This window comes from Cucumis sativus, chromosome 4 (genome assembly GCF_000004075.3).
Source record: "Cucumis sativus cultivar 9930 chromosome 4, Cucumber_9930_V3, whole genome shotgun sequence".
NCBI lineage: Eukaryota > Viridiplantae > Streptophyta > Magnoliopsida > Cucurbitales > Cucurbitaceae > Cucumis > Cucumis sativus.
This window is the reverse complement of record NC_026658.2, coordinates 11,219,189-11,282,192: the sequence shown is the minus strand read 5'-3', so window position 1 is coordinate 11,282,192 and position 63,004 is coordinate 11,219,189. Positions and strand designations below refer to the sequence as shown.

Sequence of the window (63,004 nt, the reverse complement as noted above, 5' to 3'; positions counted from 1 at the left end):
TTATCACGTAATAGCTAAGTCCTCATTAAGTACAAGTTTTCTTATTGCTTGCTCAAGTGCAAACGAAACAGTAGGTTTACCTGGGTGATCCAGGGTCGAACATGGGAAATTGACTCAAGACATTAGTTCTAGGCTCTACTTAAGGGTTGAGCGTTATGATAATTACGTTAAAGAATATAAAAAATACTAAAGTTACTTAATTGCACCTAGAGACTCAAGCACTAGAGAATAAATTATGGTAAGATGAAAGATTGAGTGAACTAACTTGCATTAAAGAAAGTGGCGAATGAAGGTTTTACTATCAGACGAATAAGCTATATGACCACCTCAATGTGAAATAACTTACCAAGTTATCTTATGATTAAAGCGTGCTTGGTTTAATAACTCCTTAAATGCCACGTTTGTTTTATCTTCTTTTAAATCTACCCCACTAATAAATGACATTTCATTCTCCAAACCTTCCTTCATCTCTTCTACGTGTTCAATACCCGCTTGTAAATCATGCAGCATACCCAAAATTTCGTTTTCTTCAAAAAATGGGTTACTGCTAGTTCCTTCATCAAAAAGATTATTACTACTACTCGTTCCTTCATCAAGTCTTTGCATACCTCTATACAAGTTCAGGGGCTCTTCATGATACACCTCGTATATGTATAAAGAGGCTATTACAGTGGTTAATAGATGTCGCTCCACACCCTCTAATGAGTCTCAAGTCGAATTCATACATCTCTTACATAGACACCTTATTTGTTCGTAATTATTGACGTGATATTTTGTAACTCTAAACATTGGGAAGCTCCTTGTCTGTACTCAACCGAAAACCTATCTCTGATTTTCATCCAACTCTTATCCATTTCGTTAAAAACCCTAAAACATAAATACATTGGATTAGTTTTATATCTCTCCTCTTAATTACTCTAATTTACTCCAACTTACTTCATGAATAAACTATATTGTCCAATCTCTATCTTGCACAAAAATTAAGTTTAAATCTAACTAACACTTTCAAGATATCTAACAATTCATACATACTTAATGAAAAGCTACTTAAGAATTCCAAAACTATTAATTAACATATTAGAAACTAATTTTGACATAAATAAATAGGCTATCATAATTGCAGGATAGCCATACAATTCAAATTTGTATTCAACTTTAAATTAAAATTCATATTAGAATTGATATTAAACAGAAATTCATATTCAAACTCAAATTTAAATTAACTATCAAATTCAATATCTAATTCGAATTCAAATCTTTAAAAAACAAACATTACACATACATTATATAATATCAACATACAATCTCAAATTTACACATACAATCTCAAACTTACATATAAAAACTCGTACATTTTCACATAAAAACATACATAGTATATGACACATACATACAATAAATTTCAAACTACACATATTATCAATAGACACATTACACTTACATTTGTGTAATACATACATAAAACAATACATACATGCATTTTCATAGTTTCAAAACAAAAAAAAAGGACAAAATCTTATACCAAAAATCGACGACGAAGGACGAGAGAGGAGCACGAAGTGATGGGCGACAGATGATCGATGACAAACGAGGAGCGAGGAGCGACGATCGATAACTTCTTCTTCTTCCCTCTCTTTCTTTTTTTTTTCTTTTCACTTTCGCAAAGTGCTTATGCGTTCTATAATTACAGAACAAATAGGGAGAGGAAAGACCAACGCCGCTCGAAAATGCCGGTCTTTCTCAAATACCCCAATGTTTCATTAATGGCATTGGGGAAATCCAACCGTAAACTTAAATGTTGGCCTTTTCCGACGCCACTTCACAAACACGTTAGTGAAAGAATAAAAATATAATTTAATTGTCTAAGACATTTGTCAACGTCATCAACTCTAACGTTGATAAATGTTAATGTCTGTATTATTCTTTGACCCTTTGCCGATGTTATCTGACTGGCATCGGGGTATATCTCAGACATTCCCCGACGTATGGTATGACTTGTCGGGGAATGATATTAATAAAGGTTTAATATTTAACTTTCCCCAATGTGTTTTGTGGTGGCATTGAGGAAAGTTTAATAAAAAATTTAATTACGATATAGCCCAATACCAAAAATGTGCGCGTCAACCTTGTCTGTCTATACTGACGTTGTAAATGCAACGTCGGTTTTTCATTTGTTTGCCAACGTGTGATTTCTTGACGTCCGTGACAACGTCGAAAAACCCCTATTTTCTTGTAGTGTTGCAGCTAAGGACCTCCTAAACAAAATTTTCCTTTTTATGATGATCTGTCATATGTTCTTTTGCAAAGATCGGACTACGGAGCACGATCAGAGACCTTTGCTGATGTAAGGTCTAATATGCCAAACGACTTCGATGGTGTTCCTTGATGAGTCTTATGATCCGAAGATCTCGACGATGTATAGTCATGGACTTGATATGTCACTAGATGAGCTGATGAGACATAAGCAGCCGATCTAGTGAAGGTAGAAATGCTTCAAGTGGAAGCAAGATGAAATGAGGCACTGTTTGAAACAGTAGAGGTTAGTAGAAATGTAATGGAATTTATAAATGACCAGTTGAAGGTGATCGTAGATTGGCCAAAAGAAAACATGCAACAGAGGTCGAACTGTGTGGAAAAGTCGTGAAATAGTTGCAAGATATCCCTGAACATAGTAGCTAATGGAGGGTGAAAATTATCTGAATCATATTTCACACTGTGGAAGACGTAGAAGGATTTCTATTGGTACCCACAAAGCTCAAGTTCGAGTATTGCACCATTATGTAGGAAGATAACGTTTAATTGGATGTCAATTACTTTTCTTTCTTTCCTGTGTAGGTTGGTTGTAATGCTTCGATGAACCTTTTTTTTATTTGCCATGACAAGAAATGAGCCTTTTAATAGTCTTGGAGGATAGCCCATTTTAAATAGAGTTATTGAAAAATGAAATGAGAAAATAACTTAAATTAAAAAATGTTGACTTTGGATAAATGACAAAATTTAATTTAAATTGTTAATACAAAAAAATCATAAAAAAATGAAAAAAAGATGAATGCAAAAATGTGTTAAATGACTCTACTATAGTGATAAAGCACAACACCAAGTAGAATTATTCCAAAAGCCAAAATATCACATAATTATTGAACTAAGCTCCCCAACCATAATTATTTGAGTTCTCACCTAAATTTACCCTACCAAAACCATCAAAACAATTAAAAGGCATCAAATATCTAATTTTCCCAAACTCGTTCGTCTTCTTCATCTACATTGAAGCCAATTTCAAAACCTTCATTCGTCTTCTTCTTCTCTATTGACGTAAAACGTCAAATGCCATAACCCTCGAAAAAGTAGCGACCATTCACAAAAAATCCTCTTAGCTAAAAGAAAGATCTTCAGCCTCAATTTCTACAGAAACAAAGCTTGTTTTGCTTCTTCTTCTTCCGTTCATCTTCTGTTCCTGCAACTTAGTTAATTGATGGTTAATAACACATGGCCAGATACCTTGACGACATGCCTAATCCTTGTCCAATGTGACATGCATGAGGTGATAGGTTGGCGAACAGAAATTTTTACCTTGATAGACCGATGCAACAGTCATTCACCACCATGAATTGGTTGTGATAGTATCCATTGAATATCTTCCCTAAAAAAACATGCCTAAAAGAAATTTAAAAGCCAAAAAACAATTTTTATTAAAAATTCAAATTATTAAAAAACGAAAATACAATAACAACAAATAACTAGAATTATGATTTGATTAAGAAAAATCTCAAATTAAATATCAACAACTTCCATTGAATAACAAATTAAATTCTTAATAAATAAATAAATAACAAATTTCAAATCCCAACCACTTCAATTAAATAACAAATAATATTATTAATAAATAAACAATAATTTTGTAATATAAATTATTAGTAAATAGACAATAATTTTGTGATATAAATTATTAATAAATAGATATCATAAATTACGATTTGATTAAGAAAAATCTTAAACTCAAAAAATACAACAAATTTTAAGTCCCGACAACTTCAATTGAATAACAAATAATCTTTCAATTCATAAGATAATTTTTTCCATCTTTTAAAATTAGAAATTCTATAACATAAATTTACATTTTTTTAGAAAAAAATATGCATTTACTTTATATTTGAAAAACACACGCAAATACCTAGTCATTTAATAAATAAAATTCGTTATCATCTAAAAATTAAATCATCCTGTAAATTGATTTACAATTCCAATATAATTATATAAATACTCTGTATTTGTTGGAATTGAAAAATAAAATTCAATCGCCAAGATAGAAGGGTAAATTAGTGTATTAACAAAAATGAAATTTTAAGCATACTTAGATTTTAAAGAAATTAAGAAAACTTTACCATTCAGAAAATAAAAAATGTGAAACAAAATACCTTATATTTGCTATTTAATTCAATCCGTTGAATCACTAAATATATTTTGGGTACTAGGTAGTTCACTATTCAAATAAGTTATACTTCCAGCAGCATAAGCCGATATAGAGTCAACAACTCAACGTAATGATTTCTGTAAACTGTAACAAATGGGGTTCAAATTGTTACAAGTTATCCCAATAAATTGTCAAATAAGACACAAATAGATTGGAGGACAAAAGGTTTACCTTGAATAAATTCAACAAATTGTTGAAACGAATATGCAAATGGATTGAAACATACGCCTCAAGAACGAAACGAAAATGTCATAATGATGAATCCTTCTGCTTTTCATGAAAATTAAAAATGCTACTTACCCTCTCTGGCAGTTGACGACATACACTGGTCAAGTGATAAAAATAGCTTAGCTAACACGATAAGCATTATAAGTAAAACTCCTTATCAAGCATGAACTATAAAACTAAACTACAAATACAGTAAAGACAAACGAACAGTATAGAGACGGATATATTGAAAAATGTATAAGAATACATTGTATTAAAGACTGAAGGCCTTCGCGCCACTATACAATATGAACTCATACAATGTAAAGAAAATATAAAATGGAAGTAAGAGAAAAGACATAACAAGTTAGAGGGAGATGGGTGTGGCATCCTCTTTACTTAAACTATAAGTTTTCAATATACAGACTGACCAGAGAAGATGAAGATGAACTTTAGGATTGCCACTGGCTCTCTAGGGATTGTCGATCAATTCAGATTTCTGGCCTCCATGACCGATACAGGCCTCCTTTTCTCGGTGGTGATGGAACTTCTTACATAGGCATCTTTCGACATAAAATCTATCATACTGACATGTCAGCACTGAAAGTTATTCTTTCCGTCATGTCAAATCACTTCAACTAGCACTTTTGTCTTCACAAACCTCTTCTCGCTTGGTGATTTGGTCTCTCACCTTACCACTGTGCGAGTTCCTCTGCGATTTTCTAACTTATTATTTTGTTAATAATCTTGCGTTTAGACATTAAAAATGAAGTAAAATAGGCATAAAGCTTATGTAAAATATATTTCTAAGTAATTGTGTATTTACAACATAAGCTACACCTTTTGGCACACTTACTCTGCGTTTTGGTCTTATTATTCCACCTAAAAGACCATAATAACTTGTATTTCTACAAGTAATCAGTTTCTTAGACTCTTTGGCTCTTATTTTGGCTCTCTTTTTGTTTTCAACTCTCACCTAAAACTCAAGACAAAAAGAATGAAAGATAGAATGCTGGTCCAATTTTGCACACATTGTTCTAAAGTAGAGGCTCTATTTATAGAGGGAATGATGTTGACAGCACATTCCACGCCCATCCATGCTTCTTATTAAAGTTGCATTAGCGCTGCTCATATGCCCGTTTGTTCTTTTTTTTTTTTCTTTTACATTTGCGCAACCAAATTTGTCTACCGATGCATCAAATCATCTAGCTTGTTTGCTTGTCACCTTGTTGGTTGAAATGTGTCTTCCCGCATGATGTTCTCTCACAAGCTTTACTTCTTTTTGCCTAATATCCTACAATAAGACATATGAGAAAACATGATAAAACATGGATAAAATTTGTAATATGCGATACACAAGTTAATTAAATCATCTACTTTTCTCATATTTTCTTCCACTCTTATGCGATAAGGCTTAATTATTTTACATAAAAGGCTATAATAAATTTTATTTTTACAAGTTATTATACCTCTACTCTTAATTTTAGATGGTATAAATTTTATATAGTTTAAGTATAAAGCTATACTAATGTAATTATTTACGCAGAGGATTCTATAGAGGGGAATGGAATGAGGTGTTTATGGAATGCAGACTAACTTGTATTGAGAATGATGAAAGAATATTTCTATATTCTAGGAGATCTAAGCCATGCAATATGTTATTGATGCAATATAGATCACTTATCCATATTCTATTTAAGACGATCAACCTCTCGACACCAAAACACCACATTTGTTCTCCTTTTGGGACACACATGATAAAGATAGATTAATCGATATCTATCTAGGTTTCCTTAATTATAAGCCTCATATAGATCTCTATTTACGCAAACCAACCTCTCAATACCTAAACACCACATTTGTTCTCCTTTCGGGACACAAATGATTGGAGCCAAAACACATTGTCTTTGTTTCCAAACTCCCTTTTATGCATGTTTAACGATGTCCTTGCTACTTACTCTCTCGAGTAATTGGCGAGGAACACTGGCCAAGTGATTTAGTTAAGCTCAAGCTAACCACGATGAGCCTTATAATTAAAAAATCCTTATCAAGCACTTAAAATACACTTAAACTACTTAAAACATTTCAACAAGATGAACAATCATAAAATGAAAGATACATTATGGATAAAACATGCATTGTATTGATAATTAGGCCTCACAACCATAAAGATGAAAATATTCATACAATACATTACAAAATACAAAAATAAAAAGTAAAGAAATGTGTCGAGTCGCAAAATGCATTGTCATACATTCCATGGCTCTTTTACAAGTAAGAGGAATATAGATGGTGAGCTTCTCTCTCTCAAATATCTTTCTAACTAATCACGTAGACATTGACATGAGAAGAAGTGGAGGAAGAATTACTACTACAAATGGTGAAGGACTTTAAAATTTGTCCTTTAACCGACCTCCTTAGTGGTTGTTTCTTGTCACATCAAATCCAACTACTACTCTTGTATTCTAACGAATCATCTCGCGTAGTGATGTGCTAGTATCTCGCCTTATGACTCGTCAAACAGCTTCTTGTTGTTGAATTCTGACACGCGATTCATTTTGCTATTCCCTTCACTTCTTTTTTGCCATTCTGCGTGAAAAATACTTGAAAGCATAGTTAATTAGTCATGATGACTTATGTAAGGTGCATTCTAATCTTAACATTATAAATTTTCACTAAAAGCTATCGTTTTGGTCCTTTATTTTGCGTTTTAACTTCATTGTTTTACCTAAAAGGGCTATAATAGCTTGCATTTCTATAAGTTATCAATAGACCATACCATCAACTACCTTAACAACAAAAATTCCACATTCCCCTTCTTCTTCATCATCATCTACGGAGAACTTCCTTAAAAAATATATGTAAAAGAATGATGCCCTTCTGCAAAGCCAAACCACGACCATCATAAATTTGGAGATACAAATAAGGCAGCTAACAAGCAATATCATTAGGTAAGGGCATTCAAAAAAGAACAGTGTCAAGCTGTGACATTGCGTAGCGGAAGCAATTTGACCATCTGCAAGCCATACCCAAAATGCAGACCTTCTACTTCTAGGCCTAACACCATGAATGAACACCTAACAAGTACTAATTCTTCTCCCTTTATCATTTCTTTAACCGATGATTCTTCTTCCTTGCAAAAAATGACGTTTAGAAAAACAAAAAAGTGAAGACTTTCATGTGCGATGTAGAACACAAGGAAACGTCAAAGCATGCTTCATTTTCTAATAAGTTTCCTCCTCTTTCATTTCCTAGTCGCCTAAAGAAGAAAGACGACGAGCAACAATTTTGCAAGTTTTGGAATATACTGAAGCAGTTTTACATCAACATCTCATTTATTGATGTGTTAGAGCAAATGCTTTCATATGTCAAATTTCTTAAAGACATACTTGCCAAGAAGCAAAGGTTGAATGAATATGAGACTATAGCTCTAATGTAGGCAACAAGCGAAGTCTTCAAGAATGAGGTTCTAGATAAGATTACAAACCCTGGAAGCTTCACGGTGCTCTGCTTTATAAGCGGTATGGATCTTGGTCGTGCAGTATGCGACCTTGGAGAAAGTATCAACTTGATGCCACTATTTGTTTTCAAGAAATAGGGAATAGGAAAGGCAAAACCAACTATAGTAGCACTCTACTTGGCTGACAGATCAATTGCGCGTCTAAAGGACAAAATTGAAGATGTGCTAGTCAAGGTGGACAAGTTCATAATCCCCACAGACTTCATGATTTTGGATTATGAGGTTGATTGGGCAGTACCCATTATCTTAGGGTGGCCACTTCTGTCTATAGATTGAACCCTAATTAATGTCCACCCAGGAGAGTTGATGATACAATTTAGCGACCAAGAAGTTACATTTAATATTATTGACACAATGAAGTTTCCCAGCGATGTTGAGAACTGCAACCCAATTGAATCCCTTAGTTGGGATTATTGTGGGGAAAAAGTAATTATTGAGATATTCAGCTCTAAAGTATTTGATATTGAGTTCCCTGAAGGCGTTCTAGAAGAAGGGTATCATGTCTAAGGTTTTAAACCTTTAGATCTGAAAACTAAAGGCGACCAAAAAATAAAGCCAACAATTGAAGAGCCATCAGATTAGAGCTCAAGTTGTTGCCACACCACTTGAAGCATGCATATATGGAGGAGAATGACATTATGCCTGTCATTATCTTCACACACTTAAATTCGAATATGAGAAGACGTTATTGAAAATGATAAAACTCCACAAAAAGGTGATGGAATGGACTCTAGCCAACATTTAGAGAATAAGCCATCCTATTGCATGTATAAAATTAGGTTGAAAGAGGGGCACACTGATGTCATTCAATATCAAAAGTGATTAAACCATGTGATGAAACAGGTTTAAGAAAGAAATCACCAAGTGGTTAGATGTAAGTGTAATCTATCCAATCCTCGATAACGAATGGGCCAGTCCAGTCCAATGTGTGTCCAAGAAAGGCAGGAAGATTGTTGTCACTAATGAAGAAAATCAATTGATTCTAACAATAACAATAACGGGGCTACCCAAGCTAAATGCGATGACGAAGAAAGACCACTCCCCTTGCTTTTATTGACCAAATGTTGGATCGACTTACATGCAATAAGTACTACTATTTTCTGGATATAACTATATAACAATTCCACTAGAAGACTAGCACAATACAACTTTTACTTGTCCCTACAGCACATTTTTTTGTCACATGCCCTTTAGGTTATGCAACGTGCTAGGGACATTTCAAAGTTGCATGACCATAATATTTTAGCGTTTCTAGATAGACTAGTTTAAATTTTCATAGATGACTTCCCAGTCTTCAGGAACTCCTACATCAAATGTCTTAATATCTTCGCCATCACTATACACAGTGGATTCTGTAGATTGTCATGATTTGGCAAAGAGGAGCTTTTTGCTTGCTACCAAGGATAGTTTGTTCTCCCTTAGCAAGTGAGTCATCAACAATAACTCACATTTCATCTTTTTATTACGGGTTGGTGGTTTGTAGGATTTGTGTGTTGGACTTAGTCTTAGTAGTTTTGCATCTGTGTAGTGCAATTGCAATACGTCACTAAGTAGGTTCATTACGCATAATCTACTCATCTTATCTTTCTCTATTGTGTGCTTACTTCTAGGCGATAAATCATTGGTCATGATCATAGCATGCAAAATGCTCACTATATACCTCTTCATCGCGTAATACATAAGTCCTTATTGTGTACAAGTTTTCCTACTACTTGTCCAAATGCAAGCGAAACAGTAGGTTTACTTGGGTGATCCAAGGTCGAACACAGGGAATTGTTTCAAGACATTAATTTTAGGGTCTACTTATTGATTAGTTGTTATGATGGTTGTGGTAAAAGAATATATAAGAAAAACTTTAAGCTATTTACTATCACCTAGAGACTCATGCAAATGAGAATAAATGATGACGAGATGGAAAATTGTGAACTAACTGCGTTAAGAAGGCGGTGAACAAAGATCTCATGTTATTAGACGAATAAGCTATATGACCACCTCACTGCGACATAACTCATCAAGCTATCTTATTTTTAATGCATGCTAATTTCGGAGTCGTTAAACGCCACACTTGGTTTTTTTTAGAGTCCAAATGACTAAGAATGGCTAAATGATTTATATTTAGTAATACTTATTTATTCAACTTAGAGTGCTTCACATTTAAGGACAACAACCTCTCGACGTCTTAGTCAACACTTGTTTGCCTTTCGGAATAAAAATGAAGGAAGTCTTCTCGCAAGTCTTCTCGCAAAGTTGAGAAAACTCTTTCTTACGTGTGTTAGCCACGCCCTTGCTACTCACCCTCTCGAGTAGTTGGCGACATACACTGGCCAAGAGTAGAATGTAGCTTAGCTAACACACTAAGTGGTATAAATACGCATTACTTAATGAGAGCACATCATTGACCTAAACTAAAAATAACATGAAGATAGATGAATAGTAGAGGCATGGATGGATTGAAAAATGCACAAATATACATTGTATTCAAGGATGAAGGCTTTCGGCCATTATACAATATAACATAGTACAATGTAAAGAAATAATAAAATGGAAAGAGAAGGGAAATGAAATACAAGTTAAGAGGACTAGGGGATGAACTCTTCTCGTCTCAAACACTAAGCTTATGCGTTGCAATCTAATCAGAAAATATGAAGAAGTGTTGTACAATCGGTGGTTAGGCTTATCCTAACCACCAACTCTCTAGGTTTTAGCTCATGCAAACTTCCTTTGTGGTCTATTCAAACCTTCATCCATACAGGCGGTCATTTGTCTTAGTGAAGATGAAGTACTTTCATAGGAAACTTCAGATGGAAAATTTCGCGTTAAATTTCTTTCCAACATTTTAATTCCGCTTCGTAGGCAATTGACGTGTTACTTCACGAAGAATATTGCGTAGATTGTCTAAGCAGCCACATCTCCATTCCATCGCGTAGAGGGAATTAGGGCAGGACTTGACAAGTTGGTATCAGAGCATAAGTTCTTAGTAAAGGTCTTGAGTAGAGTCATGTATTAGTACAAGGTCTAATGTATTGATGCGGTATATGAATTATAGCACCACGAGGAAAGCCAAGGCGAGTCAGGCAAGTAGCAACACATGTTCAGCTACTGGGAGCGCCAATAAAACACAAGCATTTGATGATATTCTAGTAACCCACTTGATTCAATGCAGAAGAGAGTCGAGAAAGGAATGTTTGATCGTTTTCCTCATAAGTTAGACAAAGATTCAGCATCGAGAGGTTAAAGGTGTTGGGAGAAATGACCTTTGCAGGGACTAGTAATCCAATTGACGCGGAGAAGTGGTTAAGTTTAGTTGAAAAATGTTTTCGGATGATGGACTACCTCAAAGAGAGAAAAGTGAAATTGGCAACTTTCTTGTTGCAAGATAACATAAAAGACTGGTGGATTCTTCACACGACATGAACAGGTGGAGAAGGCCTCATTGCATGGGAAGAATTCAGAAAGGCGTTCAAGAATAAGTTCTACCCTCATTCCTTCTGCGATGCAAAGAGAAACAAGCTATGAGTTTGGTTTAAGGCGACATGACTGTTGTAGAATACGAAAAACAATTTACTGAGTTGGCTAAGTATGCATTAGCCTTTGTGGTTGACAAGGCGAACAAGTGCAAAGAGTTCGGGGAAGGCTTGTGCATTAAGATTAGAGCACCGGTCACAACCAACATGGATTGCTCTAAATTTTTTTTAACTGATTGAAGCTTCCATGAGGGTAGAAAGATGCATGGTGAATGATAAGAATTTTTTTTTTGAGGAAGGACCCCTACTATCAAAGCTTTAGTAGCTTGAGGGGTAATTAACGACGTGGCAAGATTAGGTGCCAAGCGGGCGTTCAACAACGATGAAGTTTCAAGACTCCTTCTTTTTATCCCTCTGGTTCCAAAACTAGCTATGGAGAGAGATTTCAAAGGCAAAATCGAGGTCAAGAAAAGGGAGGTACCCCAGTATGGACGGAGAGTGTGCCCCAACAAATGGCAGAAAAGAGGCAAAATCCAAATTTTCAGGAAAAGATTATCTTTTCAAAGAACTGTTTCAGTTGCAACAAGGGTATTTCTCCAAATATTGTCCAAACATGGAAATCCAAGGTAACCCACGGACTACATCACAATCGATCAATCGACCTTATAGCTAAGACGAAAGTGAAGCTAGGCCTAGTGGAGTCATAGAACCTAAAAGGCCCACGTCGCAAGGAAAGGGAGGTCCTAAATAGCACTCACGTGATTACAAGTTCGTTGATGATTTGTAATTCTTCTATTGCTATGTTATTTGACCCTCGAGCTACCCATTCTTTTATTTCTCTATCACATGTAAGACTTCAAATGATCATATAAAACCTTTAGAAAGTGGTTTAGGATTTAGGGTTTAAAGTCCCTCGTCTCCTTCATTATCTTTTCAAAATTATACTCTCTTGCCACTAATTTGTTTGGTGGATTCCCACACACATCCACGTTTTGAGAGCAATGCAAACTTTTTGTAGTTTGTGCCTTTTCTTATTCTATTTTGAATGCTTATTTGGTTGTATTGATTCTTTGCATGCAAATTTTGGAATTGAAGAAAAGTTTTAATTTGGAGCTTTAAAGTCATGTAAATTCTTTTTTGTGTGCACTAATTAAACAACTAAAAACAAGAAATAGGAAATGAAAAAGAGAATTGCAAAGATCTCTCTTAACCATCGGCATTGTTGCAATTAAGTTTTCAGATGTCGATTTATTTTCAAATTTTCAATTTAATTAATCACCTACTTTAATTAGGAAGTTAGAGGTGTAATTAAGTTTAAAAAGTTTCGAGTGCAACTAAGTTTCAAAGTATTAATTTAGTATTTCGAAATGGAAAACCACCTTTGGCCTACAAAGAGATGACTTGGCCTACAAAGAGTTCCTTCATACAGTCATTGAACTACATGATTGTAACAGTTAGATCTAAAGTAATTATATCAAGTTCTGTGGTTGAGAAGATTGTTGTGGCATCAAATATAGCAGAAATAACCTTACATTTGCAAGCAAAAGCTTGACAATATTCCATTGAAAAATAAGCTATATGGAAGAATGGATTTCATTTAAAAGATGAAATGAATTGTATATACAATATCCGCCATATACAAATTCTCTTTCCTTCCCATTTCTGAAAGTGCATAAATCGTGAGACCTTACGTTACACCTCTCGTCAATCGTCGTCCTATACTCTCCAACCATTCGTGAAAAAGCTGCACAAGCCCCTGGGGAAAAAGGGGGAGTAATTGGAATGGAAGTCTTAGGGAAGACTTGAAACCTATTGGTTAAAACTGTCAAAATTTGGGCCTTACAATCATCTCCCACTTTATATACACTTTGTACATAGTGTGCACACAAGAACTTCAGCCATTAAGCTTTGCTAAAAACTGATTTAGATTGTACTCTTCAGTGTATTGAGATTGGTCCCAGAGTTCCTCAAGTCCTCCAAGGATGGCTTTCAGACCCTTCTTTCCACCCATTGCTTTTACCTCTCCATCAAAGTCACCATCTGACTGCTTAGATGATGCTGACGCCGCTCCCTACATTTTATGAACCGAGTTAAATCAACAGTTATTGATTCCAGAGAGAGACGGTGAGAACTTAGAACTACTCTACTTACTTTCAATACTTCATATAGTCATAAGGGAAGAATAAAAGGTTTCATAGATTGAAATTCAATTGTGCTACCAATATCTATAATCAAATTAATAGTAATAATACCTTCTTGGAGGTTTCGGCAGTTGTGAAAAGATCAAGCAATTGATCGGTATTCATCGTTTTCATACTGGCATTCTCAGAATTGATGACAGCATTAGCAATAGAAACTTTAAACTTTTGAAGGCTCATAACTTTTTCTTCTAGCGTTCCACGCATAATGAGCCGATGGACATTTACAACCTTCCGCTGGCCTAACCTGTGGGCTCTGTCCATAGCCTACAAAAATAATTACATCAATCAAGATCCATTTAGTTGATAAACTAATTTTGTCTAACAAAGAGAACAAAAAATTATAATACTTCAATTAGAATCCTCAAACAATTTAAAATATTATTTAAAATCAGTTTGAAATTTTAGTACTTCAATTAGAATCCTCAAACAGTACAGAGTATTGTTTAAAATCAGTTTAGCTATTGCACTGCACGTTCCCTGATTTTAAGTAGTTTCTAAAAACTGTAAAGATGATTATTCTAAAAGAATGTGAAATAAGAGCATAACTCAATTTGCAATTTCCTCATATATATAAAATATTACAAAAATTTGAAACAATAAACCAAAACGCTACCATAATATTCCTTAGGAGTAGATGGAGAAACAGCACTATAACAAAAAAAAAGTCCCTACACCAAGACCTCCCCGAAAAAATTGCCCTAACCTACTAATTTGACACATCTTTTCCAAAAATTTCATTTTAACCTCTTCGAAGTTATCTCAAGTAAAAACCATTTCTAGCCACCCAGAACTCTAATGAAAATAGAAGTCCATCCTTTTTGGGTAAAAAAGATTTCTTGGAGCAGTTAGGGAGGTTAGAATGTGAATTCTTTCAGTTGATCGAGATAGTTCATTGACTGTATGCAACAATAAAACGAGGGAGAAAGAAAAGGAAAGGTATAGGCTCACACTAAAACTACAAGAGAGCAGCCAAGTTTCAGAGTCAGAACCCAGTAAAACACAAACTGATTTTCAAGTGGCTTTGCTAAACTTTCACACATTTCCCAAAACTCAAGAGGAACCAAGTTTGATGCAAACAATCTCAGTTAATTTGGAAGAAGCATTGCACTGTACAGGTGGATGAGACCTGAGCAAGATTTACTCATTTGCATATTTGTTCCGACAGGGTCGTCGCAAAGATATTTTGGAGATCATCATCTTTGCAAAAGCTTTTTAAGTGGGGAGGGGCCTTTGTTAAATCACCACTGACCCATCAAGATATGATAAATTTAATATTATTGTTAGACTTAGTGGGCTTGGTCCATCAGAAAATTTGCTCTAATTTCTTTCCTTGTATAACTCATTGTGTAATTATATTTATTTCCCCATTTGTATCATCTGTAATTATTAGGAAATAATAAGAAAAGTAAATCGTGGTTTTTCTCCCGACACTCGAGTTTCTACGTATTTCGATGTCTCATTAGTTTCTTGCTTTCAGTATCATATCAAAGTGAGGTAAAGACGAAACCTAGACACCAGTATAAGTGAAACCCAGACAGAGACAGAAGCTGCGGCCATTGACACTGCAATGGACTAGCTACTCCATCAGATCCAGAAGATGTCGGCAGTCACTTTGGAGCCACCCTCAGAGCAGTCCGCACAGCCCAGCACCAGGAACGACCTTCACGCGCCTCAGCTTGTGACCCACGCGCCACCGCTGTCATGACCGTCTACCCACGCGCCGCTGCCGAATACCTCCACGAACCAGCTTGTTTTCTCCCCTCTGTCATCCCATGTCCAACTGCCATACCCTCCCAGCCATCCACACCTCCACGCATCGCGGCAACCCTCGGTTTATGGACTGCCATCCACTCACGCGCCGCTGCCTTTTCACCCTTTACAGCAACCACCTATTCATGGTTCCGAGATCGATCAAGGGTATAATCAATCTGGATTTGAAGTTGGTGAATCCTCAATGCAGTCTTAATCAACCTATTTACCAATGTATTCAAAGAACCGATAACTTCACTCCCTAATTTGTCCTCGAACTATATAACTGGTTCTTTGGCACCATCTACACAAGGGAATTTTCCAGGGGAGAAACTAGATGGTCCAAATTATTTTTCGTGGTCCCAACCAATCGACCCGCCACCAATTTGGTTTTTTGACAAGAGAGACTGTCCGTCCTCCAACAGGTGATGCCTTGGAACGCTTCTGGAAGGGGAGGACTCCTTCATTATGTCGACCCATGAAAGTGAGTAATGTCTGTGAGCCCTACAAGAAACATTGGCACACCAAGAATCAGTGTTGTAAACTCCACAGTCGTCCCCCAAGAGGTATGAAACATTCCTCCAATTATAAATAAAACTGAGAGCGTGCCTGTGTAAGTATGATTGCCAACACCTCCCAGCCGACTGACGCTACTGCAAGCTAGAACAATCCCCTACTCTAAGATCTACTGCTCAATCAGGTATGCCTCAATCACTTGGTCTTATCAATGTTGATGGGAAAAATCCCTAGATTTTAGACTCGAGGGCTACAGATCACCTGACAGGTTTCTCGGAGTACTTTATCTCTTATCCCCCCTATACCAGTAATGAGAAAATCCAAATAGCTTATGGTTCTTCAGCCCCGATTGCTAGCAAGGGACAAATATTTCCCTTTGAAGGGCTCTCTTTCCATAATGTTTTCCATGTATCTAAGCTTTCCTATAATTTGTTATCTATCAACAAAATCACTCGTGTGTTGAACTGTAAAGCTACCTTCATATCTGAATTTGTTTGTTTTCAGGACTTGAGCTCGGAGAGGAGATTGGTATTGCCCGACATAGCAAGGAACTCTACATCATTGACAATGATACCTCCAGTAGTAGTAGTATCTCTAGAACTAGTTTACTATCTTCATATTTTACCATTTTTTAACAAGATCATATGTTGTGGCATTTCCTATTGGGCCACCTGAACTTTAACTATATGAAATATTTGTTTTCCCATCTATTTTCTAAAATTGATGTCACCTCCCTATCTTGTGATGTGTTTATTTGAACAAAACATCAGGTTTCATTTCCCTCAACCATTTACCCTTAGCAATAGTGATGTTGGGGTCAATCAAAGGTCACAACCTCCTCTGGGAAATGTCGGTTTGTGACTTTTATTGATGATCATACTCGTTTTACATGGGTCTTCCTTACCACAAATAAATATGACGTTTCCTCTATTTTGAGAAACTTCTATCACACCATTGAAATACAATGCAATACCAAAATTGCAATTCACGAAAATTCCAAAACCATAACCTTAGTGAGTTCCTAGCCTCCAAGGGGATTGTTCATCAAAGCTCGTGCAGAAAAACCGTCATCTTTTGCAAGTAGCTCGTTCTCCTATGCTATCTACTTCCCTTCCTTCATACCTGTGGGGAGATGCTATTCTTACAACAGCTTATCTAATCAATATAATGCCTTTCTCGTGTTCTCCACCTTTAGACTCCCTTAAGTAGTCCTATCCCTCTACCCGCCTAATTTCTGAGGTTCCTGTTCGTTGTGTGTACAACATATGTCCACAATTTTGGCCCAAATCAGACCAAATTTACCCATCAGGCTCAAGCATGTGTGTTTGTTGAGTTTCCTCTTCATCAGCGCGGTTATAAATGTTTTCATCCTCCTTCCAAGAAATACTTTATCACCATTGATGTTTCTTTCTGTGAAGACCGACCTTTCTTTCTTGTTAGTCATCTTCAGGGGAAGAGTGTGATGTGAAGAGTCTAGTTGTACCTTAGAGTTTATCAAACCTACTCCTACTCTCGTGTCTGACTTTGATCCTCATCCCATAGAACCCACAAACCATGGAAAACGTACTACAAGAGGAATCTCATAAAGGAAATTGAGTCCCCCACTAGTTAGTCGGCTCCGGTCCAAGACTCTAAATCTCCCTGAGATCAAGGTATGGCAAACCCTATTAAGACTTGTGTTGATAATAAGATAAGTAAAAATGGCAGGTCCAATGTTGTTCTTGAAAATGTGGAAGAAAAGGATAATGGTGATAAGACTGAGGTCAGAGCAGAAACCATAGTAATGAAGTTGAATGGGTCATTCGGGAAAACTTGATGAGTATGATCATTCTCTGGATATTCCGATTGCACTTAGAAAAGGTACCAGGTCTTCCACAAAATTTCCCATTTGTAACTATGTTAATCCATCTCTACAGTTTAGAGCTTTCACAGCTAAGCTTTGACTCTACCATAATACCAAAAAATATCCACACTACTTTAGAATGCCCAGAGTGGAAGAATGCTTTCATGGAAGAGATGAAGGCTCTTGAAAAGATTAAGACATTAGAGATTTGCGCTCTACCAAGGAACATAAAACTGTGGGATGCACATGGGTGTTCACTCTCAAATACAAAGCAGATGGAACACTTGATAGACACAAGTCAAGGTTAGTTGCAAAAGAGTTGAATCAAACCTATGGTTTGACTATTCTGAAACCTTTTCCCGAGTTGCTAAATTTAATAGAGTTAAGAGTCCTACTACTAGTTACTGTGAACAAAAACTGGCCTCTATACCAGCTAGATGTTAAGAATGCATTTCTGAATGGAGACCAAGTAGAGGAAGTTTACATGAGCCTCACCAAGATTTGAAAACCAGTTTGATTATCAGGTATGTAAGCTTTAGAAATCTTCATGTGGTCTGAAACAGTCACCAAGAGCATGTTTGACATGTTCACTACTTTTGTCAAGTCCCAAAGGTACACTCAAGAGCACTTTGACCATACTTTGTTTACAAAGGTCTCCAAGGCTAGGAAGATCGCAGTTCTGATTGTGTATGTTGATGACATCGTTTAATCTTTGAGTATCAAGAAAACTCATAAAATATTAAATCCTAAGTAGCTAGCTACCACAAATTGGCCTTTATTGAAGAACATGGAATAAATCACCTATTTTTTATATCCCTTTAATACTATTCATATTTTTCTATTTGCTAGTTTTATCAACACAAAGCACAAATGCACCACAACACACTTCCTCATGAATTTATCTTCATCGGGATCTTTTGGCGCAACTTTATCCTAGTTTTGCTGAGGGAGCAACCCCATTTTTCACTTTGAATTGGTCAAAATATGCAGAATTTCTTACTTTTCGCGGAGGGTTAGATCCAGTAACCGGGGGTCTATGGTTAACCGATATTGCACACCATCATTTAGCTATTGCAATTATTTTCCTGATAGCGGGTCACATGTATAGGACCAACTGGGGCATTGGTCATGGTATAAAAGATATTTTAGAGGCTCATAAAGATCCATTTACAGGCCAGGGCCAACTTTTTTTTTAGTTCAAACATATAAAGCACGATGACACAATTAAAAACTATGATTCCCTCTATTTGAGGCCTTACCAGCATCCGAAACAGTAGAGCATTTTTGTTTTAGCAAACCAAAAAAATAATGATCTGACAGTTCGCAATCAGTAACCATATAATCACCAAGTAAATGTGACAGAAATAACTTTCTTGAAGCTACTACCAAAAGAAATATTTAATGTCAGTAACTGTAGTATCTAACATTTATGCTTTCCTTTCAGACTACCTGATGATCACGCATTGGATTCCAATCATGCTCCATGAAAACAAGGGTGTCTGCAGATGTCAGATTCAAACCAAGACCGCCAACTGTAATTGCAATTTTGTTAGCATATACAATCAGATCCCAAATTGTGAAAAGGTAAAACGGAAGAATAAGAACCAACCATGTGTTGTAAGGAGCAATACATCAATTGTAGGATCAGAATTGAAGGCCTTAACAATGTCGAAACGTTTCTCCGGCTCAACAGATCCATCCAGTCGCAAGTACGTAACACTGCAGGTAAGAAGGAAATTTATACTGTTGGGATGAAATGGAACTAGTCTGAGCTACAGTAACACTATTTGAAGAGGTAACGACCAAGAGATTGCCAAGTCAAAATTGCAAGAAAAGATTATTCCTTAAGAGAAGACAACCGTGGGTGATGCCTCAGTGTGCTAGAATGACCGAAGTAGGCATGAAGATGAATAAAAAAGTTGACCGAAAAAGAAAGAAAATCCAGCTATTGTTATAATTTAGTGCATCCCATTACTATAGAGAACACAACCACAAAGTTGCATGCTAATTTCTTTGATGAAAGCAAAAAAGTTGTATACTAACTTCTTCATGTGAGCATGGAATAAATCTCTTTCAATAATGTCCAATAAGGCCTGCAGAAAAACCTCAGATATTAAATTATTGCCCAGTAAAAAACAGAGGCTCAAATTCATGAACAAATAATCAATATCAATCAATTTACTTTATGCTGTGCAAATATCAAGACTCTGTGCTGGCCACAGCTGACAGCTCCATCAGAACCCAAAGTATCAACACCAATGCCACACTCCTCAAGAATTTCCGAAAGAGCAACTAATTTAGGAGAGTGGTGTAGTTTATGAAGTTCAGAAATAATGTCAGAGCTGTCAGGTAAGAGTTCTGTCAGGATGCATTTCATCGAATCTGACATTTTTTCTCCCGTAACAAGCAAAGGATGACTACAAAGTTTAAGCAAATACTGGAGTGCCTGAGAAAGGAAAACAATATATGCATCAGGGATACAGTGTTGAAAACAAGAATAGAAATAAAAAGCATACCTGAAAAATATGTGAGGATGCCCGTTGAACCACTGCTTTCCTGTGGTACTTCTGATTCATTTGATTTGACCATACTTGATATTTCCTGTCTAACATGAGAACCAGAGAACCTTTCATATAATTTGAGTTGTACAGGGCTCAAGTCACAGAATCTGTCTTGAATAATTTTTTCTGGCAGGTCAGACAGCACTTCATCTTTAGTTCGCCGAAGAAGAAAAGGCATGACCTATAAAAACAAATATAGAGATCAAAGGCAATTATCTAACATCTATATAACACAAGAAAAAGAAATGGACAAACCTGCTTGTGCAATGCTTCCATGGCGAGTGCCCCAGCTTCTGCATCCCTAGCAGAACATTTGGAATCTCTAGCTGCTAGTAGTGGTTTTCCATAAGTTGATTGGAACTGCATATGAAAACAAAATTACCAAACTTTGCACAGATGGTAGCAGCAAAAGGCAACTAAAATAAGAATGCATTTGACATTTCAGTAAGTGAAAAGACCTTTTTTTCTCAAATAGGAGTGAGGTTACTTCACAAATGAGACATAAAAAAAGTTGCCTTCCTCGATAGACATAGAAGAAGTTTATACAGGTATACCTACTGGCATGGAATCGGAAAATAATCCCTAACAAGTTCGCAGACAAAAAAATCCTTTATGGCCTAAAACAATTCCCTAAAATCTGGTTTGAAAAAATTTCAAAAACAGAACAAAAGGACTCTTGTAATACTAATCTAGTTACTCTTTTTTAAAAAAACGAAAAACAAGCCTCTTCATTGATATAACGAGTGAGACTAAAGCTCAAGTACAAAGTACAAAGTAATGAGTTGAAACACAACAAGATTATAAGGAATAAAAACGACAAACCCAAAACATCTAAACCAAGAGAACAAGATAAACCAAATGGAGGAAAAAGTGAACCAACAACTTCCAATCGCCCCTACATTACAATTCGAGATGAAACAAGGAAAACCAGAACAAACAAAAATTAGATGTAGCAGTCCAAGAGGCTGTAAATCGTCCAAGATGGTATGACAGAGAATAGAAGGAATGTAAAGGCAGCAGATAACTTGCAAATACTTTATCAACTTCGAACGGAGAAACACAGCTTCAATCTCTAGGAAAATGAGCACCTGGATTAGGAATAGGATTAAAAGCTGGGTGGATGAAATTCTGAGAAGGCATTGAAAAAGGTTGATTATTCGATGGAAGGAAGATGCTGAGCACACAATGAGTTGAAAGTAGAATAAGCACCAAAACTCGCTTTTTTACTAACACTGAATGTAACGAAAGAATAATCCAAAAACAAGATTGCATTCTGCTACCAGTGACTTCAAATGTTCAGGGATAGCACAAGAATGACTGAGATAGATTATCCCAGGACAACTAAACATCAATCGAATATTCCTCACACTGAAACAAAGCATTCAGATATGCCTCAACTGTCTCTTCCTCTCATTCTCAGCCGACTTTTCGAATTGATCAACTTCCTCGTTGCTTACACTGAAAGGCAAATCAATGACTGACTTTCCTTTCTTCTTAGATGAAAAACTTGGGTATGACTTCGAACTCCTCTAAAAATTTCACTTTCAAATTCAACAAAGAGAAAACAGAGTACTTGAATTGGTGAGTATGGGAAGCTTGTGAATCAGACCTGGTAACTTGGTTAGAAACCTGGAATTGAGTGCATATTTCTTCCAATATATCAGAGTTAATTTCTGACATCAACTTCGCCTTGAAGCTTTTCTTCTTAGTGTTGGCCTTCTTTTTGTTCCTTGAGACGAAATGTTTTGGAAAAGGTTTGAAGGATGTAAAACTTTTCAGGCCTTTGGTTAAAGTGAGCCCTCATGTCTTTTGGGCTTCCAGCTTGGTAGGACATCCAAAATTAATTTTTACTTTCCTTTAACCAAAATGGGAAAATCAGCCTCTTCTGTTGATGTGAGGCCACAGTTTTACCACTCCTTCCTCCTTAGCAGGTCACTTCCCTCTGCTTCGTCAAAGTCTTCGTCACCATTGTCGGTTATGTGCCCACAGAAATCCCCTCCGAAAAAGCTCCAACTTCCAACTATTCCTCCACTAGTCTTTCTCTGTCTTCCCTCTCATCCTTGGCTAAATCTGGGTCAAAGGTCAACTCTAAAAGACATTCAAAATCAAGGGTTCTCCCACATCCTTTCAAGACTTTCCCAAAGCAATTTGTTAGAAGGAAAAGGGTAAAGGAGGCCTCAAAAATAATTTACAAAGAAAAATTGATTTCAGATTAGAACCCTGATTTTCTGGAGGCAAATTGTGCCCTTGTTCAAGCTCCTTCTCAATCCTCAAATCCTCAAAGCTCCGTTCATCCTCATTTTAATTACTCCGTTTTCTCTATGCCTAATTCAAAGGTAAATTTTTTGAGAGGTTCTCCTACCCAAACTCCACAATCTCTTCATCTAAAAAGAAGAATGTAGCAGACTTCGACTCTCCTTTTAGTGTGCGCAGGGAGGAAGCCAATCATATGCCAAAGTCAGCAGGATGAATGACCTTCAAGGATCCTTTAGAATCTAATCTCAGTGCCCTGTTTCGAACAGAGGATTTAATGACTGAGAAACAGGCCTCGTTAATCCCCTCACAAGTTCAGCATTGTGAAATTCCAGATCACTTGAATGCATTGTTGAGAAATGTGGAATTATTTTGGTTTGCGTTCAGAATCGAAACTTGATCACATTTTTTTAAAGCCAATTATTACAATTATTATTTTTTCATGTGGTTTTAGTGGTTCACGAGAAGTTCAATGGATGCTTATATTATTTTGGCCCTCTAACGTTTCTTCTGAAATATTCTGGCTCTAGTCACTCATTCATGATTTAAGGACTACTTGGGAGGCATATTTTTTCAACAAACCTCAACTTGAAGTTGCATGGTTGTTTTCTCTCCCTTGGTGTTTTTCTCTCATCCATTTTGAAGTTTTTAGTCCGCAATCTTCAGCTTTCTCTGGGCCTTGTTTGATTTTTAAGTTTGCTTTATTCTTATTTTTCTATTGTTAGGCGCAGGGTTTCGTTTCTGTTGTCCAATTCGTCTGTACTTTTGTTTGTAATCGCTCTTTTCGTTCTTAGTATAATTCTCTTGTACTTTGAGCATTAGTTTCTTTTATTAATACATTAATAAAGATGCTCCTCTCCGTTTCAAAAGAAAAAACTCCAATGAGCGGAGGAAGAATATCAAGCCATCATTCCCTTTGCTGTGTTCTCTTTAAGGTCTGTGAATGGATTCTTAGTGAATCCTGGTTTTGACTAATCTGAATTTAAAAACGCCCATTTAGGCTTCAAGACATTCAGACCCTTCATCTTTTAAAACTTGATTCAATCTTGCTAAATCTATCAGGTTGGATAAACCTTTAGGGGCTGTGTGGGCCCCGGTTTATTACTGTGGGCTTGGGTTATAATAACCCAAACCCACGTCTGGGGCCCGTATAATGGAAACCCTAGTTTTAGGGTTTCCATTCGTTTTTCTCCCCGATTTACTTCCTCTCAACTCGTCTTCATCCCTCGCAACTCGTCTTCAATCTCTGTACACTACTCGTCCTTAAAGCCGTTTAATCCTTCCAATCGAAATCATCCGCTCTCTTCAATCCTTGTAACGACATTGATTTCGATTTAATTTCAGAAAAAACTTTTCCATTTTTCGTCAACTCACCTTCGATGTATTCCGGTTTAGGTTTGGCCGTCGTTTTCTTCTCGGTAAAAAAACTATCTTCCTCTAAATTCCTTTCTCTCCCACTCTTCGTCCTTCCAATTTTCGTTGAAGGCTTCGCTCACCGTGTTGCCTCCGAAACAAATGGGTCTTCTGTCGGTTTCGTTGAATGGCTGTGTTTTACATTTTGCCTCTGAAACCTTTGCGCTTGCATGTTCACCACTGTTATTGGTGAACATGCAATCCGACTCAGTTTTCCCCTTCCAGAAGACCTTGTCCGCTTGGACTCCCACTTGCCGATCGGGTAATTTTTTCCCTCGATTTGGACACATTCTACACTACGGATACTATCACCCACTGCATTTGGGATGTTCGAGCAAGGTATGGTTGGAGGTAAGTGGTTGGATTTCGAGTTTCTGTCTTCACCGATGATGAGGATTAGGTTATGCATTGTCTGAATAATTTTGTTTCTGATTAGTTCTGTTCTGTGCATAATTATTTGTAATCGTTTTTGTTTTTTACTTCTATTGTTTTTCATATTCGGTCATCCCAATTTGAAACTACACTGCTGTTTACTTTCCACGTTTCTGTTTACTATTGTTCCTGTAGCTTTTTGAAGTCACTTCTGTGTATGTGTATCTGTGAAAAATTTTGTCTATGTGCTTCAACATATGTCCCTGTTTGCCATGTTTCTGATCTCCTCCCATATTGCCCATCCATATTGTTTAAATTATGCTTCTGTGAACCCTAATTTCCTGTTATATTGTTTAAATTCTCCCCATCTCACGTGGATCTCAATGATATGGAAAGTCCTTCCATGTCCAGCCATAGGTTTAACATGTCACAAGACGACATCGCACGACCAGGTCGAGGAACCGATAGTAGGACGACTTCAAGCGGCTCGAAGCGCAGGCGGGAGGGCAACTTCAGAAACAGCTGATGTCATTAAGGATGTCATGGCTCTTCAAACTGACTAGCTGAGACTCATTGCAGAGTGGCGCGGTTGGCACTGGAGGATGAAAGAGAGTCCGTAGAGAGGTGGTTCGCGCATTGCGTGCCATACCTCAGCTCAGTAGGTTGGACAGGGCACAATGTAATCGAATACTAATGAACAATTTAACGGACATGAAGGGTTTCCTCAAACTGTCAGATGAGAAGCTTGACTACTGCACGGTGCTCATACGAGGTGCTAGCTGATTGTTTGTTTTACTTGCACGGAGTATTGTTATGTTTTCTGTTTATTTCTGTACCTGTTAACTGCTTTTGATTGGTGTTTTCGAATGATATTGCTAGTCATTTGTGTTTTCATATATATTGAACTAGTAAAATGAATGTGACATAATTTAATTTTCATCTTCAAAATTTCCAAATAATTCACTTTGACCATTGGATTTTAAATATGAATTTGCTAAAAAAATTAATTAAATAATAAATATATCACATCACTACAATACAACACTTCCCCCAAACACATCTCTTATCATAACCCTATCATAACCCTACCCACATAACACTACCCCCAAACACATCTTATCATAAAACTATCATAACACTACCTAAATAACCCTTCCCCAAACATCTTATCATAAAACTATCATAACACTACCTAAATAACCTTCCCCCAAACACATCTTATCATAACACTACTCACATAACCTTCCCCAAACAACTTTTATCATAAAACTAGTTTTATCATAACACTAGTTTTATCATATAACTCTAACCCTTCCATAACTCAACCCTTCCCCAAACGGCCCCTTAATGAATAATGCTTCCAAAACAATCTTTGGTTCTTCAAGAGCTTCAATATCTCAAAAGTTGAGGAAATCTAATTACTCTTTTAATCAAACATTCTTAAATCCTAAATATAGTGATTATTATATGAGGATGACACATTATTCCTCCATGTGATGTCATGAAGAATAAGTAAGAAACCTAAAATTACTATTAAGTGAAAGATTTAGGCAATCTGAAATATTTCCTAGGATTGAGAACCACTCACTTAAACAAAGGTTTGTATCTCTTAAAGAAAATTTGGGCTTTTGGACAGATATTTGGGTAGGTAACGCCCCCTTTAAAGAGCAATATTCTAGGCTCTTTAGAATTACTCTTTTGCCCACTGGATCAGTTGCAGCACATTGGGACCAAGATACCTCCTCTTGGTCCTTTAGAAGAAGTCTGAAGGATGATGACTTTGTAGATTTTAAATCACTGCTTTGCCTTCTCTCTTTTGAAAAAGTGGTAAACTCCGACAATTATAGATCATGGTCCATTGATCCTCAAGGCTGATTTTCCGTTAAGTCTCTTTCGACTCACTTAAAATCTGCCTCTCCAATGGATAAACGTCTTTTTTCAGCAATTTGGAAAACAGGCAGGTCACGTAGAATCAATATTTTGATTTGGACTATGGTCTTTGGGTCCCTCAATAGCTCTGAAATCGTGCAAAAAAAAGCTCCCAAAAAATGCCTCCCCCTCGATCTGTCCTCTATGTTTGAAGGCTAGTGAGAAATTTTCTCATATTTTCTTGAACTTTCTTATCTCCTCCTTCTGCTTGGAAAGGATTTTCTCCTTGTTTAATTTATCTTGGGTATTTGACTTTTCACTAAGTGCTAGTGTGGTTCAAATTCTGTCGGGTCCAAGATTGCCCAAAAAATCAAGCATCATTTGGGACAATTTGTCAAAAGCTTTACTTTCAGAATTATGGTTAGAACGAAATCAGCGTATCTTCCACGATAAAGCTAGACCGAGGGCAGAAACTATGCTTGCAGCATAATTTAAAGCTGCATCTTGGTGTTCCCTTAAAAAGGAGTTCGTTCATTTTTCCATTCAAGACATTTACCTTAACTGGGCTGCTCTTCTTTCTCATCCAGCCTAATCCTATGCTGCCTCAGTTTCAACGTTTGCAGATTATTCAGCCCGAAGCCCTCTTCTGCTTTTGAAGCTTTGAAGAATTGCCCCTGTTTAGTTTTGTTTGTTTTTTTTTTTGCTCCCCCACTCCTCCTCGTGTTTCTTGATGTTTTCTCCTGGTCCTTTTCTGTTTTTCTGGACCTTTGTTCTAAGCTGGTCGCTTTTATTATTGTCTCTTTTTTGTTTTATTGGCTATTGCTCGGGATATGATGTTTGGCGTTAAGGGGGTGTTAACCTAGTTGAGATGTCCAGGTGCGCCTCCTGATCCCTCTAGGTCTTACTACTTCTTTTTGGCTCTCTTTATATATCTCTCTTGTACTTAGAGTTCTTATTAATAAAGAAGTTCTTGTCTCAGTTTCAAAAAAATATCTCTTAAAGAAAATTGGCAAATTACACTTTTGGTCCCTTGAGTTTGAAGTTAATGTCTATTTAGTCCCTAGAGTTTCAAAAGCAACACTTTAGCTCCAAAGGTTTGGAAAATCATTCTAAATAGTCTCTGGGTTAAATCGATCGTTAATCAACTCAAAGTTGTTAAATTGTGAAACGTAACATCTATCGAAATTGATTTTTAGTCTATCGTGTATCGTAAGTTTTAACTGACAAAAAATGTTATATGGCATTGATGAGGTGACTGATTTTACATCATATTTTTAAAGATTATTTTGGTTAATAAGGAACAATGTCAAAGACTTGTTAAAAAATTGATTTGAACGCCTCTCAATGATCCTAATTAACACTCGAGCAAAGAAAAATAGTGGTTAATAAGGAACAATATCAAAGACTTGCTAGAAAACTAATTTACCTAACTCACACTAAACCTGATATCTATTTCGAGTGAGCGTTGTAAATCAACTTATGAAGAACTCTACCAAGGAAAATATACAAACAGTTTACAAGATACTATACTTAAAAGGAAATTTGGAAGGGGTTGCACTTTAAGAAGCCCATGAAGAGAAACCTTGAAGTCTTCACAGGTGCAGATGGGGCAAGCTAAAATATTGACAGAAGATCAAACACTGAATATTGTACCTTTGTTTGGAAAACATATCACTTAACGATTGCATCTAGGAGTAGGCGAGTAGCACTGAAGAAGAATTGAGAGCCCTTGCTTAAGGAATATATGAAGGAATATGACTCGAAAGCACCCTATCAGAACTGAGAATCACTTCAAAAGAACCAATAGATATCCACTTTGACAACCAAGCTACTATAAGCATTGCCAAAACCCACTCCATCATGACCAGCATGTAGAAACTGGTCCTCACTTTATCAAAGAGAAAAACAAAGGCATCTCTCTTTACTAGATACCTAACAAGATGTAGATCAGACATTCTCACAAAGGCCTTATTCAAGGCTTTTGAAGTCGTAACGAGTGAGCTAAACTTGATTATCATATCAGCCCAACCAGCTTGAGAGGGAGTGTTGAAAATAGAAAAGCTCTCAATTTTTCATCTGAACAAAATTACTCTTTTTAGCATTGTTTCCTTATTGTAAGATTCTTTCCCTTTTCTTGCTTACCGATGGTGTTGTCCCTTATTTGGAAAATTCTCTCCCTTTAAATTTAAGGTTCATTTTTTATAATAATTCACAAAATTTTATTTAAGGTCTGTTTGGAGGTTTTTTTGTGAGCAAAGAAAACATTAATGTTTCCATATTATTCACTTTTGATAACGACAGCTTACTGGTTTTCAAGTTTGACGATGTAATGCATGATAATTTAATCCATCCCCACATTTTCAAACTTAAAGATGAAACCCAAATAGCATGTTGCTGTACTCCGTGCTTGGGTAGAGTTAGAAGCCATCGAGCAACATGTTTTAAAAGGCCATCGAGCACCATTAAACAACAAAAAGTGTAAGTGGAGTTGGCCACAATGCACATATGAAGATGTTGACTAATGTCACCAAATGATCAAGAGATGGTGGATGTCAGTTTAAGCTACAGACAGCATGTTCAGGGTCAAGTTGAGGAACAACAATGATAGTCAATTATGATTAGTTAGATCAAGATCCATTAGTTTATAATAAATGAAAAGTCTGGTAGAGAAAATTGATGGTTATCACGAACCCAAATTGTCAACAGTTGAATGGATTCATGATGTTGCCTAGGGAAGTAGGTCATCGAAGTGAAAGGCTAAGACAATTGCTAAGGTCAAAGATGGAGTCTCTTATATGGCTGTAGGCTTGAAGGAAGGAGTCAAGCTACTTGCAGAATGTATCTTCTTCAAGATTGAAGATGTCAGTTATTACTGTTTAGTTGAAGTGAGAGTACGTGACTATCTTTTATGTCTAGGAGCAACTATACGTAGCTTACTCATACCTCAAGACAAGCACAGATGATAGTTTGTTGTTTTAAAAAAAATTTGCTGTTAGAGCCAAGAATTTTGGGCACGTACGAGTTTCAAGGCCCATTCGTCTTGTTTGGAATAGGGTGTGGCCATATATACATAATATATATGCCATGTGTTTAGTTTGTGGGCGCCTAAGTGACTGCAGTTGCAAAATCAAGGATAGCAAAGAAAGTTTTTCTTTATTTTCATGTAGCTAAAGCATATGGGGGAGATAATTTTGAAGGCAATTGAGTGATTGTGAGAGAATAGTGGAGCGTTGTCTTGGAGTGGGTGTTTTTCTTTGCCATTCATCTTAAGCTACCAAGTTGTGATATGTGAAGTCAAAATTTTTTGACTATTTGAGGCAGATTGTTAGCATGAGTTTAAGTGCTCTTTTGTAATCTCCATCATAATAGAGCATGTAGAACATGTCCTTTATTTCAGTGCATGGTGAGTTTGTATTTCTATTGACATGAGAAGTGAAAACATATAAAACCAGCATAAAAATGGTAATAACAGAAGTAAACAAAACTTGATCGAGGAAAAAATACATCTATATGGAGCCATTACCTGTCTCTCTGTTCCAAGAAAACCAGGCATTAGAAAATCAAAAGTGACCACAAATCCATGACATTATTCTGCCACAGAAAGTTGAGAATTTTATCAGACAAAAAGCAACAAAACACTATTTTGATTATATAACTTAATAACCTTGATAGAATAAACTAACCTGAATGGGGGTTCCACTTAGTACCAGACGATTTTGGGATCTCAATTGCTTTACAGCAAGGGTTATTTTGGATTTTGCATTCCTAATAATATGTCCTTCGTCCAATATGCAATAATTCAGTGAAATTGTGAAAGATACTCAACATCCTTACGCACCACACATGATACGACGTTATGATGACATTATATTTGTTGAAACACTCTCGAAGAGATGTCCGCTCCTGTACTGAACCAACATATTGGAGAGTAGAAAGAATAGAGACATCAACATACTTCTCTATTTCAAAGGCCCAGTGTCCAACTAGTGTTGATGGACAAATTATTAAAGATGGCGGAATATTCTCTCTATCATTCAAAGTAAGGCGTTCAACTATGTCGCATGCCACAATTGCTGATGCTTGAAGTGTTTTACCAAGACCCATATCATCACACAAGATTCCATGAAGTTTGAAACGTTTTAAGAATGCCAACCAATTTATCCCTTCTTGCTGATACCTAAAAGCAAAGGAGCTACAGAGTGAGGAGAAATAAAACCAGAAAGTACATCTACAGTCCTAACTTTATAGATTGCAAACATTAACGACCTTGATAAGAATTAAAAAGTAAAAATTAGAAAAGATATTAGAAACACATCACAGAACAAACTATAGTAAACTACCGTTAGAATCTACATCATTGCAATGAAGGAAAAGTTGACAAAGTTCATCAATCAATCAAATCGTGAAAATGTTAAAATGAAATATTTAGATCCAGAAAAGTTGATGGTTGACTAAAATGTCGATTGCTGAAGGTAGTATAATAACAGGAGGATTAGACGCCAAACACATTATGATGTACGAGTAATTTTGCACGGAAAAACATTGCATCATGCAATTGTTACTTTGCTTTTACAATAAATAAAAAAATTAAGTTTACCTTCTCAATGTCATCTTAAGTTCAGTACAGAGTTTGTAGTCCTCAATGTGGGAGTTGTCAAGTAGTTGTTCCAGAAATTGTGCATCTTCCTTATTTTTAGAGAAAACTTCACTGAGTCCAGAAGGTGGTGGAAGACCACGTGCTAATGGAAGAAGAGGCACAAGAGCAGCAAAACTGCGGGTCACAGATCGTCTAACAGACTGATCACAATCGCTCATACACCTTAAAAGTGGAACCACCAATAAAGGAGCATAAGGCACCAGCTCTACACCCATTCCCTGAACAAGCAAGCTAATAAGCATGCCAGCACCTTGTCTAGAATTTACGGAATTCATATCTTCTAACATAGGAATGGCGTTTACAATCACAGCTCCCATGACATCTGTGGTCAATGACTTGGCCATGGAAGTGATGCATCTAGAAGCTGCTAATCTAACAGCAACATGAGAGTGCCGAATACATCTAAAAATGCAGGGAAGCAAGGTAAGTAGTCTTGGTTTCAACATTTCATTGAGCATTGGAGCAAGAGATCGTACCACCTGAAAATCCAAAATAATACTCACTGAGATAATTCAGAAACAACTGTCTAAGAAATTCTTAACCTTAGCATCCTTCAGGAAAAAAAAACTGAAGTTATCCCCTGCCTTAACACACTCAGATAATAATATAAATAATTTCTGTAAGCTGTAAGAAAATAGTTTAAAAAATAGAGAATACCTAGACAAGTACAACCATATTCATTCTAAAGGAAGACTAAACTTTCCTCAATCATTAGGGGATTAGTTAAGTTTTACCTGGATATTATTTATCAAGGTCTGAGGATCCTTCACAGACTCAATGGTGTGCATTATTTTCTGTTCATCTTCAGCAGTAACATTTTCAACAGTAGCAGGCAACAATATTTCGGTAAGATAATCCCAAAGCTTAGGAAGCTTCTCAAATAATGCAGCCCCAAGCTTCTCACAGAGACACCTTAAGACAAGTTCAGACCCACGTCTGCTAATGAAGCCCTCAATTCTTGATCGATCATCAGTACCAGACGGAACATGAACTTTTGTTCTTGATTTTCTCGTATTAGTCCCAGAAGAAAGAATATCTTGTTCATCGATTACCTCCATGGAGCAAATAACTGCCGCTTGAGGTGTTTCAGAAGCGTCCATGCAGGTCAAAGTACAAATATTTTTTATTAACTTATCATTTGGCCCAGGTTTACGTAGAACACACTGACAAATTAGCTCTGCTAGTGCATCTGCTGCTTTTTGTTGTAGTATTTCCTCCTTCAAATAATTCCAAATGGTCTTTGTGATTATTATATTACAACTATGTCTGAATGCTATGTTTATACATCAGCAAATATTTACCTGCTCTCTTTTTATAGAAGCCATCAAAGGCAAAATGATTGGATTGAGTCTGGCTGGAAGTTCAGACATCCAAACAACTGCAGCAGCAACCATTGCAGAGACCGAGATATGCAAATTACTCTGGTAATTGTCCAAGACAGATGGAATGTTGAGAAAAATTAAAATACAATAATCTATCAAGCCATTATCTTGAAGTGGCATGATGAACACCAGTAGCTAAAGATGATAGAACAGTTAGGAAAAGCTCTCCAATAATGATGGAAACAATTTAATTCAAACGCAAAAATTCAATGTGGTGCACTTGCTCGTACGATATCATAGTTCAATTACCATGTTTTATGATGGAAACTTCACCTACAACATTGTACTGTGTAATGTGTAAAATGGACGGAAAAAGCCAACATGAGAATTCAAGCATCAAAGAAAAGAAATACAGCTGCAAAATTCAAAATCTCTAAATACCTGAACGCATTTCAAATACCCTGAATTGTCAAAAGACGTTGTTTCAATGACTCTATATCATCAATAGCCTGCCTTCCCTCCAACCCATTTTCATCAATATCTCCAATGGGTGTTGAAATTTTGGGTGTTGAAATTTTCGATGCAAAATTAATTGCATCATCAGCAGTCAAGTTTTCAAAGTCAATCTGAGTACCTGAAAAGGAATCCTTAAACAACCCAGATGACTCAATAGCCCGTACTAATTGTGTAGCCTCGCCACGCATCTTAGAATATGTTCTTGAAAGTTCAGTGTAAGGAAGCGATGAATCCTTTGTAGGAAATGCAGGATCAGAGCACGTTAACAGATCCAACAACCATTCTCGTAAATAATTGGGCAGGCAAGAAATAGCTCCATGACCTATAGAGTTCTCTTTGTTCCTAATCTCCTTGAACCAAGAAATAAGAACAATGGAGGCTACCTAATGGGATGTGAGCAATCAGAAAAAAAATTGGTGCATGCGGAAGACAGAAACAGGCAAAAAAGACTGAGATAAAACTCCAAAGTACCTGCCGCCGAACTCCAGATGAGGATTTAAATGCATTCCATAATGAACTGATTACATCTTGCAAAGATCCTTCATTCAGCTTGGAAGCGAAAATCCCAAGGCTGTTGCAGTGACAACTCGGGTAAGAGTCACTGAGATATCCGCATCAGCACCGACAATGATCTTAGAAAAACTGGACGAAGAATCTCCATTTCTTTCATGTGAAATAGTTACCTTTGCCAACTCCATGCCTACTCTGCTGGAAGACTCATTTTCAAGTTTTACAGCTCTCATTTTAGCAGCCGCCCTAAAATGACTTTTTCTGGGAAGGGCTACTGGCCAAAATAATTTTGAACTGTCCAACGTGGAACCATATGGAGTTGTTGCAAGCTCCATCCACGATGATGCGTATGATCTTGCGACAAGTTCCAACTCCTTAACTTGAGACTAACACCAGAAGAATGAAAATATTTTCAGCACTAAGGATCGAAAACACTTTATATATTCATACAGGAGAAACATGCAAGAGACAAAAAGATGAGAAATTGCCTTCATACAATTAAGAAAAGGAAAATAACTGGAAAGCTACAAAAGATTGATCGTCTACAATACAAGGAGGCCAAGGTAACACCAAAATCTATGGACTAAAACATTTTGGCCTGAGAAAAGTTTTAAAAAGAAGATACAGGAATAACTAAGGGTCATAGCCAATTACAAATGCTCCTCCAACTGACAATACCCAAAGAGCAGAATCACCAAAATGCAATCTAAAACACTTCAATGGAGAACAGAATCCCAATAATTTCACCAAATTCAAATAAATTCCTCTAACAGTTTTTTTTTTTTTTTTTTTTTTTTTGAGCAACATTGATTTTTTTGAAAGGGAAACAAGTCTCTCCCAGTAATATTGATAATATTGGTGAAAGAAACCCACTAAAGTACTGTTTCCAGGGAACTAGATGTGTGTGAGCATATGTCCCATTTCCATTTCGGGGGGATAGATGGTGTTTGTTTGATTGGAGGAAGTAGTCACCAAGAGTTATGAAAGGTTAACGTCTCATTAGATTACTTCAGGGCTTTATAACAAAACTCAACTAGCTTTACCTTTTTGTAGACTTAATAAACACACATACAAAGAGAGTATTGCATAGACAGTTTGACACACATAAAGAAAAGAAAAAATCACAAATAAACCATCCAAAATATAGACCCTTTTCCATTAATTTGGGCAGTGAAGACCAGTTGGATACAAACAAAGATAAAACACAAGACATAAGAACACTAAGGTAGAATGCAGTCTAGCCAGCATAAAAACACGAGGGTGTTTATTACATTCACAACACAACAACAACAACAATAATAATTAGCTGAAGCAAAAAAAAAACCTGGAGAAGAAGCCTCCAAACCCGCTCTGAACATTCCAAAATATCATCATTTGATTCTAAAAGCAAATTCTGAAACACAATCCTAAGAGTGTCACCCAAAATGGTCGTCGGCCAAATAGCAGCAGAAGGCACAGAAATATTTTGTTTCAATCCTGCTTCTAGCAGCCGTTCCTATAAAATTGAGTATTGGTTGATGAAAGAATGAAAAAATCAATATCAATTTAGCATGGAACATGTAAATGTAATCAACGTTGGACTAAACTAACTACAATTTCTCCATGGAAAATAATTAGGTAGTAAACATTGAAGATATTCTACCAAAGTACGTATAGCTGAATAACGAACTGATGTGATACTGTGCCTCATAAACGGCCATAACCTTGGCGCCAATGATGTTAATGCATATGGGTTTTCTTGTAGACATATGCCCTCTGGGTATCATGCACGCGAATAGCTTCATTTAGATCGTACTCTTGGGTCTCTCTTAAGGTTAACACCTCAAACATGTTTGGAAACATCTCTTTCTGGGAATAGATTTCCGCTAATAGATTCATTACACTGCATAATTGGAAAGCCATGAGACAATTTGTGATGAGGATGAAATGGATAAATTAGAGCGTCCAAGTTTATAAATGGATTTTCAAAAAAAGATTGCATTGAGTCATATTGAAACCAATCATCTTAAATTACTGATCGACCCAAAATGCTTAAGCTGATGGGTGAAGATAAATTTAATATTATATCATCTAACTCCTCTCACTTGTTGGCTTGAAATAGGTAGAAAACCCAACAAATGAAAATCAATATTAACTGGAGGGAAATAACATTGGAAGGTCTGAACACAAGATCTCTTCGATCATCTACTCTAATATCATCTTAAATCACTGATTGACCCAAAAACTTAAATTGATAGGTAAAAGTAAATTTAATACTATAGTATCCAACAATTTCATTTTCACATTTTCAACTTGTACCATTGACCACTATTATCATAATCCTAGCCAACAACCAAATCAACGACAGTGACAAGTATAGCACATAATGAGAAAGCAAAGACCAAGAAGTTAAAACTTAAAAGTTGGATAGGTGTTGATTCTACTGTAAAGTGTCAGGGAAAAAAAAATTCAGGTGGAAAACTAATGTGTCGTGAAAATTGGAAATGATTCGTTACAAGAATTAGAAAAAAGATTGCCCAAGAACCTGACCAATTTCCACAATGAAAAAGAATCTTCATAACTTGACTTCAAAAGTTAATCGTACATTGTTCCTCCAAATTACCCACAATATAGCCAGTATGTCATGCACCCACAAAAATCCTTAGCTAAGTTGCTTCTCCTAAACAATCCATCAAGGAGTTTGTTGATCCATTGGCATTGGCTTTGAACTCAGACCAAAGCCAACATTGACTAATCGATTGTCGACAGTTTTGGAAGGGTAAGGTACACCGACCAACCGACTATGCCCAACAGTCAGTCAGTTTTGTGAATGTAGTGAAGTGAAAAAAATAATAACAAAAAAACTAAAACTAAAACTACATTCCTAAAGGAAGAAGAAACGCAGAAATAAAAGGGAAAGGAGAAATGGAGAAGAAAGGATGTTAAGAAAAAGATAATGGAGAAGCAAAGCAAAAGGGAGACAAAAAAAAGGAAGGAAGAAAGAGAATAGAAGGCGGTGGTTGCAACAGTGGCGTCAGCTAGTGGCAGCGGCCTTGAGCTCTCTACAGAAAAAATGGTTGTAGAAAGAAAGAAAGAAAAGAGATGGAGATGGAGTTTAATGGTCCACGACAGAAGTTGGGAGGTGAAAGAATTCAAAAGATTAAAAGTAATAATAATTTATTTTTTAAAAAGAATAGGTAATCATTACAAAGAGATAGTGAGATGGTGCCAATGATAATCAGATGGGTATGATGTACAGGAATCCAGCCCTAGATGATTAGAAATGAATGTTGAATAGATAATACTTGGATTGTTCTACTTCTCAGTGTTCTGTGTGAGTGCGGTCCGGTACAAATTCCCATTGAATTTGAACCCTGATGTGGCATAGGAAAAACAATGTGCTCCTATGTAATTGTAAAAACAATGTAGTACGAGTACGACTCCTTGTCAATATTTTGTGTTGTAAACAAGATTTGACATTATTGGTGTTTTCTGTAAGAGTTTGTTTCCTTTCCCCAAAAAAATAATAAACAAAATGAATAAATCCCTCAAGTCTCTCCCTCCTCCAATATCTCACCATAGTGACCAAAACTCTCAAATTTGAACAAGATGAACGAGTAATACAACACGAAAAGAAAACCAATCATTTCTCCTTTTTTTTTCCAAATAAAATCCTATTAATCAAAAAGTACAAAAGATGGCAGCAGGAAAGTTAAACAGGAGACCTCTAATTGCACGATTAGTCATCATTTTTCTCTCTTTTGTCACTGAAGCAAATGATTTCTAATAGATCAAATATGAGGTCAAGAGTAGCATTAATGAAGCTGATTTTCTTGGAAAAAATCTAGACTCGGAAATTTTATTAATGAGTAACAATTGGGGAAACAAGCCTACTTATAGACAAATCACAAAGCTTACGGTTTAGAAATAAACTACAGCCATTACATGAAAACTTAAGATAAATCCTCACTAAAGACAAATACCTAAAGGCTTTAAACAAACAGAAAAACATCAAACATGATTTACTCAGATGAATTCTGCCAAGACAAACATGGGGTTATATCTAAACATTACCTGCTGGTGGAAGGACTTAGATCATCCAAATCAAGCAGGATATCCCAGAGCAACATCACAATTGAATGCAAGGTCGGACCCTTGAGAGAAACAATAGAATCAGCAGCCGGTATTAAAGCATCTGCTGCAACAGCCTGGACATCATCATCAGGGTCCTCAAGGCCCTGCTTTACACGCAGGGAGAATGCGTGAAAGCAAATCATGAAGAAGTTCCTGGAACAAAGAGAAAAGCAGCAAGATGATAGACATGTGAAGCTTAAACAACAATACTAGAGCCCAAACTCCAAAGTATTGGAATGAAATATCCTTTACTAATAAAAAGAAAAAGACAGCATAAAGCCACCAATGTTACAAGAGATTCATTTTTGGTCACCCAATCAGCCAATCCTGCAAAAGGGTTTTCTTGTCATTCTCTCTATTGCAAAAACTACCATACAACTAGATTTCCTATTCTCTTTTGCGTTGAGCTACATATTCCCAAGATTACATGGCAGAACCGAAGTTATGGACTGAAAATAGACTAATGCTCGAACTACAAAGTGTTATAATTATATTATTGTAAGTATGTTACATTTTCCTTTTTTAGGTTTTCCTACACTTCCCTTATTTGATCACCATTGTATCTTGTATCTTGTATGTACATTTCTTTAGTGAATGAGTGTGATGTACTGATTCTTTCTCAAACCTAAGTGTTTACATTCTTCGGAAAATTAGAGTTTTAGTAGGGTTTTAGAATTTAGAACCCTTTTTGTGTTACATTTACGGTTTTGCAGAGGGTGGGTTTATTCTTTTCTCCATCGCCATCATTAGTTTGTTTGTCTACACTGCCGGAAATTCGTTCTTCTTTCTTCACCTTTTTTTTCAACACCGCCCCAGTTCAAAGAGGAGCCCCACCATCGATTTACCTAGCCCAAAATTTTGAAGCCATCTGACCAAAATGTGAGGCTCGCACGCCACCCCCTCCTCCGCCCCAAATCCACGTGCCAGCACGTGTGGGCTCATTCTCGTCTTTTTTGGTTTGTTTTCTGAGGTCTCGTCAGGGTTGTTTTCTCTCTTTGTGTGGTGTGATTGTTTGGGTTATATACTCATTGTTTGTAGTTCATTCAAAGAAAAATATCTCTTTGGAAAGCTAGGGTTTGCTTCAACTCAGCATTCCTTTAGATTTTAAGTATTTCTGTCAGTTTTTGGAGATAATAGCTGACAAAATACCAATAGTCACATCGGAGATGACCCTATGATGTCAAAAGTAACTGAACACAAGTTGAATGGATCAAATTACTATTCATGGAGATCAAATATTCGCCACTTTATTAGAAGTATTGAGATGGATGAACACATCACATAAGAGCCACCAATTGATGCTACTAAAAAGCTTTGTTGTAGGACGATTCAAGAATGCTTTTACAAATCAAGAATTCAATTAACCATGAAATCGTTGAGCTAGTAAATCATTGTGTTAAAGAACTACTGGAATATCTGGTCAAGCAGTTATGTCATTTGACTCTAGCAGCGCTTTGATTGGGTGCACGAATGACTATAGAGGTAATAAGGGGGTTGGATCAAATACCTCCACAGGTTTTCCAAATAACCAACAAACAAATTCAAGAGATGTTGTTTGTTATTACTGTCGTAAACTTGGCCACACCAAACGCGAGTGCAAAAGATTGTTGAATATGGATCAAAGGGTTGTTTCTACTTCTAATAATCTTGACAAGTCAATTTCAATTTCTTTAGAGGAGTTTGCTAAGTTTCAAGTGTATCAGGAGTCATTGACAGCATAACGTTATACTCCCTTTATAAGACAGGTAACATCTCTAAATGCCTTCTTTCCTCCACTTAGAAATCGGTCATTGACTCTAAAGCTACCGACCATATGACAGGAAACACCCAAGCTATTCTCTAACCTTTGACATCTACCTCTTCGCCTAATGTCACTATAACTGAGGGAACCTCCACTCCTGTCATAGGATCGGAAACCGGCCATCTTATTAAATCAATTTCTTTGTCTTTAGTTTTAAACCTACTATAGTTCTCTTTTAATTTGATTTTGGTTAGTAAACTCACTCGTGATCTTCATTGTTCTCTTTTTTTTTTTCCTGATTATTGCTTATTTCAAGATCTTATGACAAAGTAGACTATTGGTAAATAGCATGAATTTGGAGGTCTTTACATATTTTAACCACAAATACCTACAACCATCACATGCTCTAGCATGTTAACTCTCGTTGAAGAACATTATCAGTTGGGTCATCCATCCATCTCTGTCTTTAAGAGTATGTGTCCCCAATTTCAGCATTTGTCTTCCTTGGATTATGAGTCGTGTCAGTTTACTAAATTTCATCATTTGAGTTTGTATCCTCGAATCAATAAGTGAACTAGTGCTCCATTTGAATTAGTTCATTGTGATGTTAGAAGCCCATGTCCACTTGAGTCCAAAGGAGGGTTTTAATATTTTTACATTTGTCAATGATTATTCTCGTGTAACGAGTAACGGGGTTATATTTAATTTTCATGCTGAAATCCAAACTTAGTTTAGTGGTGCTCTTAAAATCTAACAGAGTGATAATGCTAAGGAATATTTCTCTCACGCACTCTAAGTCTTATTTAGATTCTCATGGCATTCTTCATCAATCTTCTTGTGTTGATACTCCATCTCATAATGGGGTTGTAGAACGAAAGAATCATCATCTTTTTTAAACCGCCAGAACCTTAATGTTACAGATAAATGTTCCAGAATCTTTTGGGTTGATGTTGTCGCAGCATGTTTCTTAATAAATCGCATGCCCTTTTTCGTTCTTAAGGATGAGATACTCCATCACAACATTTGTTTCCCATTCCACCCAAAATATTTGGTTGTTGCTTTGTTCGAGATGTTCAACCTCAACATACAAAGTTGGATCCAAAGGCGTTAACGAGTATCGTCCTTGGTTATTATTGTATTCAAAAGAGGTGTTGATGTTATTGTCCCAGTCTAAATAAATATCTCGTGCCTCCTGATATCACATTCTTTGAGCATCCTCCTTTTATTCCTCACCTTCTTTCTCTTTGAATACGAGTCAGGGGGAGCATCAAGAGGATGATTTCCTTGTCTACATTGTTGTTTCCCATTTAGATCCCCTTCCCAATTCATCTCTACCTGTGTCTACATGTATCCATCCACCCATCACTAAGGTCTATGCTCGACAACAACCTCCTTCAGTTCCATGCCCTATACCTGAGGGTTCTCTGTCTCCTTCAATTCCATGCCCTTTATCAAGACCTTCTTCGTCATTGGATCCAAAAAAAGTGATGATCTTCCTATTGCTCAAGGTAAACGTAAGTGTGCTCAACCTAATTCCTCTTTTGTTTCATAGAACCATTTGACGTCTTCCACATGTTCTATCATTGCATCATTAGAATCAGTATTCATTCCTAAAACTGTTCATGAAGCTTTGTCTCTTCCTAGTTCGTGTCTTCTCCTGCCTTAGATGACAATTGTAATTGGGATTTAGTTTCTCTCCCTGCAAGAAAGAAGCCTATCGGTTGCAAATGGGTTTTTGCAGTTAAACTTAATTTTGATGGTCTTGTTACTCGATTAAAAGCACGCCTCGTAGCGAAAGGCTATGCACAAACATATGGTGTTGACTATGCTGATACTTTTTCCCTAATGGCAAAAATGGCATATGTGAGGTAATTTATTTCATTAGCTTCAATCAACCACTGGGGTTTGTTGATCAAGGGAGAATGGAAAGGTGTGTCACATTCGTAAATCTTTGTATGCACTAAAACAGAGTCCACAGGCTTGGTTTGGAAAATTTAGTCATGTGATTGAAAGCTTTAGAATGTGGAAAAGCAGATCGGATTATTCGGTCTTTTTTAAGAGATCAGAAAGTGGTGTCATCTTGTTAGTCGTATATGTTGATGATATTGTGATTACTGGTGATGAAGCTTTCAGTATCTAGTCTCTAAAAACTTCTCTCCACAGCCAATTCCAAACAAATGACTAAAACAGGGAAGCTAGGGGCTAAGTCATGTAGTACCTCAACGATGCCCAACTAACATCTCACAAAAGATGAAGAATTGCTAAAAGATATAGAAAGATATAGGAGGTTACCGGGAAAGCTTAATTACCTTACAATGACTCAACCTGACATAGCCTATTCAATGAGTATTATGAGCCATTATACGCCATATCCTACTATTTATCATTTGGGTGCTTTGGAACAGATTTTTTGTTATCTGAAGGTTGCTCTCCAGCTTGGTTTACTTTTATATAAGGATCATGCTCATACTAATATTAAGTGTTTCTCAGATGCCAATTGGGCAAGACCTAGAGAAGACAAAAGATCAACTTCAGGATATTGTGATTTTGTTGATGGTAATTTGATTTCTTGCAAGAGTAAGAAACAAAATATGGTGTCATGTTCAAGTACAGAATCAAAATATAGAGCAGTGGCACAATCTATGTGTGAATTGGTTTGGATATATCAACTTCTTGTTTAGTTGGGATTTGAACTCACGACACCAACAAACCTGTGGTGTGATAATCAAGCAGGCACTTCATATTGCATCTAATCCAGTGTTCCATGAGAGGGCAAAACGTATTGAAGTCGATTGCCATTTTGTATGTGAGAAAATTCAACAAGGTAAATGTACAGAATTGAGAATAAGTGAAAGACTAGAGAACAACTAGGAGATATATTCACGAAAGCATTGAATGGAACACGTATAGATAATCTATGAAACAAGTTGGACATGAAACATATGCTCCAACTTTATATATTTCTTTAGTGAATGAATGTGATATACCGATCCTCTCTCAAACCAAGTGTTCAAAGAAACAAGGAAATTACAAGAACTAGGGATCAATAGGTGCAACCGGCTATCCAACAAGGTTGCCACACTCATAGCACCCTCTTTCTTTGATTTAGTTAGGTCTTTGGTTGTTTCTTTCGTTTTTCTTTTCAGGTAGGGTCTTCAAGATCACGCCACAAAAAAGTCAAAATTTCAACATAATTAATTTAGTTCTTTGATGCCAGCTTTTCCTTCGCCTTCTGAATCTTCAATACGCTTCACAATCTTCTGCCCTTCAACCAAAAAGGCTCGAATAATCCTCTCCCTCACTGCACTACTAGATAAAACGCCATCATACGCACGATTCACAATCCTCCAATTCCTAGCTAGTCTAGTCCTCTTATATTTAGCTGGCCTCAAGTGAGAAATCCCTTGAATCCTTTTGCCGATAACCAAACATTAGGTCTGCTAGCACTTTTCTTGGCAGTCAGATACACGTGCTTCACACCAGGGGTTTTAACGACACAGTGCTGGTTAGACTTGGTAGCATAGTTATGGCGCTTGCGGTATGTAAGACGCTGCACCATTTTCTCTTCTTGGCTCTGTGGTCGTCGTTTTTCGGGTAGTGGTCTTAGTAAGCCCCTTTCCATTTTATGACTTTGCTCAACAAAAAATTGGTTTCTATAATAATAAACCAAGGTTGATTTAGGTGAATGCAGTCCAGAGCTCTTTACAAAGAAACCAAAGAGTATTTCAAGACAAAGCTTCCCCTTGGGCAATTTGATTTGAGATAACTCGACTCAACGCCTCCTCGTGACGCTCCCTATCAAAAACCTTTGATGCTTTATCCATTCAGGATATTAGTCTAAACTGGAAGGCCTCCATCGTTCCTCCATTTCAATCTTGATTTCTCACAAAGAGGCTTTGCTGTTTTTACTTTACTATTATTTGTATTGGTTTCAAGTATGTAATGTTTTATTTTAGCTTTGTAGTGGGTCCTGATGGGTTTGGAAACCTATCTCTTATCTTTACTTACTTTAGATATGATGAGACTGCTAAGGGGCCTCAACCTAGTTAAGATGTTCGGATGCACTCGTCGATCCTCTCTTATGTCTCTTCGTTGTATTGCCACTTTCTTTGTATTGTCCATTCATTATCTTAGTGAAGAGGCTTGTTTCCTTTTTCAAAAAAAAAAATCTGAATAATAATAATAAAATAAATTATTTAAGAACTACAATAAAAATTCTTGTCCCTTGGAAAGGACACCATTTCCAGCTTTCGTCTTAATAAACACACTAATTGGTGGATATATAGATGTTAGTATAGGATATGCTCCTTGTACCTTGTCGTTGTCGATTCCCCTTGAGTCCACCAACTAACCAATAAACGAATTTTATACCTGAATGTTTACTTCTCAAGACCTCTTTGCAAAGCTTAGTGGGAAAATCTCTGCTCCTTTCACCAAAGATTTTATTGCTTGTCTGCTAGAGAATAACCCTGAAGTTTCCAGCTTCCAAGACTGATCTAAGAGGCAAGACAGAAAGCTCCCACAAGAGAAGTTCAACATAAACCTCTATGTTATGATGGGGGATGCATTAAATACAAAGGCCCAAGATCATCCAGTAAGAGCTGCTCTTGGAGATGAATCCAATTATTCAAAAAATGAACAAAAACACCAAGCTCCAACAACTGGGTATGGGAGGGTGCAAATTGTGAACTTAATTTCAACAAGAAATTAGACATGGAAGAATATGTAGATAAGATGCTGAACGTACACGGCCTGTTTAATTACATGGATCTCATAAAAGAAAAATGGTTGGCAGTTTTAAAGATCAAAAGTGTGTAAGCCACAACCTCGTTGATTAAATGGGACCGCATAAAGAAAAGGAAAATAAGTTGGCAGTGTTGAAGCTCAAAAGTGTGTAAACATCAACTGGTGAATGGTGAGACCAACTACAATCCAAACAAAGACATTTGTAGTTGAAACTCTTACCAGAGATGCATACTTCTTTTCAAAAGGATATGAAACTTTCCATTAAAATAATGGAAGAGAATAATGCTCAACCAAAACAAAAAACAGCGAGTACACATACATACATATGTTTCAAAAAAATACATACTTATATAGAGCAAAGGACTATGTTGTAAAGTCAAAGAAGCACTCCAAATTAATTCTACGTGAAGATAATAGTCCAAGCTGGTTGCTCGGACAACCCAATCAATTACTTTTCTTGAAAAAGTATCTGATTTCTTTTGAACTAGATTTCAGCAAGGCTTTCGTAGTTTAAGTCCTCAAGAATATCTATTGCACCCCTGAAATTGTTGACCAAAAAACACGAACGCCCACTTTGTACCCCATTCAATTAATGTGTCTTGAGAAATGATCAATGCTTGGAAGGTGCCCCCAATGCATCCTCTCGAATAAAGCCTTGCTGATTTAGTTTAAAGGGTCACCAGTATAAATCTTCACAGTGAGAAGAAATCCCAAAGGTCCAGTTACAACTCGAATTCCAGCCAAAATTGAATCGGCAGGTGGAGAGGTAAAAACAACCCACAAATAAATGATGATAGCATTCCTTCCCCAACAAATCCACTATGTGCAGGCTCCATTCCACTTTCACTGCCACATGTCCTATTTCTTCATGGTTGTCGAACTTGAATCCACCGAGTAATATTAAAAACTCTCCAACATACCAAGGATCTTCAATTAAAGAAACAAAGATTCAATTCTTCCCATAAGAAATACCTTTCACGATGCAATTGAATCGACCGAGTAATATTGAAAACTACTCCAACGTACCAAGAATGAATTCCTATTATTACGAGCTTCTCATGATGCAATTGAAAAGAATACAAGTTCAACAAATCTACTTTAATAATCTTCTTAGCTGTCTTTTCAATACTGAAGTCCCTCTTAACATTTTAGCCTTGAGGTCTAACATCAAACCAAATAACTAACCTTTAACCGACCTTTACGCTTGAGGCCCTCCTCACATGCATAAAGCAAAGTGAGGTTTAGGGATTCTATTTTGATAAAATAACCTATGCTAAATCAGGAAACCCAACATAATACAAAAAAGCTACTAGACATACAAGTAGGGACAAAATTATACCTTTCGTACGGCAACCAAATACTTTATGCCTAAAAGACTCCCATGACGAATTTCCCATTCCTGCCTGAACTGAATAAAGGAATAAAAGTAGTGTTAAAAATAACAAACAGATGCTTTAGACTTGGATTGTTTCACAAAATCAATCATACTGCTAAACAACAATACCATATATACCAATTGTAGACGTACTTACTTGAAACTTACCTGCATTTGCAGCAAGATATGTAATGTTTCGTTAACTAATGTAGGATGCATGTACTTGAACACTGCACCCAATGCTTGGGCGCAGGTTTCACGCACAGGAGCAACAACCTGATCGGATACATAATCTCCAAACCTGCAAGATATATAGAGAGAAAAGCATCTCTCAACAAATGGAAAATAATTTTGACTCTAATCTCAATAAATGAAAAGGACCACAAAAAAGTGATAAGATAAACCTAAAAAATTACAGTCTAAGCAAGAAATAAAATCATACCGATCTAGAAGTAAAATACACAACAGACGAATTGCACAATCTTGAAGAAATTCAAAATTTTTCAGCCAAGAATGCCTAGTCAATTTAACCAAATTCCTCAGCTCGCGATTTTCAGAAAAGTTTGTCAGCATAGTAGTATCCTCACAAGGTAATTTACTATCAGGGCACTCCTCGACCGCGGCAGTGGGTGTATCAACATGCGGATAGCATGAACCATTGGGATGATCCTCCACCTTTACAGAGCAAATTTCAAATTGAACTCCAGGCTGATCATCAGGCATAAGCCTATCATCAGTTTCAACTTTCAAATTGACCCCTAAGTTAATGTCCTCATCAGCACTGACCATCACATTGACATGGGGACATGAGGCATCTTCAAACTTTGGCCTTTTCGGTTTAAACTCAAATTCGTCCTCCATCAACTGTGTATTTAAATCAATATCTCTTTCTCGCTTTAACTTATTTGGCACGCTTTCATCTTCTAACGTGGAGAATGGAGCACCGTCTATGCTAATGTCAGACAAAATTACTCCAGCACAACCTCCTTGATGGGTTAAAATTTCTCTCAGGGCCATCACACTACCATGACGGACTTCCCAATCTGATATTTTATGAGTAAAAGGTTAAAAATAAATACAGCAACTCAGTAAAAGAGAAATCACTGTCAGTATATCCAAAATTTAGAAATTAATATGAAAATTCTTACTAGAATCAAACATATCAAGAAGAATTTGCTCGACGAAATTATGAAAAGGCCATTGTCCATCACCATCATGATCACCAGAATCGTCATCATTATTTACACTCACAGCTGACTGCAGATGGATCGCCAACAATTACTTCACTTTCAATGTCTATATAAGTTAAAATAATAGGCAGAGAAATGGAGAAGTTGATGAAAAAAAAATCCAGGTAAGTATAGAAAACATAAATTAATTCAGCAGAAAAACTGAGCAACCATCATATATTAAGAATCATGACACGGTTATCACCAACCCGTGGAAGCCACAGTAATTTATAAATCATAGACATCACTAACTACCACTGTTTTTAATTTCACTCTTTCATATTATGTTCAATAACAGAACTTCTTTCTCATAGAAGAAAGATGTGGCTTTTATTTTCACTCAGATAGCTTCTTTCGAGGAGTTGGCAGGGAAATAGAAGAAAATGGAGAGTTATAAACGAAAGAAAATATAGCACAACTGCGCAAAAATCATGCCTCCAAGGTACTTGCAGAAATTTTCTTTCGGAGCTTATTGACATCTGATTTCCAGGCTCCTTTTTGCTGAATGTTATAAGAATAGAAGGCTTAATGCTTGCATCAAAGAGAACTTTACTTGCTAGTCCAGAAGATGTTTCATTTGTCAAAGCCTCGAAGACTTTCGGCCAATCAGTTTAACCACTTTGATTTACAAGATAATTAATAAGTTACTTACATCTTATCCAAAAAGAAAAAAGAATCAATAAAGTACTTACTGGAAGATTGAAGGAAGTCATGCCTAGTACTAATTCTTCTTCCTTCCATGCTTTCATTGAAGGGAGACAAATAACAAATCCAATTCTTATAGCTAATGAGATTGTGGAATATCGTTCCAACAGACAAAGGGTTGGATTCCAACAAGAAAAAGGGTTCAGCTGGATTTTCTAGAAGATATTCTCATGCATTAAAGGCTGATTGCAGGGATAAAAGGATGTGTTCGGAATCCTGAGTTTTCAGTCTTTATTAATGGAAGACAACCAAGGGAGAGGACTCAAACCGGAAGAATTAGACAAAGAGACCGCATCACCCCTTTTCTCTCACTTAGTAAGTGAGATTTTTAACTGAAACGGAAACAAAGTTTTAATTGAAATAATGAAAAGAGCCTAATATTCAAGATACACAGAAACAATCAAGACAAAGAAAAATTCAAAAGCAAAACAAAACAAGGTTGAAATAACAAAATCGTTCCAAAATAAACAAAAGATTGGATGTAGAAGACAACAATGAGCTTAGAACACCGAAGGTAGGCAATAATTCAAGCAGCTTTGAAGCGATCTTCTCAAATGAAAGACTTGACTCAAAACCTCTTTGAAACTCCTTCGAACAAAATTAAATAAGTTGGGCCTTAAACACAGATGACCAAAATATCTAAGACTTAAAATGACAAGAATGGAGTTCCACAAGCCTTAAGAAGATCTTCTAAAATTCCATTGAGAATTTAAAGAGCTGGCAACTTGTATTCAACCCAAAATGCTAATAAGTCACCTGGACTTTTTTTATTAGACAAAGAACCAACCAAATATCTTTGAGGTTCAAATGAAAACCAAGATAAACTTCAAGCTACAATTACTTCCACCACCAGCAAATTAGGATGAAAGAAGAGGAATTTACACAATTGTAGTCCACAAACTTCAAAAATGGAGAAGAACTTAGACGGGATTTTAGAGATAGAGAACCTTCATTAGTAGCATGATCAACTATTACTTCTTCTGAGGTTGGAAAAAGAGATACTAGAGCTTCCCCATTGTTTTCCTCAGAGAAATCAACTTAGCACGGTCTCTGAAGTATTAAAATCTAATTCTTCACTACTTACATTGGCATACAAATCATCTTCAAATTCCAGAACAAAAGTATCTATTGAATATGCATTATCTGAAATTCCTCTTATAAACTTGATTTTTAAATTCGAAACAAGAAAACTGACTGACTAAAACTCTGTTTAGGAAAGAGTTTCTTTGTAGAAATGCAATTCACCTTTGAAATTAGCTCTTAAACCCAGGTGCAACAGCTTCTATCTTCAAGTAAATCAGCATTACCCCATTGAGGATGAATGAGCGAAGACTTTTTTAACAAGAATAATAGGGGGCAAAAGATGGAAGGAGCCTCCCAAAAACGGCCAACTTACTTGAAGGTAATGCCTTTTCTCCTTCCAAAGGAGAAGAAAACTCTTCATATAAAGCTACCTTTTTCACTTCCAAAAACCATGGCATCATCAAATCAAAAACCATCAGATTAGGTTTAAGGAACTGGGGAGAGATATACTCAATTGAATGCGGCCAAAAAACATCCACTTTCTCTTTATGAACTTAATTGAATAGTTTGCTTTGAGCTTGCCACATGGCTCCGTGATGTTCAGCTTTCATTTTCTTAGACACCATTGTTACGTTTTTTCCGACTTGTCTACAAAAGTGTCCAAATAAGATCCATCCAAAGAATCTTCTTCCATCAGAAAACAGATGTTCATTAAGAATGTAAATAAGAAGGTTGATGAGGTCATTCAGAAAAGTTGTGAACCACCAAAAGGTGGTAATTATCTCCATCCAAAATCTGACTGCACATAAAGAAGATGAACAAATGACTTTGGATCTCATTGATTGTTTTAAAAATTGTGTGGTAATGAAGAGATGGCTTCAAGTAAGATAAACAGTGCAAAAGGTGTTTTGGCTAAGCTCCCAAAAGAAGTTGTGGTTTTTTTTGGGTTAAAATCTGTCCATCTCATCTCTTGATATAGACGCAGAGTTTCTGATAAATTATTGTCCAAATCAAGCAGCAGTGAGTTCATAGACGAAAAAATCTTTGTGCGACAAGTTTCCACGCGTCTATTTCATTATTAGTGAGGATGTTTCTCAATCCAAGACTCCCCACCCTCCATGTTGTTCATTCAATGTGCCTTGTATGGAGATTAGCATAGACAATTTAAAAAAATAAAAATAGAAGGTGAGAAATGAACCACTAATGTCTCTTCTTTCAAGTTTTCAACCAACAATCATGCCCTAATGATGTATTAGCCAGGCTCCCCACCAATCTCCAGCTGTCCAAGGCCCCCTTGTATAAGCAGAAAATCTATCATTTGGCCACAAATTCAATGGGGTTTTCCACACTTTGCATCAATCATTTTACGCCATAAGACATTCTCTTTCTATTAGTATCTCTTTACCCACTTAGATAATAGAGGTCTGTTCTTTCCAACCGAACATTGTAACCCAAAGCCACCTTGAGTGATAGATCAGGTGACTTCTTCCAATCCCACAAGGAGTGCTCTGGTTTCGTTAGAATCCCATCCCAAAGGAACTTTTAATATAATCTTACAACAATCAATGCAATCTTCAAAGGGATCTTGAAGAGATCCCAGAAATATGCGGGAAACTTCAATAATCTGGCTTGTAAAAGGTAATACAACCCTCCTTGATATGTGTAATTGTATCTATGGGTGGAGCCTTCTTTCAATTTTCTCAACAATTGGGGCCCAAGAGGATGAAGATCAAGGTCTTTTGTACAACGGAAGAAGACCAAGATAGATGTTCTGCCATTGCCCTTGACTACAATCAAGCTTTCCTGATACAAGTCAACAACCTCCATTTGATCTTTATCCCAATGATTTCTGATTTCTGATTTATATTCAACGTGGAGCCCTCTCAATTTAACAAGGCCAAAGGGGTTTTCAAGTGCCAATCAATCCATGGATGAAAAAAGAATGGTGTTATCAGCAAACCATTGAACTCGATCATTCAAACCAAAGCTTCAACAGAAAACTTCAGCGCCAACTAAGCTTGAGAAAAAGCCCACAAAAAGGTAGGTTGCAAGACTATGCAGAAACCAAACAAAGAGGGAAGAACATTGGATGAAGAAAAACCCACCATATGCACCAATAGCATCGACCCAAAGTACTACAACTGAAACAAAGCGCAAAAGAGCATTCTAAACCCTTTTTATATATAAGAAACAGATATATTAATAGAACAAAAGAGAAACAGCCTAAGTGCAAGGAACAAGAGGGCCCTCCCCAAGAAAAACTAAAGGATAAGGGTGGCCTTCCAATGGTTGAAAATCATGGAAAGGCTGTAATTACAAAGTGTTTAATGTAATTCATACTCCACCTAAAACCTTAAATTCACTTCTTCTTCCATTAGGATCTAAAACTACTCAATGCCAGATATTTTTGCATAGCAGCAGCTTTCCTAATTTTCTCCTCTTTTAACGGTTTTACCAGAGACAAAATTTGTCTAAACAAGCATAGAATAACAGCTTTCCCTAATGTTTATCTGAAGAGCATTCAAAAGGAGGTCCTTATAGTCTTCCAAGGAGCTTTCACCAAAAGGAGTAGACAAGATAATGCATGGTTAGGAACATTTTTACACTTTGTCGCCCGTGTTCAACCCCTCTTTGGAAAATATCTACAAAAGACCGCAGAAGAATATTAGTTTTTAAAGTGGCCTCTTGACCAAGGAGTTTTGATTGAGGGATTCTTCCATTGCAGGGGGCAGAAAGACGTAGATTTGCAGGTAAAGAATCCACTACATTAAGATATGTTCCTGCCCCATTCTTCAAGTGATCGATGATTCCCCTGCCCGTTTGGGGTAGGTTTCTGTAGGTTAAATTGACATCCCTAACTACTATTCAACATCCTCTTATAATAGTAATGACCTCCAACAAATTACATAACCACATCCAAACATCAGAATACGTATAGGAGCCAAACAATACTGATACATGCATTTGATACAAGCAAAAAGTACCAAGAAAAGCACTAGAAGCCTTATAGAAAAAGCAAAGAAAAAGGTATTTGTCCACAAGATCAGGTAGCCATTCAAAGAAATGATAGAAGGATAGTACCTTTTGTGAACTTAATAAATCCGGACCTAAGCCCCTTGGTGTTTCCACTAGTTGGGTGCCTGCTACGTCTGTCTCTCCTTCCTCAGACCAATGTTTTGTCTGGTCCTTGGAGTTTATTTTTGCTTTCCGTTTCAGAAGGTTCATTTCTCGAGCACTGGGCCTTTTGGATACAATATATGGGACCATATTAGCGACAAACTGCTGGATATTATGTATAGATTTTGATGGAAACATCTGCCTATCTCCACCATTATCATACATGTTAACCTTGTCCAAAATAAGGTCCTCATCTCTTATCATGTCATTAACATCTATGAATTGCTCACACGCATCCAAACCTGTGCAATAGGAACAGAGATGGTTAGCTAACAAGAAAACGTTAAAGAAAAAAAAATATCTAGGAGAACAAACACTGATAAATGGAAATCAAATACAAGTGGTGAATCAAGATGAATAATAAGGTACAAAATTCAAAAATATTTGAAGCATGTATATTACTGAATCAATATTGGGAACTCCAACAATCAGCTTACAAAGCACAAAAAAATCGTAATAATTAAAATAAATAATCAATTATGCTCGATAATATCCAATCTTGGACTGAACAGTCCATTTCTGCACACAAAATGGTCCTTTCTTCGACCCCTGTTACAATTGGAATTAGAACGACCTAGATTCACTTCTTTTTCTTTTGATATCCGTGAGTGTCAGTGCGAGCTTATGCACACCTCAACTGATCTCACATGATAACCAATCTAACCCTACAATATTTGGTTGTCAAGAAAACTCGTAGACATTAATTCTTAGATAGATGGCCACCATAAATTGAACCTCTGACCCTTGGTCATTTTATTGAGACTGTGTCTCTTTTTTATCCCTAGGCCAACCATGAACCAGGTTCACTTTTACTTTATTGTTTTTCTTTTTCATAGTTGCCTTTTCAACCAAGATACGAAGTTCACCAGCACTCAAAAGGAAAAGCTTGTAGATCATTCCCATGTCCAAAACTTCTAGTGATTCAGTCATCCTAGAAGACTATGTTGGCGCACTATCAAAGGGTGAGAAAAAAGTTATGTCAATTGATTGAGAAAATGATTTAGTGGTTTTTCTCTTCTACTTCAATCATTTTCTTAACTACTGTTTCTACACTTCTATCTTTGTGTTTGAATTTGACCCTTTTACCTTGGTGGAACTTTGTAATTTTGAACATTAGTCTCTTTAGTCTTTCATTTTAGTAACTTTTCTGGATAAGACACAATTTCATTGATAAATGAAATATCAAAGAATAACCAAGACTACGAAGGAACCAATCATATGGTATAAAAATGTGTTTCCAATCAGCAATAAGAAATGAAAACTATGGCATTTAAAAGCCAATATATCCTTACACAAACAAAAGAAAGCATTATAATATAGATTATAATGTAGATTGCATACAATGCTTACATCATCATATATCATTTTCAAATACCATATATCATATATCATTTTCAAATGCATGCATGTGTGTATGCTAACCTAAACGACGACGAAGGTTTTGTTTTTGACGAGCCAATCGCTCCTTTGGACTTTTGATGTTTTCACTGGTGACATCAAACTCCTGCAAGGTTATATTTAAAAATCAATTCACAAACCCATCAAACTCACGAGTCTTTCCTGCTTCATTAAAACACATCATTTAGACATGTAAATACGCAAAACTTTCAACTTTTAATTTATTTGCACAATTAGGTCTTTTTGCATACAAAATATACTGGAAACATGTTGGGTATCTTCTTGCACTAAGAAAAAACCCAACAAAAATACGAAAACAAGGGAAAAGGATCCATGATGCAATATATCTTTTCAAAATGAAAAGTTCACTAATCCTTACAAGCCAAACAACATTAAGATAACGATTAAAGAAAATTTAAAAAAAAAAAAAGATAAAATTCCGTTCATCCAAGAGATTCAGTTGAGTCTCAAACCAGCTTCACCACCTATTTATGTCCATCATTTCTCCTTCACAAATACCCTACACAAACCCCTACCAGCCCCACACTAACCAACTGTTCACAATGAAGTCATCTTTCAGCCCTTCCTTTCGGACATATGTATAATAGGAGGTCTCACAAAATACTTTACAACTTAGGATGATGATGATCAGGCCAATTAGTGAATCCTCTATCTTCTAATAACCCTATCCTAGCACAGCTACAAGGGCCATTAGAATAGCAACTCGTATAAAAATATAAAAGATCGTAACTGGAATGCTGAAAACTAACAAGTAATAAATAGAAATAGATATAGCAGAAAAAAATTGCCAGAAGATTCAAGGGGTGGTTTAGATAATGTTAAAGTTTGAGAAGTGTTGGAAGCTTGTTTGTAGTAAGAAAGAATATTGGTGCATGAACTCTTTTGTAACTTTTCATTTAATCAATCGCAAATATTCCTTTCTTTAATTAAAAAAAATAGAATTATATATATTTGCACAAAATAAACTAGTAAAATAGATGGATCACCTGTCCTCCAGATGCCACCAAGGCGCCAAATTCAAGCACATTATTCATATCAAAACTGTTGTGAAGAAAATGCAGCATTCAGCAAGTAAACTACTGACATGATGCATCTGCATAAATTAGAAACTCTGAAAGCAAAGAAAAACCTTTTAAAGGCAGACTGAACATCAGAAATTGTCAGGACATCCTTGATACTAACAGACAAGCCAGCCTCAGAAATCTTTAATCCAACACAGTCAATGAGCTCAGACACAGATGTGTGCTTAACATTCTGTGCAATAGCCCCAATAGCATGTGCAGCCGCAACCCGTGTATCCCAATTTTTACTGCGTAAATACTGAGATACCTGTTTACATAAACTGACGGTTAAATATTGATTCAATATAATAAATTCCATTCCACCCGATTCTTCAACCGAAAATACAAAGTGCTGCAACCCATTACCCAAAAAAATAACAATAATAACGTCAATATAAAAAGTAAAATGAAACCTCAAAAAATTTAACCTTTTTCAAAAGAGATGTCAAGTCCTGAGGATGGGATTTTGCGATTTCCCCCAACTGACGAGCTGCAGTAAATCTTGTTGCTTGTGTTGAACCAGCTATTAGGATTCCGTTAAGGAAAAACCCAACTCAAATGTGAAAATTAATGGAGATATAACAATGAAAAATACAGTTTCATTACAAGAACATCAGAAATAAGAAGGATACTATCCAAGAGAGTTAGAAGACGATGAAGTCGGGACGACTGCTGTGCCATGATGAAACATTCCTAGCACGCTGGTGGACTTCTCCTAATAAGAATTAATAAAAATTGTGACGGAACCGCACGACTGACCGTGACCACCATCAAGTCCCGTTCACTCCGCTAAGCCCTACACTCCATAAAAAGAACAAAAAGCTAAACACCCATGAGAGATTTGAGCCTTCAAAGAACAAGCACTTGAGTTATAAGCGGGGAATCGAATGTCTAAGGAGGAATTGGTTCTGGGTCAATGACATTTCGTAAAGAAATTGCAGATTTCGAATACCCTTAAACGAATTGGAGATGTAAGCCCCAAAGATCTACGAAATGTTGAAAATATTGAAGGATTTGAGATGGTAAAGAGAAGAAGTTAGTATGATTAGGGTTACCTTGAAAGAGATGAAGAGATATAAAATGGGATTGAACAAAACTTGTTATGTTGAATGTTTCTTCCTTCTCCAACTTGGTGAATGGTGCTCAGTCGATAACCGACGACGAAAACCCTTCTTCCCTCCCTCGTTCTTGCATGAGTTGCATTTTATATATTTTGAACATTTATTCACGATATGTGTTTCTTTTAAGCATAAAGATGTGTTTTTTTTCTTTTTTCTTTTTTACACCCTTGAATGGAAATCCAACATCTAACTTATGGAGCTTAGCAGTATTCACATAATATATTGTATATTTCTTTCTGGTCTTATTTTTTTGTGTTTGATTTTTTCAAATTTATTATTTTGTTCAACAATATTTAAAGTTGTCCTAACGAGCATAACTCAATTATTGAAGTATGTGTTTCACATATCACCTTACCACATATAAGAGGCATGGATTAATGGCTTGGCATCTTAATTAACAATATATGCATTAAACGATTTAACTATATTTGTGTTAGATTGACAAATCTTCTATTAAATGATAAAAGTGGTTTTGGATCACATATTAATGAATGTAGTTTTTAAGAAGGCTGACTAGAAAAATAGCAAAAGGAATTGTTAATGGAATTGAAGAAGAAATGGCGGTTTTGAATTTTAGTTGAAAGAATTGAAGCAGTCGTTCACAAAAAATCATCTTAGTTGAAAGAAAGGCATCCAGCTTCGATGTCTGCAAAAACAAAGTTTGTTTTACCTTTTTTCTTTCATTCAACTTCGGTTCATGCAACTTAGTTAAATTGATGGTTAATAACACAAGTTTTGCGAGTGGCCGAGAAGGCTCGCGAACACGTGCGAAGGTGCGCATGCGTTAGACAGCCCAGATGGCCTCAGACGGCTCTAGAAGCTTCCAGACAGTGTCATGAGCGCTCGTAATTTTTCCAAATTATTTTGCCAATCTTATAAGGCGGTTTAGGGCTTGAAAGTCGGTTGTGTACCTCTATAAATACCCCCAAAGGGGTTCATTTGTAAGCACTTCTTAGAATTCATTGGAAATCCTTGGGAAACCTTTATAAAAGCTCTGTTAAGCATTTCATCAAACACCTTGTGCAACTCTTGCCTACTTCTTGTCTACTTCTTACCATCGAATTTCCTTATTCCTTAGATTGTTCCAACAAGTCCAATTGTCTCGTAGGCTTACATTGGTGCAACCCCAACACATTTGTGCCGCACGTTGGTTGAGTGAACAAAATAACCACGTGACAATAAGCTTACTTGCGACATAAACATTTGGGTCATATATCCAAAGAAAGAATTAAAAGATTGATAAAGAATGAAATTCTTCAAGATTTGGATTTTATTGACCTTGGAATTTGTGTGGATTGTATTAAAGGAAAGCAAACAAAAGACACATTTAATAAAGAAACCACAACAAGCTCACAACTTCTTAAAATTATACACAGTGATATTTGTGGACCTTTTTGTGGAGAAAAGTATTATTTTGTCACATTTATTGATGATTTCCCACACTATGGATATGATGAAAATGGTAGACATGCGCAATGAAAAAATGAACAAACTTTACTCTAATTGCAACCAAACAAATTTAGTAATCAACATGCATAATATCCCTAATTGAAACAAAGACAGGGTAAAAAGAAAAACTCACATTTGACACTTTTCTCTTCTTGTAATCTCCTCATGAACTCTTCGCAATCCCCACACGAACTTGAAGTCGGAATTACCACTAGTGTTGACCTGCTATTCTCTAGATTTGAAACTGAGTTGTGGGACTCGAATGGTGGAGGAAAAAAATAGAGAGAGGTGATACTTTTTTCAATGAGGAACTTAACTTTTAAATCTTTGTTAAGAGTAAAAATAAAAGAGTTCTTGGTTTTATTTTGTAATTCTTAATTACAAAATTAATTCTCACCATTTTTAAAAACCAAGAGATCTTTCACCTTTGCAAAAAACCTCTTTGCAAATAAACTACATGCAAGAGCTTTCCTATCTCACCACTTGACATTCCACTAACTATTACTAGGGTACGTATCTTGCATGCAATAAGCCACTTGTATATCACATGCAAATGCTGAGCTTGCCAAATCTCAACAAGTGTTATTATTTAAATTAGTATAAAATTAATATGGTAATTTAACATTTAAATCAAATTCAAAGTTTGACTTTTTCAAGTACAAAGTCAACATTTTGACTTTTTTTCATTTTTTCGTCTTGACTATTTTCGACCTCCGGAGCATGAATCTGCATGAATTTTTCCGAATTTCAAATCACATTTGAATATAAAGTCGGTCAAAGTTTAAATTCTCAAAGTCAAAAGTCAACATTTTGACTTTTCACATCTTTGATCACTTCCATCAATTTTAAGCTTCTGATATGAATATGTATTCATATTTTTAATATTTAAATAAAATTTAAATATAAAGCTCTTTCCTAAGCTTATAGCCAACGACTATATCAAATATATTCGTCGATTTCTCTCTCTTTACCTAATTCGAACAATGCAAATTATTCCATCATAATGTTCTAAGTTGATTCCTTGTGAGCTAGTAAGGGAACCTAATGCACCTATAGATCACAGGTTCTAATGATATGAGATTAACTGGCTAAACTCTTTTGGATAAAGCTAATGAACCTTCATTAACTAATGTGTCATTCCACTACATCTTGCTCATTAAGTCCAACTAATTCTCTGTTGAACAATTGGTTTAAGGTCCAACCTCTAAATCTAATCCCTTTTGGAACAATGAGAGGGTGGGCCCCTTGTTCAAGACTTGGATTCAGTCATTAAGGGAACTGATATCTACTAACCCTAAAATGGGTAAGAGTGAATTTTGTCTTGCACCCTATGTCCCTAACTATCAACTCATTCTTACCCCTAAAATGGAAGGCTTATTGGACCAACGTCATTGAGTTGCTCTCACCTATGCAAATCTAAGGATAATTCTATGTGAACAGAAGTTCATAGTTAGCTCAGAATTAATAAGTTACTTTGGATATCTATAAACAAAATTGTCGATTTTATTAAAGTCAACGATGTTATAACCTAAAAGCGACTATTTCATAGCTCCAATCTTATGTAAACTCTTTACATAAAATGCCCCTACTTCCATGTCTCTACATGAACAATTCAAGATCATATTATTTGTACTAACTACAACGTGGGTCGCATCCATAGTGTTCCCAGAATAAGGTGCCCAATCATATGCGTATACTATAAACTATTTAGGCTATATACTCGACATTAAGCATTAAACTACATGTCGAGAATATTTGTTAGGAGCATTTGAAATTAGTAGACGTGTCATTAGAAAGTTGGCTATGAACTTCTTTCTTAACGAAGAAGTATTGTACAAGAGAAATTACGATATGACTCTTTTAAGATGTGTGGATGCATCAGAGGCTAAGATAATTCTAGAAGAAGTTCATGAGGGAGTTTGTGAAACACAAAATGGACACATAATGGCAAGTCAAATTATGCATGTCGATTATAATTGGTTGACTATGGAGTCAGATTGCATCAAATACGGAAGAAAATGTCATAAATGTCAAATGTACACCGATAAGATTCATGCTCCAACTTTTCCTCTGCATGTATTAATAGCTCCATGACCTTTCTCTATGTGGGGAATAGATGTAATTGGGCCAATTGAACCAAAGGCGTCGAATGGTTATCGATTCATTTTGGTAGCTATATATTATTTTACTAAATGGGTGGAAGCTACATCGTACAAGAGTGTCACTAATCAAGTTGTTGTCAATTTTCGGAAAGATATTATATGTTGGTATGGTCTGCCTGTACGTATCATCACCGATAATGCAAAGAACTTAATAATGAAAGATTTATGTAAGCAGTTCAAAATTAAGCACTCCAATTCAACCCCGTACCATCTTAAGATGAATGGAGCAGTGAAGGCAGCAAATAAAAATATTAAAAGAATGATTGAAAATAGGGCTGAAATCGAGTTGGGTTGGGTTGGGTTGGGAGAGATTCTCAACCCAACCCATATTTTCGGGTTATTTGGATTGACCACCCGAATAACCTTAATTTAGTTTCCAACCCAACCCAACCCAACCCGTAAAATATGGGTTGGGTTGGGTTGGGTTGTCAGGTTATATAGGTTTTTTTTTCTTCTTTTGTTTCTAGTTACATTTAAATTGGGTTGTATAAGATTGTTACATTCAAATATCAAACATACATAATTCAAAATTTCATATAATAAATTCAAACTAAGCATTCATAAATTCAAAGCTACAAACACAAATAAATTCAAAATTACAAACACAAATAAATTCAAAATTACAAACACAAATAAATTCAAAACTCTTAAAATACATAAATCCAAAAATTATCTATAAATGTTTATGAAGTTCATTTTTAATAATAAATGAAAAATAAAGTTCAAGATACACCATAATCTGAACTTAAAAAATAAGAAACCTAATTGTTTTTTATTAAATAATATATTATTATTATTATTTATATATATTATATTAATTCGGGTTGGGTTGGATTGAACCGAATTTCTCAACCCTCCAACCTGAGACCCAAACCAACCCGAAAAAATCAATTTTTTAATCCAATCCAGTCCATATTTTAATCTAACCCAACCCAACCCTTATAATATGGGTTGGGTAGTCCAGGTTATTCGGGTTCAACTCGTATTCTTACACCCCTAATTGAAAAGATGACTATCATGTATAAAGATTGGCATGAGATGTTACCATTTGCATTACACGGCTAACGAACTTCAGTTCGCACATCATCTAGGGCAACTCCATTCTCTCTGGTACAAGATGTGGAAGCTATTTTGCCTATCGAGGTCGAGGTGCCATCCCCCAAGGTAATCAAAGAAGTAGAGCTAGAAGAAGCTGAGTAAACACGGGTGAGGTACAAGGAATTAAATCTCATAGAAGAGAGAAGGCTGACTGCGTTGTGTAGTGGACAACTTTACCAAAGGAAAATGACTCGTGCATACGATAGAAAAATTCGACAACGTTGTTTTCAGGAAGGGGATTTGGTTTTAAAAAGGATCTTGCCATTTAAAAAGATCATAGAGAAAATGGACCCCTAATTATGAGGGACCATACGTAGTAAAAAAGGCATTCTCTGGTGGAGCTTTGATCTTAACAAGCATGAATGGAAATGATTTTCCTAACCCATTAAATGCAAATTTTGTGAAGAAGTATTATGCATAAGAGTAGTAACAGTTTCCTCAAAGTTTGTTTATTTGTGCTTTTACTTCTTTGCACTGTTCTAAAAGGATTGTATCCATGCGTATATCAAATTTGTGGCAAACCTTGCAGAAACTAATGTTACTCAGGAATTCATACAAGTTATTTTGTACTTTAACCTTTTGGGAGTATAAAAGAAAGTGATGATTTAATTAATATGCTTGTGCATACATGCATAACTTACATATGCCATTTGACGATTTAAAATTGTGCTTTGTAGCGTTTATGTTATTTTAGTTGTGATGCAGTTTGTTTTATCCATGATCTCTGACTTATTTATTCTTTTATCATGAGGTGCTTGTTTTATCCCTGGTCTTTGACATCATATTTTTGTGATGACGTTTATTTTATCTCTGGCCTCCAACTTATTTATTCTTTTGTCATGAGGTGTTAGTTTTATCTCTGACCCTTGACACCGTATTGCTGCGGTGACACTTTTTTTATCCTTGGTTTCCATCTTATTTATTCTTTTGTCATGAGATGCTTGTGTTTATTTCTGACCCTTGACACCATGTTGTTGCAATGACGCTTATTTTTCTCTTTGGCCTCCAACTTATTTATTATTTTGTCAAGAGGTGCTTGTTTTATCCCTAGTCACTGACACTGTATTATTGTGGTGATGTTTGTTTTATCCCTGACCTCTAGCTTATTTATCATTTGTCATGTGACGGTTGTTTTATCCATAGTCCTTGACGTCAGTAATTTGTTTAAAACATCTTAGTGTTCACACGAGATTTCAAAGAAACGTATTTCGTGAAATTGAACTTTGTTATATTGATGAATATTGTGAATACAGTCTCTAGTATTTTACTCTTTTGATGCTTTCTCTCGAATAAAAGTTAAAAGCTTAGAACTTTTTGATCTTCGGTCTTCAGGATGTTGTTGTTGCAAGTCGATTTGAACTTCAATCTTCTGGAATCCAAGGAAAGTTTAATCTTCCAAGTTTTCAATCTTTCAGAAGATGTTGATCTCGAGGTTGAAACGAACTTGCACGTCTAGAAAGCTTGTAGAAGTTTGAATATTCAATTCTTTAGAGCTTCGGTACTTCAGAGATTCAATTCTTCCTTCAACCAAAGACCTCTCAAATGAATGACAAAGGTCTCTATTTACAGAGAAAATTTATGGGCTTGAGTCCAATTACTTGTTGGGCTGTTGGACTTGGACTTGGGCTCATCTGCTTGTTAAGCTTGGACTTGAATTAGGTTGGATTAAGTAAACTTAATTATCAAAATCCAATAAAAATATAATTATAGAATATTTGTTGTGATGATGTGGCAGGATTTAATTGGCCGAAATTTCTTGCTCAATAAATGCCCCTTTCGAGATTAGTGCACGGTGTATGGGTGGACGAGTCTCGAAAACAATAAGCTGAAACAAAAAAATACAAATGATCTGTTCTTGACTATGGTTTCAGTTAATATGACAAATTAATCACACTATGCATTTGGACATAAGTGTGGTTAAAATGCTATATGAAGTTTGGTGAATTTTGAATATACATATAAAAAGATATACATATACATATACATCTATATACATATACATCTACATCTATATACATATACATATACGTATACATATACATACATATACATATACATATACATATACATACATATACATATACATACATATACATATACATATATATACATATACATATACATCTACATATACATATACATACATATATATATACATATACATATACATATATATATATATATACATCATATGTATATATACATATATATATATATATCATTTTGAATATGACCAAGATATTTTTTTTCACCAATGAATTTAATGAGATAATTATGACTCAAAAAGAAAGGACAGAATTGGAATATTGCCAATTCATTGAAACGTGAATTTAAGTCAAAGTTTTGATTTTTTTTAATTCCTTAAATTTTTTAATCCTCTATGTTTTTAGCAAAACTTATGCTATATGAATTGTCTTTAAAATTTGAAAATTTTGCCAAACTTTTTTTTTGAATTTGAATTGATGAATTAGAAGAAGCAAAATGATTTGGATTTTGTTCTCCAAATTTTTTTAATCATGGATTTAATTAGAAGAAAAAAAATTAAAAGATATTTTTTATATAAAAAAAACTTCTAATTTATTTGTTGTTATTATTATTTTTAAATTAGGAACTAATCTCGACTCTTCCCAATTTTAACAGTTTTGTTTGAAAAGTTTGGGGGAGAAGTTGGAGATTTGACACCTTTCCTACAGCATGTTGAGAATAAAATCATTCCTCATATCACCAATATTTGGCTCCTTCAAAGTTTTTCGAATGGCTTACAATTTGAGGACATAGAAACATTTTTTTTTAATGGTAGTAGCTCAAAGAAATAAGGATTTTTTTTTTTATTCAAGTTATTTTCTCTCTATTTTTTATTTCTTTGTTCATATGTATTTTTTTTTTCATTTTTGTTTCTTTTTTCTTATTTTGTTTTATTTCTATTATTTTCTTTTTGTTTTATTTTGTTGTCTTTTTCAAATATTATATATATATAAATTTTTCTTTCTTTCTATCTTAATATATATATATTTTTCAAATACTATATTTTTTCTTAATTTTTTTTACTAAGCTTTCTTTTTGTCTTTTTTTTTCCAGCCATTCTTGAAGGCTCTATGCAAGCATCTTGGCTTCAGGTTTGTACATGATAGACGATGCAAC

At 35.9% G+C, this 63,004-nt stretch overlaps 1 protein-coding gene and 1 pseudogene across 1 annotated transcript; both read right to left on the bottom strand.

Annotated features, from left to right (window-relative positions):
• Positions 1-13,224: 13,224 nt before the first annotated feature.
• On the bottom strand, positions 13,225-55,315 carry LOC116403172 (TATA-binding protein-associated factor BTAF1-like). Its single transcript, XM_031883678.1, is given in 37 exon segments — positions 13,225-13,733; positions 13,915-14,127; positions 19,421-19,503; positions 19,581-19,690; positions 20,015-20,064; positions 20,154-20,417; positions 20,488-20,539; positions 20,541-20,713; positions 20,788-20,892; positions 29,963-30,006; positions 30,009-30,030; positions 30,123-30,241; positions 30,244-30,280; positions 30,283-30,616; positions 31,037-31,575; positions 31,831-32,313; positions 32,398-32,517; positions 32,860-32,885; positions 32,888-33,317; positions 33,406-33,509; positions 33,512-33,830; positions 34,769-34,939; positions 35,087-35,202; positions 35,205-35,326; positions 37,498-37,661; positions 37,663-37,710; positions 45,384-45,452; positions 45,588-45,720; positions 45,862-46,462; positions 46,568-46,676; positions 51,458-51,795; positions 52,976-53,057; positions 53,959-54,013; positions 54,102-54,301; positions 54,462-54,556; positions 54,666-54,829; positions 55,089-55,315. Coding segments are annotated over 36 exon segments (6,156 nt in total). The 5' UTR covers positions 54,715-54,829; positions 55,089-55,315; the 3' UTR covers positions 13,225-13,556.
• On the bottom strand, positions 38,352-44,946 carry LOC116403173 (annotated as a pseudogene).
• Positions 55,316-63,004: the final 7,689 nt, after the last annotated feature.